Source organism: Nicotiana tomentosiformis, chromosome 5 (assembly GCF_000390325.3).
Source record: "Nicotiana tomentosiformis chromosome 5, ASM39032v3, whole genome shotgun sequence".
Taxonomy (NCBI): Eukaryota; Viridiplantae; Streptophyta; class Magnoliopsida; order Solanales; family Solanaceae; genus Nicotiana; species Nicotiana tomentosiformis.
This window is the reverse complement of record NC_090816.1, coordinates 122,721,543-122,793,100: the sequence shown is the minus strand read 5'-3', so window position 1 is coordinate 122,793,100 and position 71,558 is coordinate 122,721,543. Positions and strand designations below refer to the sequence as shown.

Below are 71,558 nucleotides of genomic sequence, written 5' to 3'. Positions count from 1 at the left end.
AACAAGTAGTGTCAATAGTTCAGCATTTAGGCCATAACATTTAGCAATAAATAAATATTTAACCCAACAAGTGCTCTCCGAACAAAGCTATATAGTCTCCTATCACTAGGCTCACCAACCAACCTGGACTTTTTTATTATTATTATTCCTACTGGATATCAAAAAAAACCATAAGGATTATTTCCAGCCATGAGTTCCCCTATGACATAAGCGCTCTTGGGTGGGGTGGTCCATTCCATCAAATCTTTGAAAAGGGGCACAATCTCGTATTTGATGGTCAGCGTGGCAATGAGCTTCGTTTCTACGGCTGCCCTCCCATCCGTTGAAAGACTGAGCGAGAACGATAAGGGGCGCACAAACAAAGAATGTCGTTGTGCGTGGATACGATTCACCAGGCTAGGGAAAAGAAAGCCGTCTGACCCTACCGAAGTACCAAAGGCTTTCGAGGCTTAAACCTCCCTATTACAGGACCTAAAAAAAGGTTTTCAGTAGCGCCCTTAGAATCTAATTTGAAGTGCCAGTAGTTGTAGCTATGGCCACACCAACCCTTTCATTCTTATCGCTCCGCATTCCGATCTATATGACCTCCGGGTGGTAAAAAGTAAACCTCTTCTGTAGAAGCAGGTAGTAACCTAACATTTAAGAATTTGTTCAAGGGGGGACCCTCTGATATATCAATGGAAATATCTCCATGTGTGGCATGATAAGGAATCCTAGAAAAGATCGATTGAGACTCCCTCCACGGTCCCACGAAGATCTCTACGTACTTGTCCAAGACAAGTGAGATCTTCGGTCTGTGTGCCTGGGAGCAGCTCAAACAAAGAAGAGTCTAGTCCGGCCTGAATTCAGGCACAGCCTGCCCGTCTGCTGCTAGGTCCGGAAATAGCGCCGGGCGAGGGCACTGCTATGCCCCTTAATGAATCCATTGGTCCTTCGACCTTCGTTTGATTCTGATGGCTGACATAGATCACATGAGACCCGCCCACTATTACTACGAAAAAAGTCCTGCCCTTTCCTTTGCTACTAGGAAAGTAAGCAACTTCTATTAGCGCCGGACCTTGAGTCGAATTGATAGTGTCATTTGCAACGTCCATCAATGATGGTTTATTAATGTCCATTGATTTAGAATCCTTCCCCCTTCTCAACGTAGAAAAAGATCGAGAGGGGCCCGAAAGCCCCCAAAGAACGAAAATGAAATTCGATTCACTCCCCATTCTCTCTTAAATAAATAAAGCTCGCCCTGGGCCGGGTCTTTCCTTGTTGTTCTATTCCCGCCACGAGAAAGACACACGGAAGAGGTATTCCCAGCGTGCGGAGGATCCGTTGAGAGTTTGTCTCGGTAGGGAACTATACGATCTTTTCCCCTGTATTGAATCAATAAAAAAAAGAGGTCAGTGCTATGGCCCCTATTGTTTGATCCACTATTGACCGGGGACGAGCCCCCACTTCCATAGATCCTTGGTTTGACCTCCCGTAGTGGTCCTTGCTTTTAAGAAAGCGGAGCGGGGACAATTTCTCGTACTTGCTCAGTGTGCCCCCTTTCTTCGAGTGCCCCGCCCGGTTCACTGGGATGTTGGCTTACCAAGCACTTGCCCGCTGCTCCTGCCGCCTACTTCGAGGGCGGAGCGCTCATTATCCTGACTTTTCTCTCTGCTGGAGCCCTCCCATTGCTATAGCCATAAGTTATGGCAGCTCCAACTCGCAACCACAGGGCCCCGCCCCGCTAGGCCAGAGTGGGCTCAGCGGTTAGCCTCCATTCGAATTATGTTAGAGGGTCTTTCGATTTTTCTAGATCTAGACAGATACTACAAGTCCTCCATCCCAGATTCATCTCCGCGGCCATCTGGTTAATCGGTACTACCAAAACGTCTCATGATTATGTTATTGTTATTGATGGTTTGATTATTTTGGACCACGAGGACCCCAGTCGTTCTTCAGGTTTCCATTCCAATCACCATATTGATGATAAATCTCCTCGTGCTCTGCCATAAGAACTTGGAGTCCGTATCATGGTGAAGATAAGGTAAGGCTGTGATTCTTGCTCAAAAAACAGATAGAACGCCTTCGAGTTATTGGCTCGTCCAACCCGACAGCATTCATGAGTCGCTAGTTCAACTGTCCCTCGGAGACAGGGTCGAGAAGTACCATGCATGGTTTTCCCCCGTCCTTTCTTTCTATCAGTCTCACCCAGCATGCCACCCCAACCCTACAGCCAAAAAAGGTAAGCGCCTAGCGCGAGCCTTATTTATTAGTTTAGTAAAGTTAAGCTTTGGCTCCCTAAAGACTAAAGAAATGCATAAAAAAGGGGGGGCTTATGCAACGGGATATGACACCCAAACCAACTGAGGGAAGTCGCATCCGTCCCATTGCAAGCACCTATAATGTCAGGATCACATTGGTTTACCCTACTTTCTTTGGTAGTTTAACGTACGGTCGCCCCTCCAACAAGAAAAGGTATAAATATGGAAATTTCTCTGCCATTTGGATCGGAGAATTTATGGAGGAAATCGGGTTTTAAATTCCTAGAAACCGCACGATTATATAGCCAAAGGGAATAGGCCGCGCCTAAAATCATCCCAAGTGCTGCTAATGTGGCTACTAAGCTATTTCTTTGGAAAGCTCCTACTAAGATGAGAAATTCCCCCTTCGATGCAGCAGGGACGAGATGATGTGACATACCACGATCACGTACAGAAGTGATGTCCTTCGTCTTGGCAATATGGAACCTTTCAACGGCCCCCGTTCTTTTTGGGGTCCTACCGAGATAGGTAGGCCCAAGCCTTTCCCCTCTTCCCTCCCTCCACAAGACCCTCTTTCTCTTTCCCTCTCGGGAAAGAAGATAAAAAAGGATTCATTTTTTTCTTTCATGTGAAAGGCCCTATCTTGTATCAAAAGGTTTTTCGTGCTATACACCACGTTGAGAAAGACCAACCTCCTATATACCGTACTCTTTTTGTACCTCGAAAGGGGGGTCCTCCTTATGATGCTACGGACGGCTATCCGAAGTGCAAGGGGTAAACTCGGACTCGGATAGGATATGATTGTGTGCGCCGGGCCCTTCGGGTCTCATATTTTGGCGGGGTTTACCGTACCTCCATCCCCTATGTTAGGCGGCCATAATATTTTGTTACGTTCTACTGCTGTTACGCCAGAATAAAAGGTTCCACACGAGCTCCCGTTCTGCGGCATGGTGGCAGGACCGTAGGGGAGTGGCTCCGGGTATAGATAGGGTTAAATTTGCTGGGGTCACGCAAATACATAGGCCCCTTCCCTTCTCTTTTGGATGAATGGGGTGGTTTAGAAGGTGCTTTCCGATCTACGGTCCCTCGGAGCGAAAGGTTAGGAAGGTAGTATGGGCCCTCTGACTTCTAACTATGTGTTGTGCGGCTCCCACGAAGCGAATGAAGGGAAGCTCTTCGAGCTTCCGGGTGAACTTATGCTTATTCTCAGCCTCTTTGATTGGTAGGCGTGAGGGCTAAGCCCCCTACTTAAGATTCAATTCATAAGGCTAATTTTATGCTGTCGTGGGGCTTTGGTTAGGCCGACTACTATAGGCTAGCTACTTCTAGCTTCTATACTAGCCCTTCCACTTTGGTGTAGTTTTAGTTTGTATTGGTACTGAATGAACATATCAAACAAAGGCGAGTAGTATAAGCCCTTATCTGGCCTGGGAAAAGCAGCGAACTCTAGAAGCTAGGGCTTGGTTTACCTTTGGACACGGACACTATTCCGTTCTTAGCGGAAACCCGCCTTAGAGATTAAACGACAATAAGATAAGTCAACGTTCAATCTAAGACAGTGCTGAGTGCTGATAAATTGTAGTGAACAACCCCATTATGAAACCAACCGAAAACAGCCTTTGGTACTTAAGTATTTAAGGTTTGGAAGCCTTGCAACTATGATAGAAAGTTGTTTGCTTGTTGCCAAATGCTTCGCCTTTCTTTTGAATCAAAGTAGGTCGTGATTATAGTATTTTAGTCGGTCGGGGGAAGCGGTAGCTTCATGCTCCGCTTCTCTCGTGCTTGCTTGTGTGAAGGCTGAAAGCCCTTTTTGCTAGGTCCAAAAGCTTCCCAAAAGATCTGATCCAACAGAAATCCCGCATTGAGTGTAGTTGATATGCAGCTACGGCTAGCCGATCATATTATTCCATAAAAAAGATCTATATGTATAGAGAGATCCCCTAGATATACAGATAGAATAGATGTTCATAGATAGACAGGCATTCCATTGATTCTTTATTTTTGGGCTGAAAAGGCTCGTCGATCCAAATGAATCATTCTTCTAGTCTCTCTTTGCTCCCCATCCCGAAACTGACCCACGGCACAACGCCCATTCGCTTCGCGTGCGGGAAGACAACAAAGTTTAGTTCATGAGACCGCAGCGGAGTGGAGCAGCCGCGACACGAATTTCCTTACCTTAGCTGGATCTCGCTGGTGCCACCTAAACGGTAGGTAGACGGCGGATGTGTGATGTTTGGAGTTGTCATTCGTGCACCTATCCCCAATGGAAGAATGAGTGATCTATTCCCTTGTGGATTATGGCCTTACCACTCGGTCCCTGATGGCCAGCTAGGGATTCGGTATAGCAGCTCAGGTTCGTTTGCGCTGCGTGTTCCCACTAGACTGGGCACATATTAGCTGTAGGAAGTATGGTTCTATAAGTGACTTCGGTTTGCCAGTTCAGGCTCAACTTCTCTCTTTACGTTAGCGGACCCATAGGTCAGGCCGGGGCTCTGCGCTCTTTCTTTCTGTGTGGGACGATACCGGGGAGAGAAGAGAATGCGTAGAGGCGGAGAACAAGACAACTACATTTTGGCTTTTCCCTCCATGAGATGAGCCCAGTGCATTGGACCAATGGATAAGAGAACTGAGATGGCCTAAAAAGCGCTTGGGCGCTCTTACGTACGATATAGACTCCATCAGATACATATCGATTTCTTTCTAATGGATCAAGAATAGATAGTTGTCTCATCAATAGATAGAAATAGGACCGCTTTGTGTAGAGATTATGGTATTGTGGAATATACCTCCACCCACATATATTGGGGTGAGGCGGTATGATCGCTTTGTGTTGGGATTATGGTATTGTGATACACCTACACCTACGTATATTAGGGTGAGGCGGTTGGACCGCTTTGTGTAGGGATTATGGTATTGTGGAATACACCTCCACCCATATATATTGGGGTGAGGCGGTATGACCGCGTTGTGTTGGGATTGTGGTATTGTGATACACCTCCATCCGCATATATTGGGGTGAGGCGGCAGGGCCGCTTTGTGTTGGGATTGTGGTATGGTGATACACCTCCACCCGTATATATTGGGGTGAGGCGGTAGGGTCGCTTTGTATAGTTGTGATATCGTGATACACCTCCACCCGCATATGTTGGAGTGAGGCGGCAGGGCCGCTTTGTGTTGGGATTGTGGTATGGTGATACACCTCCACCCGCATATATTGGGGTGAGGCGGCATGGTCGCTTTGTGTAGAGGTTGTGGTATCGTGATACACCTCCACCCGCATATGTTGGGGTGAGGAGGCAGGACCGCTTTGTGTGAGGGAGGTTATAAAGGATCCCCGACTTAATATCGATAAATTTGAATGGAATCTCTTAATAAATTTGCTTGACGTTAACGACTATCTAAGCCCATTTATTGTTACCATGATTCATCATTTTCATGTTGTATTTTCAATCCCTTGAATAGGTGTATTTGTATTGTGTAAGTGAACGCTGTGAATGGTCTCTGAGACACATAGGTGTATAATATGATATGTGGACACTAAGGACGGTCTACGAAATATATATGTGTAAAATAAAGGAGGAAGGTGTCACTTTCGTTGGCATTGTTTGTACATGTTGTTACAATTACATTATATTATGTATTCCACGTATAGATCATATGGCGCAGTTGATCCTAAAAGAAGGTTAGAATGATGCATGTATAATAAGACTTGAAATGTGATTTTATTGGATGTTTCGTAGTTTCTTGATGTACTTTATTTGCCTCTTATTTGAGTTACTGTACTTTCATATGTTGTTTTGACTGCCTTACATACGAGTATTATTCCACATGTACTTACGTCCCTTTTGTCGGGGGAGCTTCATCTTTTAATGGATGCAGGTATACTTCTATAGGATGATATGGATCTTTGATAGGGATTTTCTTCACTACTGGGCTTATGGTGAGCCCGTTACAATTCTTGTGGTGTTTGGGTCTAGTTCGTTTTATGTATATAGGTATCCATTGCCATAGAAGCTCCATGTACACTATAGGTCCTGTAATTAAAGATTTGAGTTTTGTCATGTATTTATGTTCACAGTAATTACAGCTATTTATAGAGCTGTGTAACCACCACGAGAAAGAAAATTTAGGCCTTTGAGCCAAGTGTATTTAATATGAAAGGCAAGATCTTATTATGTTATGTTAAATCATGCATGAGTAATGATGAGAGGTTAATGCAAATTAGGCTTGCTCGACTGGGTTTACTCGGTTGAGCGTCGGTCGTGCTTCTCGATTTCGGGGTGTGACAAACTTGGTATCGGAGCATGGTTTAGGAGTCCTAAGGTGTCATGGAGCTGTGTCAGTAGAGTCCCTCTTATCGGTGTGTTGCCGGCCATACATTTAATAGGGAGTCTACAATGATATTTAGGAAATGTTTCTCTTTTTCTATCCTCGATCGTGCGTAAAGGTTCTGAGTTAGTCTCGGAGTTCCCTTGTTATTACCAAGGAATGTTTCACATCGTGCTAATAAATGAGAAAGGACTAAGGATTAAAGTGATGACACACATGACAGTAATAATGTGTGAGGTACCCAATTTTCCTCGTAATGGAGGAAGGAAAAGCCAATGATACGACCAAAGGTAAGAAAGATCATAAAGTTGGCCTCGAGAGTCACAGTTGTTGATTTCATATATATGGTGCAAAGTGGTATTATCTATATGTTGTTTAGGATTGATTTCTGAGATTCTCTGACAGGTGGATAGGCCTAGTTACAGGGGAAACTCTGCCAAAATTTTTAAGAATTTGTAAAGATAGCCAAATTTTAAGGGCCCTAAGTAAGTTGAGATTTTGAATAGGAAGTATAAGACTCATGTAGTCATAAGTGCTTATGCATAATGGTTTGAGGTAAAAGGATGGTAACTCTATTAATATAGGTGACTTTTAAAACATTCGAGGATGAATGTTCTTAAGTGGGGAAGAATGTAACACCCCGGAAAATTTTGAAGTACTTAAGCTCTATTAAGAAAGTTGATGTGCGCTAATCATATTATTTTGTGTGTAGACAAGGACAATTATATGAATGATATCAATTGATCATGATAATATATGTATGATGTGCATTAAGAATGGTTTATGGTCTAAGAAGAGCCCCACGGCTAAGTCAAGTTGAAAATTTTATGATGGAATAAAGTTTCAAGTGAGTTCGCACAAGATCCTACTTCAAACGTATGCGGATACCAAAATATAACTACATAGGAGATGATCTACCTATCAAATTAAATACCTTTGAGTCTAGTTTCCAACACTTCAAACCGTTTGGACACTTCTACAAGAAGTTATGACCAAATTACCAAAGGCTGGGAAAATGAGATTCTGCGACCAATTCTGCGATCGCAGAATAATTATGCGATCGCGAAAGTGCTTCTGCGACCGCAAAACTGGTCGCAGAATGGACCAGTACAGCCCATTTTTTGGTACCGATTTTGCGGTACATTGTGTAACCCGTATAGCCATTCTGCGGTCCATTATGCGACCGCAGACCTGATTTCGGAGGGTTTGGGGCATTATACACCATATTGATAAATAGGCTTTGGGGCTTATTTTGTGGCAATTATCTGAGATTTTTTTAGAGAGAAGTAAGAGTGTTCTAGAAAGAGAAAGTAGATGAAGTGTTTTGTTCATCAAGATCTTGCCCAATCTTTGAAATCCAACAAGGAAATCTCACAAGATCTTCATCTAAGAGGTAAAGTTCCATACCCTAGTTTTCAATTTCGAATTTGGGTAACATATGGTTGATTGGGAGTATGATTCTTGGGTGTAAGAGTATTATTTATACATGCTTGTACTAATAAGGTTTGTGGGAAGATTGTTGAGCTCAAAAAAGTTAAGATTGGGTTGTGGAGTGAAGGAAATCTTGTAGAAGAACCTTGTAGTTAAATTTGCACACCTAGTGTTCGATAAAATGCTCAAATGAGCTGAGATCATGGATATCTTCCTAATTATGGTTCAATTTTTTTATGTATCAAAATAGATTGGGATTGCTAGAATTTCTGGAATGTTGTAGTAATTTAAGGAAAGTTCAAAGCGAGGTATGTTGGCTAAACTTCCTTCTTAGAATTAATTCAATGATGTTCCCGTAAGTTTCAAGTATGGATATCTCAAGTTCCTTATTCTATGTTCTGGGTTGTTCCCGATAAATTTGAATGTCCCAAATAAGCTAAGTGTCGAGAATTATGTATTCAAAACACGTTCCGAATGTTCCCATCCCATTATGTTATCTTTTGGGAATGTGTTCAAGAATGATATGTGTATTAAAATTATATGTCTGGTGTTTCAAAGGAAGGTTATGATGTCAAATTGTGTGAGAAAACTCAATATGCTTAAGATTCTTAATTGCTCATATGTGTACCTAAAGTATTGATTGAAAATATCTTATTTTTGATAACCTATAAAGATGGTTGAAAGTGAAATAAGTGAATTGGGGATATAAAGTGTGGCCAACGTGCCAAGAGTGAAAGTTATACTTGTGGCCAATGGTGCCCATGAAATGAGATGATGTGAGAAAAATTATGAAATGAGCTTTGATTCAACTATTCTAAAATTGACATTGAAAATAGAATTTCCTAAAAGCTTATGAACTCAAGTGATGCCCATATGTGGCTATTTTAGCTAATGCTATGTTTAGTGAGTATTTTCAATGTGTTTTGCATTCTTACATATTCGTGAGTGAAAATTGTGTATTGTCCTTTTTGGGAAAAAGTAACTTAAGAACAAACGATGTGTTACTTGTTTATGATTTTAACTTGTGCTTCGATTGCCAATCATTTTACTCCATTTCTCGAAAAGAAATCCATTGTGTTTAAAGTCTTCATTACTAATGAACCTAAAGTTGTGATTTCCGAAATATTGTATATGTTGATATTTAGGATGATGAGCCATGAAAGGAAAGATATGAAAGTGTGGAATATGAAATACGTCCATTGTGCCATGAAAGAAGAATCATATGTATGGCCGAGAGAGCTAATGAAATAATAATGTTGTAAGTGGTTGAAAGTACGGATTAAGTGATATAGGGTAGGTTATGAGATGTACGTATTTGTACTTTTGTTTCCAATGTGTTATAAGCCCCTACGTTCTTGCGAGTAAAGACTATGATGTTCCTAAATGTTCTAAATGCTCTTAATGTTCTATGATAACCCATGTCAAGTACAAGTAAGTGATAGTATGAACATGAAGTGTGATCGTTGCCTAAATGAGAATTTTGAAGTGTTGTATGTCCCAATGGTTTCAACTATAGTTGTATGCTTCTAAAATAATTTATGTAAATGACTTCGATTGTTAAGTCCCCAAGAGTCATGAACCTACATAATGACCTCAAGAGGTCAAGGGAGTGAATAGTGAGATGGAAGGGAGATGTCCTTTTTTAAATGATGATGAACCTTAAGAAAAGTAATTGGGCCCATGTGCCATTGAAATCGACCTATTGATTTACCATGACTGCACTAATGTAATGAGTTGTGTTTCTCCATGATGAACATGAACATGAAGTATTCCAATGATATGAGTAATTACGACGTTAAATGTAATGACAAACTATGTCGCTTTGAGTTTAATTGTGGTATGGTGATACATCTCCACCCGCATATATTGGGGTGAGGGGGTAGGACCGCTTTGTGTAGGGATTGTGGTATTGTGGAATACACCTCCACCCACATATATTAGCGTGAGGCGTTATGACCGCTTTATGTATGGATTGTGGTATTATGATACACCTCCACCTACGTATATTGGGGTGAAGCGGTAGGACCACTTTGTGTAGAGATTGTGGTATTGTGGAATACACTTCCACCCACATATATTGGGGTGAGGCGGTATGAATGCTTTGTGTTGGGATTGTGGTATTGTGATACACCTCCACCTTCGTATATTGGGGTGAGGCGGTAGGACCTCTTTGTGTAGGGATTGTGGTATTGTGGAATACACCTCTACCCACATATATTGGGGTGAGGTGGTATGACCACTTTATATTGGGATTGTGGTATTGTGATATACCTCCACCTACGTATATTGGGGTGAGGCGGTAGGACCGCTTTGTGTAGCGATTGTGGTATTGTGGAATACACCTCCACCCACATATATTGAGGTGAGGCGGTATGACCGCTTTGTGTTGGAATTGTGGTATTGTGATACATCTCCATCCGCATATATTGGGGTGAGGCAGCAGGTCCGCTTTGTGTTGGGATTGTGGTATGATGATACACCTTCACCCGCATATATTGGGGTGAGGTGGTAGGGTCACTTTGTGTAGAGGTTATGGTATCGTGATACCAATCCACCCACATATTTTGGGGTGACGCGGCAGGGCTGATTTGTGTGAGGGTGGTTCTAAAGGATCCCCGACTTAATATCGATAAAATTTGAATGGAAGATCTTAATAAATTTTCTTGACATTAACGGCTATCTAAGCTCATCTATTGTTACCATGATTCATCATATTCATGTTGTATTTCCAAGCCCTTGAATAGGTGTATTTGTATTGTGTAAGTGAATGGTGTGAACAGTTTATGAGACGCATAAGTGTATAATATGATATGTGAACATTCAGGACGGACTACGAAATATATATGTGTAAAATAAGGGAGGAAGGTGCCACTTTCGTTGGCATTGTTTGTACATGTTGTTACAATTATATTATATTATGTATTCCACGTATAGTTCATATGGCGCAGTTGATCCTAAAAGAAGATTAGAATGATGCATGCATAATAAGACTTGAAATGTGATTTTATTGGATGTTTCATAGTTTCTTGATGTACTTTATTTGCCTCTTATTTGAGTTACCGTATTTTCATATGTTGTTTTGACTGCCTTACATACGAGTACTATTCCACATGTACTCATGTCCCTTTTGTCGGGGGCGCTGTATCTTTTAATGGATGTAGGTATACTTCTACAAGATGATATGGATCTTTGATATGGATCTTCTTCACTACTCGACTTATGGTGAACCCGCTACAGTTCTAGTGGTGTTTGGGTCTAGTTCGTTTTATGTATATAGGTATCCATTGCCATAGAAGCTCCATGTACATTGTGGGTCATATAATTAAAGATTTGAGTTTTGCCATGTATTTATGTTCACAGTAATTACAGCTATTTATAGAGCTGTGTAACCACCACGAGAAAGAAAATATGGGCCATTGAGCCAAGTGTATTTAATATGAAAGTCAAGATCTTATTATGTTATGGTAAACCATGCATGAGTAATGATGAGAGGTTAATATAAATTAGGCTTGCTAGACTGGGTTTACTCGGTTGAGCGCATGTCGCGCTCCTCGATTTCGGGGCGTGGCATAGGCAGTACCTCAGGAGCTCCCCTGTTGCATATTTACTTTTGGGACTACGAGGGGGTACCTCGGGAGCTCCCCTACTGTGTATTTACTTTTGGGACTACGAGGCGGTACCTCGAGAGCTCCCCTATTGTGTATTTACTTTTGGGACTATAAGGCGGTACCTCGGGAGCGCCCCTGTTGTTTACCTCTATTTTCTGTGTTGCTATCTTTCTGTAATTTCTCATTTTCAAATTCTCAGTCATTTCATTATGTTATTATATCTTCTGCCTTGTTTCCTTTTTATTCCAGTAGGGCCCTGACTTGACATCGTTACTACTCTACCGAGGTTAGTCTTGGCACTTACTGGGTACAGTTGTGGTGTACTTATACTACACTTCTGTACATATTTCTATGCAGATCCAGGTGCTTCTTACCAGACCGGGTACTAGTGAGATAGTCGTACGTGAGACTTCAAGGTACATCTGCCAGTGTCCGCAGACCTCGGAGTCCCCCTCTATCTGTATTATGTTATTTTCCTTAATTTCATAGACTCTGATGTATAGAGAGAGTTAGTATTTCTCTTTAGAGCTTGTGACTTATTTCTACAGGGTTTTGGGAGTTGTAACTATTTTGAATCGCAGTTTTTATTTATTTCATATGTTGAGATTTGAGTTTCAATTTTATATTCCCTTATTCCGCATAATTAATAGGCTTACCTAGTCTTAGAGATTAGGTTCCATCACGACGTCCTACGGAGGGAAATTGGGATCATGACAGGTGATTAGGCAGGACATGGTATAACTGGAGCTTACCGAAGACATGACCCTTGATAGGGGGATGTGGAGATAGATAATTAGGGTGGACGGTTAGTAGGCAGCCGCACGTGCCTTTTCTTTTTCTCAGATCAGTAGCGCTGGTGTTAGCATGGTATCTCTTTATTCCTAGATTGATGGTACTATTTACTGTTTGATTGTAATCTTTCATTTTTATTTTAGTTTTCCTGATACCTTGTCATTGTTACTACTTGTGGCCAATAATTCTTTTCATTTTGTCTTTAGTCGAGAATCTATCGAAAACAGTCTTTCTGCCCTCCAGGATAGGGGTAAGATCTACGTACACACTACCCTCTCCAGACTCTACTTGTAGGATCAGTGGGTTTGTTGTTATTGTTGTAAAGTTAAATTATAACCAAATATTGATAAGGAAATATTATCGTATTAAACTGAAACAAATGGAGTAATTTTTATTTCAAAAAGCTTGAATACTAAGCTTAACTAGTTAAAACTTAGATTTCTGAAGTCCCTGATTTCAATTAATTTGTTATGTATAAGTAAAATTAAGTTATTTCGAATCGTTCTAATCATTGAAACATCCTTATAAGTTACATGAGATTTGTGTTGGTGATGAAAATATTAACAATGGAGTTTTTCCAACGATCTTGAAGGTTCTAAAGAAGAAAAAGGGGTTATGTTAGATTTGGACCAAACTGACTATTATGTCTGAAATCTTGGAAGGTCACTACAAAATATCTGGGTTTGTAAACATTTTGGGCTCCACCCGTTTTATTTCGTTTTGGGCCTACTAGAAGACTATGGAAAGAAGATGTTTCAGAAAGTAGGTTGTAAATATTATTCTATTTTTGTATTTATCTTCTAGTTTGTTATAGGTGAGCTAATAGTCTAGGAACACGTATCATAGGCTGTTATTCATATATTCCATCCTTGTTGTATATATACACAAACTGTACAGTGCAGAATTGATTCCATACAGAAAAAGAGAATTTTCTCAATCATTTCCTTTCTATTTTGTCATGGTATCAGAGCAATTATGATCTCCTTCAAACCACATTTTTTTACAAATCCAATCCATCTTTTCTTCCTCTCTTTGCAATGGGAACCAATCCACAAATCACTAATTCCGTCGTCTCGATCCACCTGTTCCAACAGCTTCTGTTTCAGCTACTTCTGCTGGTTTTGGTCTTATGGACTCAGCTCATCCCTACTACCTCCATCCCTCAGATTATCCAGGAATGAACCTGATTTCCTCATCGTTTGATGGAAGAGGTTATGGTGGGTGGAGAAGGGTTGTTGTCATAGCTCTATATGCAAAGAACAAGTTAGGGTTCATTGATGGAACCCTAGTTATGCCAGATGTAGAATCTGGGCTTCAGAGAGCTTGGTCCAGATGCAATGACTTGGTCCTCTCTTGGCTCCTCAACTCCTTTCCAAAGAAAATGCAAAAAGTGTCTTACTCAGAGAGTGCTAAAGATATGTGGAATGACTTGGAAGATAGGTTTGGTCTGGCAAGTGGAGCAAACTTTTCTAACTACAAAAAGAATTAAATGTTGTGGTGCAAAGTAACTCCAGTGTTTCAACCTATTTCACTAAGATGAAAGAACTGTGGAATGAGCTAGATGCACTCAATACTTTTTTCTGCTTATGTGTGAATATGATTGTGGGGCTAAGTTAAAGAATACCAAGGCTCATCAAGATGGAAGACTTTTGCAATTCCTTATGGAATTGAATGAATCCTTCATAGAAGTTAGGAGCAATATACTATTGTCGTCTTCTTTACTTTCTATTGGGCAGTTATGCTCTTTGCAAGGAATTGTGCCTACTGTAAGAAGCTAGGACATAGCATTGACAAGTGCTATAGAATCTATGGCTTTCCTGCAGATTTCAAATTCACAAAGCCAAAAGTTTTTTAGAGAATAGTCAAGCAAACAATGTTTTAACCTCAAGTGATGAAGGGGATCAGAAAATTGGTATCTCAGAAGGAAAATCACTCACCCAGGAGAATGTGGCTCAGCTACTTCAGCTTCTTCAATAGTTGAAGATGGGACAATAGGGACCCAATACTTCTGATGGTGCTGCTAATGTCAATTGTGCTGGTATACCCAAAATTTTTAAATCACCTACATATTTTTTTCAAATCAACAGTCACTCATGGATACTAGATAGTGGTGCTTCAGAACATATGTCTTATAAAAGGAAATTCTTTTCTAATCTCAAACCTCTGATCAAGCCTAGAATAGTCAGTCTTCCTAATTCTCATAAGGTATTAGTTACTCATTATGGATTAGTGGCTCTTTTCTCTAATCTGGTATTACAAAATGTGTTGTATATTCCTTCATTTAAGTACAATCTACTATATGTGCGCAAATTGTGTAAGCATCTTAGTCACTCACTCATTTTTACTTCTACTTATTATTTTCTGCAAGGCCCTTCACTGAAGAGCCCTCTGGAGATTGGTTAGGAGAGAAGTGGAATTTACATTCTTCAATCAAGGCCAACAACGGCCATTTCCAAGAGTTTATTTCATTCAAATAGTAGTTTTGTACCTAGAAAGAAATCCAGTGAAAGACAATTTGTTCATGTTTTACATTCTTGTTTCAGTTCTTCAGATCCTTATGTAAAAGAAAAGTTGTGACACTATAGACTAGGCCACATTCCTTTGAGTAATATGAGAAATATATCTAATATTCATATTTCTTCTTGTTCAAAATTATCTGTTCCTTGTGTTATTTGCCCTATGGATAGACAGTTTAAACTCTCATTTCCCTCTAGTTTTATTTCCACAAAGAAAGTTTTTGAGCTAATTCACACAGACATATTGGGGCCCTATAGCAGCCCAACTTATAATAGTAACAAATACTTCCTCACAATTATTTATAACTACAGTAGGGGAACATGGACTTATCTACCGAGTACAAAGTCAAATGCATTTCCAGTCTTTAAATCCTTTTTGGCTATGGTGGAAAGATAGTTCAATGCCAAGGTTAGGACAATAAGAACAGACAATGCTTTTGAATTGCGGAGTGGTAATTTGCAGTCTAATTTCTTTTCTTCATAGGGAACAGTGCATCAGACTCTTTGTGTGGCTTCTCCACAACAAAATGGGGTTGTGGAGAGGAAGCACAAGCATCTTTTGGAGACATCTAAATCCTTTATCTTCCAATCACATTTGCGTATTACTTATTGGGGGGACTGTGTTTTAACTGTGATATACCTAATAACTAGATTTACCTCCAAGGCTCTTTCTTGCAAGACACCCTATGAGATACTTTTCAATCCAAACCTAACTACTCTAATCCGAGGTGTTTTGGATGTTTATGCTTTATTTTCACTCTCTCAAATCATAGAACAAAGTTCCAACCAAGGGTTATACCTTGTGTTTTCTTGGGTTATCCACATGAAAAGAATTGGTACAAAGTTCTCAACCTTAATACTCTAAAGCCTTTTATTTCTAGGAATGTTATTTTTCTTCTTCCCTTTTTCCTCTATCAAGTCCGAGGAATCGGTTAATATTTTTTTACCTACTGCACCAATGTCTAGTTCTCCTAGTTTCTTCCCTGATTCACCTTACCATACTCCTGAACATTCAGACTCGCCTAATGTTCTACACTTGACTCATTTTTTCCTAATCTTTCACCTCCTAGTTCTGCACCATCTCCATCTCTTGTCAATCATTCTCCCATTCCTACTACCTCACTATTAGGTAGTGAACCTATTTTAGACAGTCTTATTAGAAAATCATCAAGGCTACATAATCTCCCTCTTTACCTTAAAGACTACATTTGCAATGCTATCCTTACCTTAAAGACTACATTTGCAATGCTATCCAATTGACTGATGTAAGTAGTTCCTGTTTCCTTTCCCTTGTCACTCCTCCCAGCTTTCCTTTCAGTGATCTCTCTATATCCAACCAACACCTATTAAATTCCCTAACCAATATCCAAGAACCAACTAGCTATACCTAAGCAACCCATCATCCAGGTTGGCAGGAAGCTATGACAAAAGAGATAGAAGCACTTGAGCTCAATCATACCTGGTAGGTCGTGGAATTACCCCATGGTAGAAAGGCATTACCCTGTAAATGGGTGCATAAAGTGAAGAATAACTCTGATGGGAGCGTGGAAAGGCTAAAAGTGAGACTTGTGGTTAGAGGGGATATTCAAAAGGAAGGGATAGACTTCAATGAAATATTTTCACCAGTGGTGAAAATGACTACTATCAGATGTATTCTAGCTGCAGTGGTTAAGAAAAACTGGGGTGTTTTTCAATTGGATGCGAATAATGCATTTCTGTATGGGAATTTAAATGAAGAGGTGTACATGAAATTTCCAGTTGATTTCATACCTCCCTATACTACACATGTTTGCAAGTTAAGGAAGTCACTTTATGGGCTTCGCCAAGTATATCGACAGTGGTATGATAAACTACCAGCTGCCCTTAACTTTAAAGGATTTTTCCATTCTTTAAATGATTATTCCTTAATTTTTAAAATGTCTACCCCATCTATCTCTATAGTAGCCGTATGTGTTGTTAATACCTAATTTTGTCCTCATATTATTTTAAATAGTATATATACTTCCAAAATATCATTTTGCATCATTACTTAATTTACAAAAGTTATACAAGTATTTTCTATAATTTTTTTCATAATTTTTAAAGCTTTAAAATTAATTTTCTTGCATTAAAATTACTTGAATATGTATTAATTAACTCTTAAATTATTTTGTGATGATTTAATCATCAAAATCTATTATTTGCATTCATATATATGTTTCATAATATTTTTACTTTAAAAAAAAAAAACTCCACTAGGCATTGTGCCTAGGGCTGATTTTCATATATATATATAACAATAAAAGTACAACAGTGGAGGGGGACATAAACCTGACCTCCGAAGATGAAAGAACACTTAGTCGTCCAACTATGACAATCAAGTGAAACTTGAATGCTATGGTAAGTTATACCTATAGTGATGAAACAAATGTCTATCCAACATTGATAGACACTTGGGTATACAAAATCAGAGTGAAGTAAGCCTAGGTCAACTTATACAAAAGGTAATAGAGATCCTAAATCTACTAAACAAGAGAATTGGAAGATTATCTTCCGTATATAACAAGTTCTACAGCTAGTAAAATGTAGAAAATCCTTATGAGAGGAGGCAAAAAATATGTGATAGTAGAGGGTACTATCTTTAACCTTGCTTTGACATTGAAGACAAAGAAAGCCAGGTTGAAGACAGTTGACAAAAAGGCCCATGGAATTGGGAAGTGGATTTGATATTGACTGGTGCTTCTGACAGAGGAGAGTGAACACTGTCCTACTTCGACTAACAAGGAAAGCTTAGAACTTGCAAAGTGGTGGAGTGTTCTATAAAGATCTGTCTGTTGGAGTCAATACAGCGGTATTTTACTTCAACCAATTAGTATCTTTCCACAAATCTCAGTATCATGGATGCTAATACCAAACTCTGGAAATATACCAATTGATTGAACCTGAAGAAAATGAAACCTGCAAAAGGAAAACAGTATTAGAGAAAACTGAGCTTTAATGCTCAGATCCTTGGTTCTGTTGTTTCTGTGAGATCCATGGGTTTTTTATTTAGGTTCTTGTGTTCACTGATGCATTTGGGGTGAATTGGAGTGGAATAGAATGGAGAGGTATTTGGCTGATGTTGGTAATAGGTGCTTGGTGACTGAGGTGAGGTGGAGTTTATTTGTATGTTTGTGTGAATTTTAGAAGGTGATATGTGTGATATTGTGTTGTGATCGAGTGGTAGTGGGTAGGAGGAGATGTATAGAGGGGTGGTTAGGTTGATGGTAGGCGGTGGTTGATCAAGGTGGTGTTTGGGGTGTGATTGAGAGGAGGTGAACACTGGACCAATGCAATGGGCAACCTTTAGTAGATTGAGAACCATAGTTGTTAATGCCGCACACTGGAGGAAGCCCATTGGGTCAGCTGTGTTATGCTGGGAGGTGGTGACTAGAAGATGGATTGGTTTGGTGCTAATGTGAGGGTGGATTTGAGATTTGGCAGTTGCCAAGAGGCTCCAAATTATGGTGTTGGGTATTGATTGGACAATTAGGTTAGTTCCCCTACAGATTATAAAGTCAACCTTATCCATGAGAGTTGGTGGAAGGTTCTGTTAATGGATCTTGGAGTTTCTTAGTCAGCTTGTGTCTAAAGGCAGGGGTGCCTATTTTGTCTAAGTGTATCTGACCTCTAATATGAGCAGGGAGATATATTAGGTTGGTGTAATGGATGATGGTATGGAGAGTATGGCTGATTTTGGAGAGTGAGTCAGCAAGAGTGTTGGCTTCCCTGAAGACATGACTATAAGTGATGGCATCACATTATTGTCAAAGGATTCTGAGCTTCTGAACATTCATGCTAAGGTTCCAAGGTAGTGTTGCAACATTTGTCAACCAGTGAATCAATAGGGAAGAGTCAGCTTCAAATTGGATTTTGGTGAACCTATTATTGATACACCAGTTGATGCCCAAGTAGGCTGTTTCAGTTTCATCTAGGTTGTTGGTGCCTTCACCCAAAGGAGATGCAATTGCATGAATGAAGTCACCTTGGTGATTTCTGATGATTGCCCCTGCACCTATCTTACCAGGATTGTTCAACGCACTACCATCACTGTATAGTTTAACAAAATCAGTTTTTGGTTTTTGCCAAGTGACCTGGGTGATTTTGGTGTGAAACTGTAGGTTTTCAGCAGTATGGTATAGTACAGTCCATTTAAGAGGCCAAGTAATGGTTGGGTAGTAGGATTTGAGCAGCAGGTTGATGTCAGAAGTAATGGAGCAAATTACTCTGGCCATTGAAGATTGGTTGCTTCCATATTTGGCTCCACACATGTTTTCCACAAGTTCCAACATATGGTAATAGGAAGGGTATCCAATAGCAGGTTTTGGACTTCATTTTTACTCTTTTGCATCCACCATTTCACTAGAAGAGTGTGTAAGGGCATTTCCTCAAATAGAAAGCCTGTAGGAGCAGAGAAGATTTTTTAAACAGTTTTGGCAAAATGACCTATGCTAAAAATGTGGTGAACTGATTCTGCCTGGGCTGTAATGCAGCATACACATCTGTTGACAGTGGGAGGTCCAAAAACTTCAACTTTGTCATTTGTGGGGAGTTTATTTTTGAGAGCTCTCCATAAACAGAAGGACCATTTGAAAGGTATTTTCTTGTGCCATATCGTTCTATTAGTGAGCAGAGTGGGACCCTTCTTCCTTACTACATTCCAAGCAGAAGCACAGGTGAAATAGCCTACAGTTGTTGGTTTCCAAATAGCCTTATCAGGTACCTGAAGGATGTGATAGATAGGTACTTGCAGAATGGTAGGAATCATGTGTGCATGGGCAATGTTGTTGAGTTTTTGAATGTCCCAAGTGCATGAAGACCAAAATTCTGAGACTGTAATGTTGCCAGGTCTACCTCCTTGTAGACTGTAACTAGCTAGATGGCTAGTGCCCAGCCAATTATCCCACCAGGATGAAGAATTGCCTGAGTGTAGTCTCCATTGGATGTGTATTTCAGCTTCTTTTTTGTTTGTCATCATCTTTTTCCAAGTTTGTGATTGGCTGGAAGCCCACTTTTTAGAAATGGGGTGGGATCTCTGGCAATACTTTGCAGTTAAGAATTTTCTCCAAAGGGTATCCTTGGCTCTGAACCACCACCATTGTTTAAGTTCTAGGGATTTGCAAACATCCTCCATGGCTCTGAATCAAATTCCACCCTCCTCCTGTGGGTAAGCTAATTTTTGCCATGATGCCCAGTGGTATTTATTCTTGTTCTGATCCATTCCCCAAAAGAAGTTGGCTGCAAGTTTTTCAATTTGCTTGATCACAGTTTTGGGAGGGGAAACTGCAGATAACATGTGGATGGGGAGGGACTGGAGTACACACTTGACAAAAGTTGCCCTACCCCCATGAGATAAGATTTTTCCATGCCATTCTCTAATCCTTCCCACTACCTTGGAAGTGATGGAGTTAAAGTGGATGATTCTCTTCCTACCAGTGTATAAAGGGCAACCAAGATAGGTAAGAGGAGAGTCTTTTCTAGAAAAACCTGTGATTTGTTGAATCCTTCTGGTGGTGTATTGAAATGCACAGGGGGAGGTCATGAAGTAACTCTTATTCTTGTTGATCAATTGCCCAGATGTGTGTTTCATAAGCCAGAAGGATGTCCATGACTTTCTGCAGAGAAGCCCTACCCCCAGAGGTAAATATTATGATGTCATCAGCAAAACTGAGATGAGTTACCTGAGGACCTCTTCTCTCCACATAGAAACCATTGAAGAACTGGTCATGAGTAAGCCCATTCAGCATTCTGGATCCCCTTGCTTCAATACTCTTGTTGAGTGAAAGAACCCACACCTTGTACCATTGACAATTACTTAGTACCAGTTGTTAGAGAGGGTTCTCCAAACCATGTCAATCATTTTTTTCACTGAAGCCAATCCTTCTCATTATGATGCAACTGAAGGTCCAGGAGACCCTATCATATGCATTTGCCATATCCAACTTAATCACAACATTGGCTCCCACATTTGGTTTTTTGATACCTTGGATAATTTCTGGGCTAGCATAATATTCTCAGAGATGCTTCTGCCCTTGACAAATCCAATTTGGTTGGGGGATATGATTTTGGGTAGGATTGGGGAAAGTCTGGAATAAATGACTTTAGAGATAATTTTGTTTATGAAGTTACTCGGGCTAATTGGTCTAAATTCTGATAGAGAGTTTGGGAATTCAACTTTGGGGAGGAGAACTAAGCAGGCATGTGTCATGTACCTAGGCTTAGAGTGACCACAGAAAAAGGCATTAATCATATTAAAGAGGTCCTGCTTGATGATCTCCCAGCACTGTTGATAGAATTTCCCACTCAAGCCATCTAGGCCTGCAGCACTAGTTGGATTCATTGAGAAAACCACATCATGAACTTCCTCCATGGTGGGATCTTTGTTGAGAGCTTCATTATCTTCAGATGTAACTAGGAAAGGAATACATGATAACAAGTCTTCCCTAATCACACCACCAGGATCTGTGAAAAGGTTTTGAAAGTGATTGCATGTTGCTTCTCCAATTGCCTCATCTCCTTGGATCCAGTCTTTATCATCATCTTTAAACTTGTGGATAAAGAGTTTTCTTCTTCTTCCCCTGATTAAATTGTGAAAATATCTGGAGTTAGCATCACCGTCTTTAAACTATTGCACCTGTGTTTTTTGTTTCAAGACTGACTCCTCAGTTTTCAAATATTTGGTATACTGTGCTTTGAGTTCATGAAGGGTTGTTCTGTCAGAGTCTCTGTTGGTCTGTGCCCATATTTTTTCTACTTGTCTGACAATATCTTCATATTCTCTCACCTTCTCAAAGATATCACCATATTGTTGTCTAGGCCACTTACTCAGTTCATAACATAAGGTTTTGATTTTTTGGTGAAAGATCCACATTGGATTTCCATGAAAATTCCTATTCCAAATTGACTGAACCAGAGGCAGGAAGGATTCATTTTCAGTCCAGCAGTTCAAGAACTTAAAGTACCTTCTTGCATTGTCAGGTCTAACATGCATCTCCATGAGCAAAGAAGAGTGATCTGAGCCTGTAGATGCTAAATGGGAGATGGTAGTGGCAGGAAAGGATGTTAGCCAGTTGTCATTGGCTAGACCTCTATCAAGTCTTTTCCAAACAATGGCACAAGGACCTCTGCCATTGGACCATGTGTACTTTGGTCCATAGAAGCTAATGTCGGTGAGCCCACAATCTTCAATCATACATAGGAAGTCAATGCTTTTGCTGATTTTGTATGGGATGCCACCAATTTTCTCTTCAAAGGATGCAATGACATTAAAGTCTCCAATGACACACCAAGGAGTAGAGAGGACACCAGATTTGATTCTCAGGTTGTCCCAGAGTGGCCTTCTCAGAACTGGCTTGCATTTGGTATAAATGACTGTGATGTGAAAGGGTTCACAAGCTTCAACATGCTTCAATTCCATTGTGACTTGTCGTTCATCTGAGTCTAGGACTATGCCAGTGAAGTCCTGATCCCAGAACATCCAGATTTTGTTGTTGGGGTTAGAAGTGGCTTGGTGCATGGACAATTGGATTTTGAAATGGTTGAGGTGAGTGTCATCCAGGAAAGGTTCCAGGACAGCAATGGGGGAGATTTTATGGAGTTTTCTGAGTGTTCAAAGTCTCTCAAGGGATCTAGAGGTTCTGATACCTCTGACATTCCATGTGAGTGTACTTATCATTAAAAATGGGATGGGAGTTTGTGGTTTGGTGGAACACTGCTAGATACAGCTCTGCTTCTTGTTAACCTTGGTGAGGGCCTCAGTCTGGAGGATGTTTTTTGTGATGTTTCATCATGATTGGCTACCCCATTGATTGCATTAATCAGGAGGTCATAGTATTGGTTCTCTTCAGGATCTTCACTGATGTCAGCTTCATCATTCAAATCACCTCGCATCTCATCTTTTGATAAATGGGTCTGTACTCATCCATCTCAAGAGAGTATTTGTTCGAAGGGCATTCAAAAGCATTGAAGTTATTCTCCTCCATATCTATAGGGGCTAGAAGTGGTTGGGAAAGGGAAGGATCTGCCCCTGGATCTTTGTATGCAGTTGACTTGTCAGCTGAACCTTGACCAGAGTTTCCTAGTAGATGATCCATAGGCTTATGTGATAGAGTATGTGGATCGCTCTCAGGATTATAGGATGGGGAGTGAGGATCATTCTCAGATGGTTCATTGATGCTGATTCCTACATTTTGTCTCCTCCTAGCCTTTCTTTTCTTTTGGTTGGGCTTGTTTTTGGATTAAGGAGCTTGAAGATTGAAATCTCAGCTTGCATGAGCTTTTCCTTTTCCTTTAAAAGGCTCCTCAGTTGATCATTATGGGAGGCAGTTTGGTCATCCTCTGAGTTGATAGTCTCATATTGCTCTTCATTCACATCTGTAACTATGTGTTTGGTTACGTGATTGACTGGTGTTTGATCAGTGGTAGCAGGGGCAACAGGGTCCAACCTATGGTCTGTAAATTGTGCAAAGGCACACTCATGCAAAACATGAGGAATTCCCACCCCTTTTGGAACCTCTTCCTGCCTATCTGTAGGTTTCTCCTGGCAAACCTCATTTCCTCCATTAACTTCAACAACAGAAGAACCAACATGGGGGTTGAGAGGATTGGGAACATGATGTTGAGTAACTGAAGTATTAACCTTCTACAGATCATTAGAAATCAGTGGGGAGGGATCAAAGGTGATACCTGGCTGGAGAGTTGCAGTATTCAATTGTGTGGATGCATTGTTAGGTTGAACTGCATTTTGCTTTGGCATGTAGACTTGTCGTTGCTTTTTGTTTGTTTGTGAGTTGCCTTTGAAGTTTTTCCTTTTTTGTGTTTGCCATTCATCTTTTGAAGGAGCAGCTCCTGAACTTTGGTGTTCTTCATTGTTTTGTGATTCATTGGCATTTTGGTTTTTGTTTTGGTCTTTCCCTTGGATGTTTGGTGTGCCCTTAGGTGCCTTTATTTGTTGTTGTCTTGCTGCTCCTACATGGTATGTGTCATTGATGCTCCTTGAAGGTTGTGGGTCACTGGAAGCAGCTGCAACTTCTTCCTTTTTTCTCTGTACTTCATCATCTGCTTTCTTCACTGGACAAACATGAATAGAATGTCCCTGGTGTCTACAATATATGCAGTACTCAGGGACATTGTCATACTGGATCTCAAGCCATTGACCATCTCCATAGACATTTTCATCATATCCAAGCCATACATGGGAAGGCCTTTCTTTGGTGAGGTCTATCTGTATTTTTACCTTGACAACACTGCCTCTTATTTTTTGAAATGAAGCTAAGTCCAGGAACATGGCTTTACCAACTGGAGACAGTAAATGAGTGAGTATTTCCATGTAGTAAAGATGCCAAGGCAACTCAGGGATGACAATCCAAATAGGAACAATAGGTGAGTCTTTATTAGGCTTAAAAACAGGATTCAATGCTTCCAATTTCATCATGTGGCCTCGTATATACATGTATTGTTTGGTCCACACTGTTGAATGATCATACTCATTATCTAGGTCTATGTACACAGTCCTAGCATTGAAGTGAGCAATCTTGACTCCACCCCTGAGTTCAGTCTGAGCAATAAAATTTTTTCTAATTACTTCCATTTTAGGCATGGTGTTGAGGAACTTGCCCACCACAGTATACTTGCATCTGTCAGCAAATTTAATCACGTAATCCTCCTTTTTGAAAATGACAGCATGCTTAACTTGTTTTGTTGTAATGATTGGTGGAGTGAACTGGATTGGGGCAATTTCAACTTCATGTCTAGCTCTCAATCTGGTAACATAAGATTAAGTAATAGTTGGAGGAGGAGGGGGAGGTGAATTTTCCAAAGCTTTGGTTTTCATGTTGGGGTTAGTAAGCTGAGTGGTGCTATTAGTGGTTGGAAGGGATTGCACTGATGGTTATGCAGGTGGAGGAACTTCTGCAGTTTTAGCTGGAGGTTTGTAGTTTTTCTTGGGGTGTTTTGGCTTCTCAAAATTGGAGAAAACTTTAATAGGAGCTTGGAGAGAGGGCAACATGGGTGGAATTGCTACCATTGTCGACCATTTGGACAACTGGTGATAGAGGATTAGCTTGGTCTCTATGGTTTTGGTTTGCTGCTAACGTAACTTCTATATTAGCAGCTTTAGTAGGGGGTAACAAGGATTGTTTGAATTGCCTGGGAGTAGTTTTGGGACTGCTGGAAATCTTGATCACTAGTGTTGACTACCTGATGCACTGAAGGAGAAGGTAAGGTTTGGCCATCAACTTTTTGAGTTATTTCTTGTAAATATTTTTGGCGAGTAATTTCCTGGGCATCGTGAGAGACCTGATCAATGCTTGGATCATCTAATTGAGTGGCAGAAGTGGCTATCGCATTTCGTCGATATGATGACCCAAAATGCCATCTTTAAATTTAATAATTAATTTTGTGTTCTAAGACCTTGAAAAGCACTATTTTATCATTCTTCGACTTGCGTGCACAGTCCGTAAAAATTTTCGAAAAGTTTTCAGGTGAAAAATGGATTAAAATGTGAATTAGAGGTTTAAAACTCAACTGAGTTGACTTTGGTCAACATTTTGAGCAAACAGACTCGGATCAGTATTTTGAAAGTTCCGACAGGTCCGTATCGTGAATTGGGACTTGGGCGTATGCCCGAAATCAAATTCCGAGGTCCCTAGCCCGAGATATGGAATTTTGATAAAAAGTTAAAAGTTTAAGTTCAAATAGTGACCGGATGTCGAATTTTATGCAAACGACCCCGGAATAGAATTTTGATGATTCCAACAGCTCCGTATGGTGATTTTGGACTTAGGTGCGTGATCGGAATTTTCTTTGGAAGTCCGTAGTGAAATTAGGCTTGAAACGGCTAAAATAAGAATTTAAAGTTTAGAAGTCTAACCGAGTAGTTGACTTTTTGATATCAGAGTCAGAATCCAGTTTTGAAAATTTTCACAGCTCTATTATGTCATTTATGACTTGGGTGCAAAATTTGAGGTCAATCGGACTTGATTTGATAGGTTTCGACATCGAATGTAGAAGTTGGAAATTCTAAGTTTCATTAAGATTGAATTGGAGCATGATTCATAATTTTAGCATTGTTTGATGTGATTTGAGATTTAAAATAAGTTTGTATGATATTTTAGGACTTGTTGGTGTATTAGGTTGAGGTCCCGAGAGCCTCGGGTGAGTTTCGGATGGTTAACGGATCAAAAGTAGGACTTAGCTGCTGCAAAAGCTGCTGCAATTTTTCTGCTCGAAATGCTGTCAAAACTCGGCCTGCCTGCCAAAATCGAGGTCCCTGACAAATTGAGGTCCCTGACAAAATCAAGGTCCCTGACAAAATCGAGGACCCTGACCAAATCGAGGTCCCTGACCAAATCGAGGTCCCTGACAAATCGAGGTCCCTGACAATCGAGGTCCCTGACAATCGAGGTCCTTGACAAAATCGAGGTCCCCGACAAAATCGAGGTCCCTGACAAATCGAGGTCCCTGACAAATGGAGGTCCCTGACAAAATCGAGGCCCCTGACAAATCGAGGTCCCTAACAAATTAGAGGTCCCTCACAAATCTGTAAGTTATAAAAACAGGGGACTTCGTCCCATTTGCCTTTTTGACGAATTGGAGCTTGAGGAGAGGCGATTTTGATATATTTTCAAGAAAAAACATTTGGGTAAGTGATTCTAACTCGGATTTGGTCAATATACACGAATACATCATTGTTTTCACCATTTAATTAGTGTTTTGAGATAGAAATTTGGGAAAATTATAGAAATCTCATAGAAACGAATTTTTGAGATTTCGGTGTCGATCCGGAGTCCGATTTGAGTGAAACTAGTATGGTTAGACTCGTAATTGAATTGGTTGTCAGATTTTGTAAGTTTCGCCGGATTCCAAGATGTGGGCCCCACGGGAAATTTTTGAGCTAATTTCGGATTTTTATTGAAAAGTGTAATATTTTCTTATGAAATTGATTCCTATAAATTTTGTTGACTGTATCGAATTAATTATGACTAGATATGAGTCGATCTTAGTCAGAAAAATCGAGGAAAAAGCATAATACTTGATTAAATTGGAGCAAGTCGAGGTAAGTGACTTGTCTAACAATGTGTGGGAAAAATTCCCTTAGGATTGATAATTGTAATGTGTGAAAAGTCGTGTATACGAGGTGACGAGTGTGTACATGGGCTAAATGTGAAAGATTATGTTTTAAATTGTGTAGATCATTGTTGCGCATTAATTAAATTATTTTATTTTGTTATATTCTTCATTATTGATTTAATGTTTATATTTTTAAATTTGCTTGACCTTTTCCTGCTGATTGTTTTATCTGTTTAGTTGGAACTTGGTTTCTTTTATTCTTTGCATTATTTGAAGGTTGATTTTATTTAAATTAAATATTATTAATATAAAGTATTTGATATTTTTAAACTTGATATTGAAGCAACGTATTAAGGATTTTGAAATATTATTTTCCTGAATTATTTACTCCTGAATATTTTTGTAAGATTTTTGTACTTATTGTGATGGAGCAGTGAGCTCTTTATTGTGAAAAATATTATTATTGAATTATTTTGACATGAGCTGTGAGCTCTTTATTGTAAAAAAAATATTATTGTTGAATTATTTTGACATGAGCCGTGAGCTCTTTATTGTGAAAAAATATTATTGTTGAATTATTGTGATGGAGCAGTGAGCTCTTTATTGTGAAAAAATATTATTGTTGAGTTATTTTGACATGAGTCGTGAGCTCTTTATTGTGGAACAATATTGTTGATGAATTATTTTGGCAAGTTAAATTATTTGAGCACATGAGGTGCAAATTGTGATATAATGTGATATTGATACGCATGTGGTGGTATAAGGTCTGGGTATTGAAACGCATGCGGTGAGATAAGGGTGGCTTGATACGCGTGGCTAGTAGGGGTAACTACTAGAAGTCATGCGGTGTGACAAGTATGGCTAAAACGCGGGATGCTATTTCGGAAAAAATGTTTTCTTTAAAATAAATTGTGAAGGCTCCCGCGATGAGATAAGGAAATGAGATATTGTGAATTTGTTTATGATTTGGGACTACGAGGTGGTACCTCGGGAGTGCCCTTGTTGATATTGATTTATGGCCGCAGTTGCCTTTGATTATTGTTGTGATTTTCTTCAAGTTGAAAAGAATTCTGTTTTGTTTCCACGAGGTATTTATTTGCCATTATTTGATGTAATTAAATGTGACATACTACTTGATTCATTTCCATTATCATTTTATCTTATAATATTCTTTAAACATTTTACCATGCCATTATTTATTCTCCAGTAGGGCCTGACCTGACCCCGTCACTACTCTACCGAGGTTAGGCTTGGCACTTACTGGGTACCGCTGTAGTGTACTCATACTACGCTTCTGCACATCGTTTTGTGCAGATCCAGGTACATCTTATCAGACCATGCATCAGTAAACTAGCTGTACGAGGAGACTTCGAGGTATATCTGCCAGCGTCCGCAGACTCCGGAGTCCCCTTCTATCTTACTATGTTGTCTTCCTTATTTTTCTTAGACTTTGATGTATAGAGACATAGAGAATAAATTCTTTGAAGCTTGTGACTTATTTCTACCAGGTTTTAGGAGTTGAAATTGTTTGAATTGTAGTTTATTTATTTCAGATATTTATTATTATTCCGCATTGATAGGCTTACCTAGTCTTAGAGACTAGGTGCCATCACGACATCCTACGGAGGGAATTTGGAGTCGTGACAAGTTGGTATTAGAGCTCTAGGTTTATAGGTGGTATGAGTCACAAGCAGGTTTAGTAGAGTCTTGCGGATCGGTACGGAGACGTCAGTACTTAACTTCGAGAGGCTATGGAACTGTTAGGAAATATTCACTTCTTTGATTCCTTATCGTGAGGCATTGATTTAGCTTGAAACATATATCTTATATTCCTTTGTATCCACTCGTGTATGACATTGCGCATTCGATATCAGTTGTGCGTCAACGGTTTGTGATGTCGTAGATGGACTACGAGGGAGCCAGAGATGCTCAAACATTTCCTTAACGTGTGGTTCCGACTGAAGATGCGGGCATATTGAGAGATCACCTAGTTAATCATGTGCGGGGTGCAATGGACATTGGCGTCTAATTGATTTATACGAGCTGTGAAGGTTATTATTGTGGATCATCGGACATTGTGACCTATGACTTCACGACGTCCACTATCAATGGGTGGATTGCGGGGTCATGCATTATATCAATTTTGGCCTAAAATGTATATATGTGGTACTGAAAGGTTCCCTAAAATTTACACATGTTTAAGGCCTGAGATTTTGTAGAGGATAAGGTCGGGACTTGCGGTATGTCCGCCTCCTTAATAATCATGTACTTCAGTACCAAAGGAGTTATAGAAACAACTCTAAATTTGCAGAAGGTCTACTCAGCGTGAATGTCACGGTTGCGGATTTTGGGGTGCTTCGGAGGAAGTACACTTGTTGACGAGAGTCTGGACTCTGTGGTTCGTGACAAGATTTGTCTGTATGGAGATCTCTACTTTTGTGATCGTTGTGTATACATAGGGGTAAGGATTACCCCAAAGAAGAATCGAAGAGTATGCTAAGAAATGGGTCAGCTCAACAGTGTTGAGTCAGCATAACAAAAGAAGAAATTTGCCTTGGGAGAGATAATTCTCCACCGGTGTTCGTGGAAAGCCTATGAAGAGGGCAGACCAGCCAATGCAACATCGCCCACTTGGCTCAGTTCTCAGAAACGCTTTTGAAAGAGTTTATTTCCCAGACTCTCCGTAATGCGTGGCACATAGGGTATGAATGGTTGCATCAGGTCACCATTGACGGTGTCAGAATATGCTATCAAGTTCAATAAGTTAGCCCGTCATACTCTTACTTTGCTTCCTACAGCCAGAGGGCGAGTTCACAGACTCATTCAAGGACTGCATTATGATCATAAAATTTTGTACAACTCGGGAGCTAAAAGCAGATACTTCATTGTTGCTAGTTGTACAAATTACCAAGATATTAGAATGTGTTCGGGGTGAGGAAAAAGGAAACTAAGGAAACCAAGACGTCTCGAGGTTCTGTTTTAGTGGATTCTACTCTGCAAGTATAAATCATTATGGCAGGGGCCCGAGCAGTCGGCCAGCCCAGTCCGCACATCAGATTACTCGGGGTCCTCCAGTAAGTTCTTTTAATTCATCACCGACATGAGTTCCTACAATGGTTATTCCAGTTATCTGGCACAGACTCAATATGGGCAGCCAAACCCCCAAACAGGTTGTTATGAATACGGTGATATTATACACATCATGAGAAAATTGTCCCAAACTTGGGAGAGACATATTTCATCAAAGCACTCAGGCTACGTGCCCCATTGCTGTTACTACACCACCCAGATGACTAGTTAGGGGTGGAGGACAAGCGGGTAGAAGGCGTCCTAGAGGTGGAGACCCAGCCGTTGATATATTTTTATGGTATGGCGGAGGTCGCTACATCAGTTGGTGTCGTTACAGATACGACCTTGATATAATATAAAGGAATAATTTTCTTAACTTGATTCGGTTCTCAGTATCGAAACGAGTCCTTCTATGGTGCTCCACTTATGAGTGAGCTTCATAATTCTATAATCTACTTATGTGTTTCCCCTTGTTGGGAGATTTTATGGAGATAACTACGCCTATCATTTAGTGTTGGTCACTAATAAGAGCTGCGAGGCTAAATGTGGCTTTCTGTTACTCATTTCGGTAAGTTTTGATGTAAATTCCGAATAATTAATTGCAAATTGTGAATTATATGCCCTACCAGTGTGGTGTTCATTATATGTTATGATTTTGTTTAACGGAAATTATTTAGAAAGAGCAAATGGAAAGTTTCGATTAGCACGATGTGCATATTACTTGTGATTCAGAACTGAGGACGAGATCCTCGTATTTTTAAAATAAACTGATATGTTTAAACCGGGCTACGAACTGCGGTGGAAGTTATATAAGGACGAGATCCTTGTGAGAAAAAATCTTGTGTTTAAGTTCTCCCTTGTGAGATCCAATTTGTACTATAGTACTAATAGGGAGTCATGCCTATTAGGCTTATTTGAAAATACTTATATGAGATCCTCTATGCATACTTGCCAAATTTGTGTTGTAATTATTGAGTTTTAACCTACGAGATAGGTTCCCGCCCAGGTGACGTTAAATGTGACTCATTAATTTGGGTAAATAATTTTGAGGTCTTCATGCCTCGTGTCTCGTTATCAGTATTGTGAAAGTTTGAAATGAGATTTTTGTTAACATGAAGTTAATTGGTGATTCTGTAATTGATTATGAACAACTATTAAGACCAGATTGACCCAGAAGGGTGCTCCGTTCAGATGGACCGAGGAATGTGAGGAGAGCTTCCAAAAGCTCAAGACAACTTTGACTACAACCCCAATGTTGGTATTACCTATAGATTGAGGGTCTTATACTGTGTATTATGATGTGTCGCGTATAGGTTTCGGCGCAATGTTGATGTAAGACGGTAGGGTGATTTCCCACGTGTCCCGACAATTAAAGGTACATGAGAAGAATTATCTGGTCCATGACCTTGAGTTAGCAGCTATTGTTCATGCCTTGAAAATTTGGCAGCATTATTAGTACGGTGTCCATTGTGAGGTCTACACCGATCACCGAAGTCTATAGCATCTATTTAAATAGAATGATCTTAATTGCGGCAGCAGAGGTGGTTGGAGTTGCTTAAGGATTATGATATTACCATTCTTTATCATCTTGGGAAGGCCAATGTAGTGGTCGATGCCTTGAGTCGTAAGGTAGAAAGTTTGGGCACCTTAGCATATTTACTGGTAGCAGAGAGGCCTTTGGCCTTGGATGTTCAGGCCTTGACCAACCAGTTTGTTAGATTGGATGTTTCCGAGCCGAGTCGAGTTTTGGCTTGCATGGTTTCTCAGTCTTCTCTTTATGATCGTATCAGGGAACGCCAATATGATTACCCCCATCTGCTTGTCCTTAAGGATACAGTTCAGTACGATGATGCCAAGGAAGTCACTATTGGAGATGACGATGTATTGCGGATGCAGGACAGTCTATGTGTGCCTAATGTGGATGGCTTGCGTGAGTTGATTCTCTAGGAGGCTCACAGTTCGCGGTACTCCATTCATCTGGGTGCTGCAAAAGTGTATCAGGATTTGAGACAGCACTATTGGTGGAAGCGGATGAAGAAAGACATAGTGGAGTATGTAGCTCGGTGTCTAAATTGTCAACAAGTGAAATATGAGCATCAACGACCGGGTGGATTGTTTCAGAAGTTAGAGATTCCATAATGGAAATGGGAGCATATCACTATAGATTTCGTTGTTGGGCTCCCACAGACTCAGCGAAAGTTTGATGCAGTTTAGGTGATTGTGGATAGGCTGACCAAATAAGCTCATTTCATTCCTGTGATTACTACTTACTCTTCAGAACAACTAGCTCAGGTATATATTCGCGAGATTGTCAGACTTCACGGTGTACCAGTATCTATCATCTCTGACCAGGGTACACAATTTACCTCACGGTTTTGGAGGGCAGTACAGCATAAGTTGGGTACTCGGGTAGAGTTGAGTACAACATTTCACCCTCAGACGGACAGGCAGTCCGAACACACTATTCAGATACTGGAGGATATGCTTCGTGCGTGTGCGATAGATTTTGGGGGTTCTTGGGATCAGTTCTTACCACTTGCGGAGTTTGCTTACAACAACAGTTACCAGTCAAGCATTCAAATGGCTCCGTATGAGGCTTTGTATGGTAGGCGGTGCCGGTCTCCAGTGGGTTGGTTCGAACCAGGCGAGGCTAGACTTTTGGGTACATACTTGGTTCAGGATGCCTTAGAAAAGGTTAAGTTGATTCAAGATCGACTTTGTACAGCCCAATCTACACAGAAGGGTTATGCGGATCGAAAGGTTCGTGATGTTGCATTCATGGTTGGTGAGCGGGTACTGCTCCGGGTTTCGCCTATGAAGAGTGTGATGAGGTTCGGGAAGAAGGGCAAGTTAAGCCCTAGGTATATTAGGCCTTTTGAGATTCTTGAAAGAGTTGGAGAGGTGGATTACAGACTTGCGCTACCACCTAGTCTCTCTGCAGTTCATCCGGTATTCCATGTTTCTATGCTTCGGAAATATCACGGGGATCCGTCTCATGTGTTAGACTTCAGTTCGGTTCAGTTGGACAAGGATCTATCTAAAGTTGAGGAACCAGTGGCTATTTTAGATAGGCGGGTTCGAAAGCTGAGGTCAAGGAACATTGCTTCCATGAAGGTTCAGTGGAGGGGTCATCCAGTCGAGGAGGTGACTTGGGAGACCGAGCTTGATATACGCAGCCGTTATCCACACTTATTCACCAGCTCAGGTACTTTTTTCTAACTCCGTTCGAGGACGAACGTTTATTTTAGAGGTGGAGAATGTGATGACCCAAAATGTCATCTTTAAATTTAATAATTAATTTTTTGTTCTAGGACCTCGAAAAGCACTATTTATCATTCCTCGACTTACGTGTGCAGTCCGTAAAATTTTTCGAAAAGTTTTCAGGTGAAAAATGGATTAAAATGTGAATTAGAGGTTTAAAACTCAACTGAGTTGACTTTGGTCAATATTTTGAGCAACCGGACTCGAATCAGTGTTTTGACAGTTTCGGTAGGTCCGTATCGTGAATTGGGACTTGGGCGTATGCCCGAAATCAAATTCTGAGGTCCCTAGTCCGAGATATGGAATTTTGATGAAAAGTTAAAAGTTTAAGTTCAAATAGTGACTGGATGTCGAATTTTGTGCAAACGATCCCGGAATAGAATTTTGATGATTCCAACAGCTCCGCACGGTGATTTTGGACTTAGGAGCATGATCGGAATTTTATTTGGAAGTCTGTAGTGAAATTAGGCTTGAAACGGCTAAAATAAGAATTTAAAGTTTAGAAGTTTGACCGAGGAGTTGACTTTTTGATATCAGGGTCATAATCCAGTTTTGAAAATTTTCACAGCTCCGTTATGTCATTTATGACTTGGGTGCAAAATTTGAGGTCAATCGGACTTGATTTGATAGGTTTCGACATCGATGTAGAAGTTGGAAATTCTAAGTTTCATTAAGATTGAATTGGAGCATGATTCGTGATTTTAGCGTTGTTTAATGTGATTTGAGGTTTAAAATAAGTTTGTATGATGTTTTAGGACTTGTTGGTGTATTAGGTTGAGGTCCCGAGGGCCTCTGGTGAGTTTCGGATGGTTAACGGATCAAAAATGGGACATAGCTGCTGCAAAAGCTGCTGCAATTTTTTTGCTGGAAATGCTGTCAAAACTCGGACTACCTGCCAAAATTGAGGTCCCTGACAAAATCGAGGTCCCTGATAATCGAGGTCCCTGACAAAATCGAGGTCCCTGACAAAATCGAGGTCCCTGACAAAAATCGAGATCCCTGACCAAATCGAGGTCCCTGACCAAATCGAGGTCCCTGACAAATCGAGGTCCATGACAAATCGAGGTCCCTGACAATCGAGGTCCCTGACAATCGAGGTACTTGACAAAATCGAGGTCCCAGACAAATCGAGGTCCCTGACAAAATCGAGGTGCTACAAAAGCTGCTGCAATTTTTTTGCTGGAAATGCTGTCAAAACTCGGACTGCCTGCCAAAATCGAGGTCCCTGACACAACAAAATCGAGGTACCTGACAATTGAGGTCCCTGACAAATCGAGGTCCCTGACAAAATCGAGATCCCTGACCAAATCGAGGTCCCTCACAAATCGAGGTCCCTGACAATCGAGGTCCCTGACAATCGAGGTCCTTGACAAAATCGAGGTCCCTGACAAAATCGAGGTCCCTGACAAATCGAGGTCCCTGACAATCGAGGTCCCTGACAAATGGTGGTCCCTAACAAAATCGAGGTCCCTGACAAATCGCGGTCCCAGACAAATCTTTAAGTTATAAAAACAGGGGACTTCGTCCCATTTGCCTTTTTGACGAATTGGAGCTTGAGAAGAGGCGATTTTGATATATTTTCAAGGAAAAATATTTGGGTAAGTGATTCTAACTCGGATTTGGTCAATATACACGAATACATCATTGTTTTCACCATTTAATTAGTGTTTTGAGATAGAAATTTGGGAAAATTATAGAAATCTCATATAAACGAATTTTTGCGATTTCGGTGTCGATCCGGAGTCCGATATGAGTGAAACTGGTATGGTTGAACTCGTAATTGAATTGGTTGTCGGATTTTGTAAGTTTCGCCGGATTTCCAAGATGTGGGCCCCACGGATAATTTTTGAGCTAATTTCGGATTTTTATTGAAAAGTATAATATTTTCTTATGAAATTGATTCCTATAAATTTTGTTGACTGTATCGAATTAATTATGACTAGATATGAGTCGATCAGAGTTAGAAAAATCGAGGAAAAAGCATAATACTTGGTTAAATTGGAGCAAGTCAAGGTAAGTGACTTGTCTAACTATGTGTGGGGGAAATTCCCTTAGGATTGATAATTGTAATGTGTGAAAAGTCATGTACACGAGGTAACGAGTGTGTACATGGGATAAATGTGAAAGATTATGTTTTAAATTGTGTAGATCATTGTTGCGCATTAATTAAATTATTTCATTTTGTTATATTCTTCATTATTGATTTAATGTTTATATTTTTAAATTTGCTTGACCTTTTCCTGCTGATTGTTTTATCTGTTTAGTTGGAACTTGGTTTCTTTTATTCTTTGCATTATTTGAAGGTTGATTTTATTAAAATTAAATATTATTAATATGAATTATTTGACATTTTTAAACTTTATATTGAAGCAACGTATTAAAGATTTTGAAATATTATTTTCCTGAATTATTTACTCCTGAATATTTTTGTAAGATTTTCGTACTTATTGTGATGGAGAAGTGAGCTCTTTATTGTGAAAAAATATTATTATTGAATTATTTTGACATGAGCCGTGAGCTCTTTTTTGTGAAAAAAATATTATTGTTGAATTATTTTGACATGAGCCGTGAGCTCTTTATTGTGGAAAAATATTATTGTTGAGTTATTTTGACATGAGTCATGAGCTCTTTATTGTGGAACAATATTTTTGATGAATTATTTTGGCAAGTTAAATTATTTGAGCACCTGAGGTGCAAATTGTGATATAATGTGATATTGATACGCATGTGGTGGTATAAGGTCTGGGTATTGAAACGCATGCAGTGAGATAAGGGTGGCTTGATACGCGTGGCTAGTAGGGGGAACTACTAGAAGTCATGCGGTGTGATAAGGATGGCTAAAACGCGGGATGCTATTTCGGGAAAAATGTTTTCTTTAAAATAAATTGTGAAGGCTCCCGCGGTGAGATAAGGAAATGAGATATTGTGAATTTGTTTATGATTTGGGACTACGAGGCGGTACCTCAGGAGTTCCCTTGTTGATATTGATTTATGTCCGCAGTTGCCTTTGATTATTGTTGTGATTTTCTTCAAGTTGAAAAGAATTCTGTTTTGTTTCCACGAGGTATTTATTTGCCATTATTTGATGTAATTAAATGTGACATACTACTTGATTCATTTCCATTGTCATTTTATCTTATAATATTCTTTAAACATTTTACCATGCCATTATGTATTCTCCAGTAGGGCCTGACCTGATCTCGTCACTACTCTACCGAGGTTAGGCTTGGCACTTACTGGGTACCGCTGTGGTGTACTCATACTACGCTTCTGCACATCTTTTTGTGCAGATCCAGGTACATCTTATCAGACCATGCATTAGTAAACTAGCTGTACGAGGAGACTTCGAGGTATATGTGCCAGCGTCCGCAGACTCCGTAGTCCCCTTCTATCTTACTATGTTGTCTTCCTTATTTGCTTTAGACTTTGATGTATAGAGATATAGAGAATAAATTCTTAGAAGCTTATGACTTATTTCTGCCAGGTTTTGGGAGTTGAAATTGTTTGAATTGTAGTTTATTTATTTCAGATATTTATTATTATTCCGCATTGATAGGCTTACCTAGTCTTAGAGACTAGGTGCCATCACGACATCTTACAGAGGGAATTTGGGGTCGTGACAGTCGAACACCTGATGAACTCATGTCTGCAAAAATACCTTTTTGTAATGTTGTGGAGATTGGCTCAATAGAAATTGGGTTTGAGGGTGGGAAACAATCTCCTGGACATCAGGAGTCGTTTGGCATTGGTTTTGTGACAATTGGTATACCGGAACACCATGCCCGACCAACTGGAGCAGTTCTGGGCTTTTCAATTGATCAGGGTAATCAATTTCCATGTTAAATTGACTTGAAACTTTGCATACTTGTTCCTTCGGTGTCATAGAAGGATTTCCAATTGGTGGTTGAGCACAATTTAGCCCAGAAGTGGAATTTACATTTCGTCGAACACTAGGTGAGCTTCGACTATCAGTGGTCTTCGATTACAAAATTGATACAATTGGTTGATACCCATGTGCAATTGATGATGCAAACATGTTCTCCTCATCAAGGCGAAGAGATTGGTACTGAGCTTTTTCCATTTGGACAGCTGGAACTCCATTTCCGTCCATCTCTATTTCACCAGCGATTTGCAGCTCCTCGGAGAAGATGACTCCCACGGTGGAATTGCCTGAAATTTGGCGGAGAGGTGTGCCTGATGATGTAGAACAATCTCCACGGCTTGGAATTTTCAAATTTGACCCAGAAATCACTTGGGAAGTTTCAGAAGCTCCTAGGCGATTTTGATAAACAGTGATCGCAGTGCCATTTTTGAGATCTGTTGCGACTGGGATATTGTTTTGGAATGGGGTTTCTTGGGGGTGGGTGCACATTTATAAGGCGCTCATTTTGGCGGTGGTCCGGTGGATTTTCACAGGTGGACGACGGAACAGTGGCCATATCACCGCTACGTGTTACTGTAGCAGGCAGTCTTCTCTTTGGTCATTTTATTTCATATAATTATATTGGTATTTTTAAGCTATTTACATAATTTTGTAATAATAGCCTATACGTTATGCATAATTATAATTATTATATTATTCATGCTAAAATAGTATTTTTATATTTTTTATAAGGTTAAGTTATTATTTTTAATTATTTTATTGCATAAGTAATATTTTATTTTTTATTATTTATTTTATTTAAACAATTTCGTGTATTTAATTTATAGCCCAAATTTAGAGCCAATTCCGGACCAATTCAATAAACACCCACACCTTAGCCCAATCCAAACAACCCTGTAATTGACCCGATCGCGACCCATTAAGCGACTCTCCCGTATACCCTTTAAAATATCAGCCGTTGATCTCTCAAGATCAACAACCCACAACTATTACCTCATTTATAATTACCCCAGCCCACAACCCTGGCCTCATTCTCAACCCGTCTGCCGCCCTTAAATGCTCTCAACCCTCCCCTTCTCTCTTCTGAAGAACCCTAGCCGCCTCTCCCTTGACTCCCTCTCCTAATCACTTTGATAATGGGATTCTACCATTATTTACTTACCATATCTGGATTTCTGTGCTATTGGTCACACGGTTATGGTATTACTTAGGTATTTTCCCAATTTTGGCAAATAACATCTCTATATCGGACGGGAATCAACCTCAATCTTGGAGATTTGGACAATATCTTGTCCATATACATGAACAAAGGCCTGATTCTTCATATCAGTTGGCCAATTTTTGAGTATTAAACCCTAACTAGAGTTTGGAGTTTGATTTCTTTCCTTTCCGATTACTTTACTGACTTGCATGCGAGATTTTACTCTTTTTGTTCGTGTTTACTTAATTTCTTTCCTTATTTACTTGATTGATTCTACCACTCTATAACCCCTCCCGAATTTCCCCTTAGGATGGACTGGGAATCACTATAAGAATTATACTCTCCCTCTCATTTATTCTATACTGAAACTAAGCTCTTGGTCGGCTGAAAATCAAGGTCACCGTATTCTGTCAACCTCTCTCTAGTGCAAGCACTGCTCAGGGTCTATTTCGAGGCTCTTGTGAACTCTGAAGCACTTGAGATTAGGGGTTTCTCATTACTCTCCTGCAATCGATGCCACTCTTGAGATTTTGGGTTCTTCCTTCTTTACTCGTTTGTTTGCAACTGGTTAGTGCCATGTACCCTCGTAATTCTACTCCTTTCTGTTTTTGCTTATGTCATGTGCATTAGTGTTATTTCACTGAGTTAATTTTGATATTATGACATTCTGCCTATTTTAGTACTACTCTGTAGCTCCACTAGTTTCAATTCTATGATTTTAACTCATATGTGGATAGCTAAGTTGATTCATGATGCTTGCCTGATTCGTAATTGAAACCTAATTGATGGTTGTTGAACTTTGTTTGATTTCTTACACTGAAACTCCTTTGTGAGACTATGTTCTTGCTCGAAATTTCTCTCTTTATGTTGAATCCTTTATGCCTAATTTGTTATTTCTCTGTAAGTCAGGCCTAAATGCGTAGCCTAATATGCTAGCCTTAATTGTGTCAAACCTGAATGATTTCTAATCATTATGTTTATGAATAGTTTGTTACTTATACCTGTTGCTTATTCTGAGTTTGACTTCTTGCCTTGTTCTGTACTATCATGATAACCAACTTATGCCCAGAATGTGTTCTAATTCCTGTTGAGACATTCCTGCCCAACTTTTAACTTTCTAGAGTTCTATTGTTAGCTGTGATTTTGTTCCTGTGCTATTTGTAACTCTATTATGTGTTTTCTCGACTTGCTCAATCCTTTGTTCTTTAATATTAGTGAGACCTTTAGAGTAAATCTCATAACCAGCCTTGTCTCCTATACTTGGCTAATTAGTACAAGGTCAGATGCTTGTCTTTCCTATTGATGTGGAGTTGACCTTTTTTTTGTTTGTTTACTCTAAGTTTTTGGTGTTATAACTGATGCTTAGCATGTTGAAGTTTCCTCACTCTCAGCTAAGTGATTTCTCGAGCAGGAACTTGTTCTGTTATGTTGTTTTTCACTAGACCTCCCTGTTAAAACTTACATGTGAAGGCTATGCTCTACCTGTTTTTGCCTATGACCCTATTGGATTTTTATGTTTAAATCTTGTGTCTAAAGTTTCTTTAGGCTAATTCTGAATCATTTTACTCTTTAAAACTCTTTGGAGTAGTTCACTACCCCATGATGGTCAGTCCTATTATTTTAGCTTTGTTTCTGAGAATGCAAGCATGAACCTGCCTTGTGATCTTGTCGTGTTTCATGTGATCTTGTTTATGTGCTTTGGCTAGAACTGTTGTCTATCACAACTTTAGGAGTTAAGTGTGAAAGGTTGTTTAATCAATTTCCTGAGTGGTTTGTCACATGTGTGTTTAAGTTTGGCATCCGTTTGGCTAAGTAAGTTATTTGTTAGGCCTGGTGTTGGGCCATATGTGTTGTTGGATCTAGGCATTGGATTCAGGAAGATTATACTGTTCTTGTGAGCCTGGGATTTGGGTCTGTTGGTTGGTGAGGTTGCTGAAGGCCCAGAAATTTACTGGGTTATTTTATAGTGGGCCTATACTGTTTGGTGGGGCCTGTATTTGTTTCAGCCTATATTTTGTCATCTTTGAGTTTGTATTATTCCACTTGGGCCTGTAATTTGTAATAACGAACAATTGGGGCATTAGTAAAATTGGGGAATGGGTGTGTTTTATTCTTGCATAAAGGGTAGAGAACATGTCTATAGGGCATACTTGCTTTATTTCCTATCTTGTTCAACTTGCTCTACTTCTGCACGCTAATAGAAATCATGTCTATAGGAGTTGCACACACCTCACCTAATTTGTCTAATACTCGTACACTATTTCAAACATGCTAGTAATCGCCATACTTGATCTCCATATCATTACTGTGCGTTTAGACAGCATGCCTATAGGATGTATAATATATGCTTTTGTTAACCTAGATATCATGTCCATAGGACTTCAAATAATAAATTGATCAAATTGCTTTATTATTTTGGTGTGCTGTCCATCTAGATATCATGACTATAGGACACTAATCTCTTAATCAACTACTTCTGCCGTTTTATTACACCCCCGCCTAGATAGCATCCCTATAGGAATAAGTATGATAACAACAAGTTCAAATATCAACCGTTAGGAAATCTTGCATATAGAACACTATTGTCCGCCTAGAAAGCATGTTTATAGAATCAAACGCTGGTAATTCCCAATCTCTAATAACTTTCAATGCATATTGCGCAACAACTTAGAAATCATGCTTATAGGACAGTGTCACTAGCCTAAGACGCCTATTTATAGAATTAATACTAATGATCCTGAGTCTGCGAATAGTTTATTGCCTCCTCGTCTAAGACATTTAGAACAGCAACGATGCATATACAATACTGGAATACAGAATCACCTAGAAACCATGCCTATAGGACTTTAAATTTTGATCCTGAAACTATATATTGCCTGAACTGCCCGCGTGCATTTATTTTTTATGTGTGGAGGCTAACTTGGGCCTTTAATTGTCTTTATGTGAAGTCTTATTTGTTTTGACTGTCGCCTAGTTTTATTATTTTGAACAACCTAGGGAAAGTCTTGAACCACCCAAATAGAGGTCCAAAGCCTCCTGGACCATAGGCATGGGACGGGTAGTGCACGCATAGGGTACAATTTAGAATTAAATTAGAGCGCCTTTAAGTAACAACTTCAACATAGTAATTGGGTAGCAGGAGATGATAGTTTGCGCCCTGAATAATATGAGCAACCTCTACCTTAAGAAAAGTTGCGAAGTATTATTTATGTTGCACGGGGTGATCCTTTAGGCTAAAAAACATAGGATCCCTCCCCCCCCTCCCCTTCTTTATATACTTATTATTTACACTTAGTCAATTAACATAGACCAATGTAGTTATATCCTTGTAATCATTAAGGACTTATACCAATTCTCATGTATTATGATAAGACTCTTCGACTTCTGTATCTTCTTTTGTTTATTTGATCACTTGGACTAATTACATAATCCGCATAGTTTAAGATTCGGCTGGAACCTACAGTTATGGACCTCGAAGAGTGCCTAATCCCTTCTCTTTGAGGTAATTTGAGTCTTTACCCGATCTTTGATGACATGGACTAGTTAAATAAGAGTTATTTGTAAATAGGTGCCCTAACGCACCTTAAAATCGTTAGGTGGCGACTCTTCTCTTTTAATATCTACTTAAAGGAGTTGTCACATGCCGAAACCCGCTTTCGCGAGAAAATGGGGCGCGACATGTATAGATGACATACTCTTGATCGGAAACAATTTAGAGGAACTAAATGCTCTGAAAGTATTTTTACATCATGAATTCAGGATAAAAGACTTTGGCAACTTATATTATTTTCTTGGAATGGAAGTCTTGCGTGAATCTGAGGGACTGATTTTGACTCAGAGGAAATTCACTCTTGATATGTTGATGAAGTTTGATTCCCTTCATAAATCACCTGTTTCTTGTCCACTTGATCCCACTATCAAATTTTTGGCTAAATCTGGTCCTCCTATCAAAGACCCGACCTTGTATCGACACTTACTGGGCAAATTGAACTATTTGACTCATACAAGGCCAGGCCTTTACTTCACTCTGCAGCATTTGAGCCAATATATGCAGGATCCACGGGTACCTCACATGGAAACAACTCTCTATGTTCTTCGATATTTACTAAGGACCCTGGTCTTGGACTATTTATGTCTTCTTCCCCTTCATATCAATTGTTGGCTTTCTGTGAATTCGATTGGGGAACGTGCCCAGAATCACGTAAGAATGTCAGTGGTTTCTACATATCCCTTGGATCTTTCCCTATTTCCTGGAAATCCAAGAAACAGACCTCAATCTCTCTAAGCTCTGCAGAAGCTGAGTATCGCTCCATTCAGTATGTGGTCGTCAAGCTCACCTGGTTAATTAGGCTTTTTGATGATTTGTCTATTCCGATCTCTTTTCTGGTACCTCTTCACTCTGACAGCTAAGCCGCAATTCACATAGCTAAAAATCCCGCCTTTCACGAAAGGACAAAGCACGTGAAAATTGATTGCCATTTTGTTCATCAGCAGTTCATGGCGGGTTTGATTTCTCTTTCGTTTGTTTGCTCCTCTTCTCAACTCGTCGATTTGTTCACAAAATCTCTTACTAGCCCGATTCATCACCGATTGTTGGGCAGGTCGGGAGTACTTTCATCCCTCTCCAACTTGAGAAGGGGGTTGGTGATGAAAACGTTAACGATGGAGTTTTCCAATCGATCTCGAAGCTTCTAAAGAAGAAAAGAGGTTAGGTTAGATTTGGACCAAACAGGATGTTATGTCTAAAACCTTGGAAGGTCACTACAATATCTGTGTTTGTAAAGTTTTGGGCTCCAGCTGTTTTATTTCGTCTTGAGCCACTTTCGTTTTGGGCCTATTAGAAGACTGTGGAAAGAGTATGTTTTAGAAATTAGGTTGTAAATATTATTTCTGTTTTTGTATTTATCTTCTAGTTTGTTATAGGTGAGCTAATAGTCTATGAACACGCAGCATAGGCCGTTATTTATAGATTCCATTCTTGCTGTATATAACACAATCTGTACGGTGCAGAATTAATTCAATACAGAAAAACATAATTTTCTCAATCATCTCCTTTCTATTTTGTCAATTTGCTGGTTCTGAATGTAAATTCAATGTCATCAAATGGGCTAATTAAGCCAAAGATTCTCATATTACAAGGGAATAAAACATGGTATTAGGTGAATAATTACTTTTATAAAATTATGGGTGTTAGGTAATTAGTGTCCACCACATGGCCCTTGATAAACCCATTAATATTTCCAACTGTAGTATATATGCACACAAAAACTCTACCCATCTCATTAATTATCTAATTTTATATGACGTTTGATTTAAAAACGATGTTTCAGATGTTAATTTGAGTTATGCACTACATTAGTATTAATGGAAGAAATTATTAGAATCATTGTTAAAAAGTTAGTTTGATAAAACTGTGTGCTTCTGAATGATCTTTCATACCTTACCAAATTAATTCCATAGTCCTACAACAAGAAAAATAAATGCAATAGTTAAATTAAATGGTAATAAAGCAAGAGACAACTATCAAAAAAGAAATTTACTTTTTTATTTAACAGAAACGCGTCAAAACTGGGTGACTGAATTAAAGTTATCTTCAAAAGACTGTCAACTAGTATATCTTAGATCTAATCTTTTTTTTAAAATATTTAAAATACCTTAGGAAAATATCACGTCAAGTTTTAAAAATTTTACATTTATGATGTTCCAAAAAGAAAAGGCAAGCCTTATAAAGTGGGACATAAGTAATATATTACTCATATTACGAAATCATTCCCCATGTTGTTATTCTATAAAAATACATAGTAGCATATGTAACTCCAAATAATTGAGAAAACAACGTGAAGTAGGTGGAGAATAATAAAAATATAAAACAAGATCCTGCTTTAGATTTTTTATCTATTATTGCATATTATAGAGTCAACTAACTTTACCTAGTAGCATGACTATGTTTACCTCCGTAGGGATGAATATAGCATGTTGACCACCCGTTCACATGAACAAAATAGTTTTTGCACTAACTATATATATATATATAGTTAGTTTTAAGTATTAACATGATGCTGTTATAAAAATTCATAAATTTCAAATCTCGAATATGCTTCATTTTGTTATTCAATAAAAAACTACACGTGGTACATTGTAGCTACAGAAAATGGAATGCATATTCGAATTAATTAAAACGTGAAACTTGAGAATATATTATAAAAGTATGATGAACAGAAACCTGTCGGGTGATTTTATATCAATTTTTCTGTGTACCTTTTTGTGAATTGTTGCGTATATAAATGAACTTGGTTATACTGGTAGCATGAACCAAAACTTGCTACAGTTCACAATATGGCTGCAAAACAAGTAGTCTTTCCATTTTCTCTGATATTTGCTTTGGCATTCATCCCTTTACTTGTGTTTTCTGCACAAGCAGTTCCATTAGAAAGGTTGAATTCTTTAAAAGTTATTAAAAGTGTGAATAAAAATGGCCCTTTTCTTGGTCTTGTCACAGTCTATGCACCAGAAGAAGAAGCTTTCTTTAGTACTGGTGTCTTTAGGCCTGATCCTAGACACCCCTTTGTTGATTTATCAGGTAACTGTAATGTTTTTGTGGATTCAACTGAACTCATTACTTTTCTGCTTTAATTATATATAAATGTGAAGGGGAAAAAAGTTGAAATATATACATATAATAAAGTTAGATTTATTCTGGATTCACCTACTCAAGATCTTGGATTCGCTTATGCAGTCTCTAGCTCCTTGATTTACTTCAAAATATTCTTGGTTTCTTTGGCTTTAACTTATGTTAATTTCCAGAATTAAGACTGACTTAAGAATCATTCTTGCAGGTAGACGTTTCCAGATTGGGAAGGTTGCAGGAAAGAAAGTCATTTATGTGAAATGTGGAGTTGGATTGGTAAAAAAATTCTGAGATCTTTCTTTTCAAGTCAAATGATAATATTGTCCTTTCTTTAAAAAATAATTGTGCTGCTATTCTTGACCACTCGTTGATGATAAGAGAGAAGTAAAAGACCACCTATGGGCATGATGGGATAGTTAGAATATATCAATCAGATGTCTCGATTTTTACCTTTTTACTATCTTAGTGCATCTATCCGGCTCGAATCTTGAATAGTCAGGCGAGTGAGTTTTTGAATATTGCGAATGTATAAAGAAAAAATAAGGGAAAGTAAGAGTAAAGTTACTGTAGTACCATTTTGCAAAGATTTGATAAAATAGTTGATTGGCTTATCCTTAGGTGAATGCAGCAGCAGCAACACAGCAGATGTTGGATCTGTTTGACATAAAAGGAGTAATCCATTTTGGTATTTCTGGTAATGCCAACAGTTCTATGCACATTGGAGATGTCACAATCCCATATCAAGTTGCACAAACTGGGCTCTGGGATTGGCTGGTAAATCTTACTAACTTTTAATCCTTTAAACAAACCAATATTTTTTTAATTTTTTTTCCCACTGACATTATAGTTGGCTCACATAAATTGTGTGTTTGGACAGAAACCAAATGCAACTTTGGAACCAAATGATTTTGCTCAATTTGATTTCAAGAATTATAATGCACCAAAAGGAGGGGATAACAAGTTGGGGCGTGTTGGGTATAGCACTGAGCAGTTTTATTCAACTTCAGGGGAGGTTAATGTACCTCAGAGACCAGTTTGGTTTAATATAACCAAGAATTGGCTTCACGTAGCCTCTCACTTACAGGTAAGTGATGGACTTCAATTATATTGTTATACCAGTACTGATATCGAGTAACTATGTTCAGCAATTAGAGGCAGATCGATTTTCTATTTGGTATGATTGTAATGTGTTTGGATCCAATAACAGGGGATGAAACTGGAGCAGTGTGCAAATTCAACTTTGTGTCTTCCCCAAAAGCCTAAATTAGTTGTTGGACTTAAGGGGGCAACTTCAAACTTTTTCATTGACAATGCAGCTTACACAGATTTCCTTTTCAAAACTTTTGGGGTTACATCACTTGACATGGAGAGCTCAGCTGTTGTAATGGTAATTTGCTTTTCCTTCTAACTTTTATACAAGATAATGTAATAAGATTCTTTATATTATCAGGTCACCTGACACCTATAAGATAGTTATATTATGTTGTTTGGACTTTTTAAATGTGCCGACTAGTACACGTCAGATTCTCCTGCATTTTGAAGAATCTAATACGGGTGCGATAGCTCTTTTAATTTGAACTAATAGCTCTTTTAATTTGAACTAATAGCTCTGTTTTGGTGATTTTGTGCAGACATGCTTGTCAAATGGCTACCCAGTTATCGTAATTCGTGGAGTATCAGATTTAGCAGGGACACAAGAAGGAGACAACACAATTAGATTATTTGGACCTTTAGCTGCTCTAAACACAGCCAAAGTTGTTATTCGTTTTGTCAAGTCACTTCCAGGAAACTATATTTCCAAATTCTAGCATGTTAATAACAACTAGAATATTTCGTAAGACAGATTTAGGACGAGATTTGTGCGTCTAATTGAATTTACTATCTTAGGTCGAACTATGTATGCATATGTGAAAAATATCCAAATATATATGTATAAAAAGATCACACTTATTCGATTCGAAACTTACTGACTCTTAATTCTGAATACGTGAATATCATTTATTCCAAAGATGAATATTTGATGGTATTTACGAGCTCAAACAACTAGGAACTGATCCCATTATTCAACATTTTCAATTAGAATAAGTGATTGATTGGATCTTTCATCTTTGACTAAATATGTGATTTGCTGGATCTTTGACTAAGATTAACTAATAAAGAGAGAACATGGTCATTTCATAAATGGATGTATCAATGATGAGCAACTACAACTAAATTTTCAACTTGTAAACTACGTACCCTATAGTTTCATGTAATTCATAGAGCTCCCTTTTGTCAAATATTGTGAACCAAAGCTACAATTTAATCTCAAACAAACAATTTTCCCTTATGTTTCTTTTATATCATAAACCCAATCGTACTATCATTTATTCAAATTCTTCGAAGCTTTTTGCAAACTCAAAGGATAAATAACAACATAAAATACAAAAGAAACTAAAAGAAATTCAAAATAAGAAGAGTACGAAGGCTAATGAGAGAAGGATCGGATTTACTTATCTATTTGTAATTTTTTCAAAAAAAAAAAAAGAATTCCTTCATCATTGTTTATGTAGAAATATTATTTTGAAAGAGTTGAGTGGTATGAAAGTACTGAACACGTGAATTCAAAGGTAAATTAACAAAGTAAAATAAAATTGGGTGGTTTTGTAACTAAAGGGAAAAAAATAATTATAAATTATTGAAAATAGTGAGGAAGAATGTAGCACGTGGAGTTTGGAACAACACTTCGAAAGCTTCTCTAGTTCACTTAGTGGGACTTCTCGTTATCAATGGCTGTGTTTTTATCTTCCATTTCTTAAAAGTATTTTTTAATTGGGCAATAGGGAAATAGCAATAATATTTTGGTAAAAACTTTTGCACACTCATTGTTTACCTTAAATCAAACAATTTAACCTAATAGTTATAACCTAGAGAAAAAAATACTTACTACTTATCATAGTTAAGTAATATTATATGTATGCAAAACACATTTTTATATTTACTGATTTGATATAAATATCGAATACGGATAAATTTTTATAATAAATATTTTTGTGTCCGATGGAGATGTCACAATCCAAACCAATTTGCTCAGACATGATTGTCGATATTTGTTGGTGACTTGGACTTGATTTTGGCGTTTTCAAAACTTAAAAGTTTACAATTCTCTAAATTTCATTTAAAACTACCTATCTTAATGATTTGGCCTGCCATATTTTGGGGTGCCTTTTGACGACTTGATGGGGCAGTGAAAGTTGCTTCTGGGGTTCATGCCCACAATTTCCCATTTCTTTCACATGTGGGAATATTAATCACATAAATTATTCTGTGTATTGTGTAATTAATATATTTCTCTATATCATCTGATTACTATTATTTAAGTATGATTTGTCAATCTTCATAACTCGCTGATCTCCTATCTTTACACCTATAAAACCAAATGAAACAAGTGATTTTCCTGAACTAGATATTGCAAAACGCAATCTATCAAAGGAATTGATAATCAGGTGGGGGTACACTCGATTTTGTTGAAGAATAATTAAAAATTGGTGTAAGAAAACTGAGGAGTTTTTCCCTAATAGGCAAACTAGGTTAGTTACGTTATTCTCATAGGGTTAAAATTATACTCGTTTTTCTTTCCTAGTAGAGGACGTAGAGAATTAAATTAGGTGGTCCTCTTGTACCTCTCAATGCTGCAAATTAGCTGTCCAAATTACAATTCTTTTTCCTCTCTAAAATCTCTCTCCCTTCTCTCTAGATGTCAAACAATTCTGCAGACCCCACTCCCCAACCAGACCCACCTAACCAAACAAAGGAGATATCGACAACTCATCTGCCTCTCCCCCAAAGCTACTAACGATCGGGTAACGGCTAGCCCAATAGCTAATACTCTTAATGTCATCGTCGGAACTACTACTACAGACCCACCACCAAACGGAAACAACCAACCTAAATCATCTGATAGCAACCAAACACAAAATTCCTCTAATAACAACACCCAAAAACACACCATGTTTCTTAATCGCACTTTTTACCCAAAAATCTCGACTAATTTCGATCAACCCCGATCCAAAACCCTACACACAAACAACCTAAATCAAAGTGACCAACAGTGCATTCTACCACAAAATAGCAAACAACTACCCGACCCTAACCTCCCTAGAATTTTTTCTCTCAAATTTCCGCCTTCACTGTAGCAGTGAACAATGCCAAACAGTACCGTGAACAGTGACTTCGTTACTGTTCATCGCTGACAAGCTGGAGCTTTAGGCTTCAATGGCCATAATGGCTGGCGACCAACCATCTTTTCCTGCTGGTCTGCCCTCCCCCAGCGTTGCACAACAACATACAACAACTAACTCCAACCCAGCTCCTCTAGATTACTCTAAGATTTTGAAACCAAAATTTTTAAATCCTCCGGTGATGGCTACTGTTGCAGCTTCAATTCAACCCATTCTACTGTGATGAGCAGTGTATATGAATGGCCAACCAGTGGTTAAATTCACAGAGGCAGAAGTAGATCGAATGAACATGATTGAAGGCCTCCAATATGTTGTCGTTGGCAAGCTTTCACATGGATCTCCGGAGATTCACGAGCTTCGCCGAATAATTTTAACTCAATGTGGTATCAAAGGTGAGTGTAATATTGGATTCCTTAGAGATCGTCATGTGTTAATTAGATTAACTCTATGGCAAGACTTCCTCGATTTCACATCGAAGAGTACGTACTACATCAAAGCCAAAGATGGGTACAAATACCAATTGCATACTCATATCTACGATGCAAAATTTAAGGCGGGTGAAGAAACTCCGATGGCGATGGTGTGGATTTCTTTTCCTGGACTGCTGCCTACCTTTTTTGTAAAGGAAACTCTGTTTTCTTTGGCTACAACTGTGGCAAGACCAGTGTGTCTTGACGCGGCAACTACTAATAAAACTAGGCTGAGTTGCGCAAGAGTGAAAGTTCTTATCGATTTGATGGCCGAACTACCTAAAAAGGTGCGATTGGATATTGATGATGAAGTTTCTGGTGGTGTTCAATCAGAATGGGTGAGAATTCAGTATGACATGCTTCCCAAATATTGTAAGGAGTGTAAACTACAAGGACATGATGAAATTAAATGTTGGCGTTTGCACCCCGAGCTTATTGAGAATCGAAGCAGCAAGAAAATGAATGATCTTGCTGAGTTGAACAACTGGAATACTGCTGTTGATGACCAAGAAAGAACCAAAAATCACACTACCCCTTTAATGATTCTCACGAGTGGAAAAGTAGTCGGGAACGTAGGTGAACAGTGGAAGGAAGTTCGGGATAATCAGGGAACCAACAAAAATAACAAAACCCAGGTACAAGGGCAAACTCCAGTGAATGTTGGTATACAACAGGTGCACAATAACTTGGCACTGGTGGAGGTCAAAAAAGATCAGACAAACAAGGTTCAAACAAGGAATAAATTTGCAGTATTAGAGAAGGAACAAAGTGATATAAACGAGAACAACCAACTGGTTTTGGTGGGGGGAAAACCAGTCTTCAGTTCTAAAGATGGTCCTACTCCTTCTGGAATTCAGTACACAATCGACTGGGTTCATAGAAGGTTTGGGACTAGCAAAGAGGAGCTAAAACAACTCAATGTGATCACAAACCAATCTTGTCATGCGATTCCATCTCAAACATTTAAAGATTCTGGGTAGATTAAGGATCTTGATGAGGTAAACTCTACAAAGGTCTTATGGAGCGATACAGTTGAGTTTAAAGATGATCAGCTGGGCAAAACAAAGACAACAGAAGACAAGGTGAAGAAGGACAACAAGCCAAGCTCAACTGGCGATAGACTGGCGACGCCAGGCCTAAAGCCAGGCTCACCTGGCGATAGGCTGGCGACGCCAGGACTAAAGCCAGGCTCAACAGGCATTAGGCTGGCGACGCCAAGCATAAAGCCAGGCTCTCCAGGCGTTAGGCTGGCGACGTCAAGCCTAAAGCCAAGTTCTCCTGATGAGGCAGCTACAGTAAACCCAAACCTTAGAGCTACTAGAGAGATTTTGGCCTATATAGATGGTGTTCCGGCGTATGCATCAGAGAACAAACTTGATGGAGATGTTGATGTGAAGATTAGGGATGATATAGTGGGTTCAGACCAATTTTCAGGCAATGGGAAGTGTGGTGATATCACTAGAACAGTGCTTTCAGAGCTGACTGCTACAGTAACTCCTGGGCTAGGCAGTGTCTATGAGCTACAACTCAAGGAGTATAAACAGGCTGATGAGCGGGCAATTATTCCAAGAGCATCTGGGGAAATAGAGGAAGTGCCTACGGAATCTGGCACTGATAAAATTATGCAACTACATCTTAATATTCCAATTAAGACTCATCTACAACAGTTACATAATTTAGTTACACACAATGTGACACCAATTGATGAAGACTTATTGAGACAAAATCCAATGGAGGATGAAGGAGAAGATGAATCAACTGCAGAAAACTTCAAACAAGTGTCTAGGGAAGGGGATTTATAACCCCCAGCTAGTGCTAAAGGAGGTAAGAAAACTAAGAAGAATCATAGTAAAGATCCACCACGACCTTCAAGAATAATGCCAGGAGGGCAGCCTCTCTATCTAAATGATGATGATCAAAACATTAATATGGAACATAAGGTCTGTGAATACACAACAGGCCTTTCCTAGGGTGATCAACATGAATAGGGAGCATAAGTTTTGTGTAGTTGCATTGATGGAGCCTTTTCAAAAGAAGGGACTCATTGATAGATATAAAAAGAGGTTGAATATGGAGACTGCTTATGCAAATATTAATAGGCAAATATGGTTGTTCTTCGATGCAGTGGTGGAATGGGAATTAGTGGAGGATACTGAGCAACATGTGACTGTGAGAGTGTTTCACCATGACCTGAGGCAGCACATGATGATGACATTTGTTTATGCAAAATGTTCAGCAATTGAGAGGTTGGATTTGTGGGATCACTTGTATTACTTAGCAAGTGATATGGAATTACCATGGTTGGTAGGAGGGGATTTCAATGTGATATTGCATGAAGATGAGAAAATAGGGGGACTTCCAGTACACCCCCCTGAATATGAGGATTTTGCATTTTGTGTAAACTCTTGTGGTTTGTTTGAGCAAGGGTACAAAGGAAGTCCATTCACATGGTGGAATGGGAGATTAGATAGGATTTTTGTAAATTTACCATTTCAGAACATGTTGCCAACTATTGAAGTTGAGCATCTAATCAGAACTGGATCAGATCATGCACCATTGCTAATGACATGTGGGGTGCAGACAACCAATTTTGTCAAGCCTTTCATATTCTTGAACTTTTGGACAAAACATGCTACATTTATGGATGTGGTGAGACAGAATTGGGAAGCTGATTTCATAGGGGATCCATTTTTTATATTCAAGCAAAATATCAAGAGGGTGACGGCATCACTCTCAAAATGGAGTAGGGAAATATTTGGTGATATCTTCAAGCAATTGGCTATTTTGGAGGACATTGTTAGGGTGAAGGAGATGTTGTTTGAAGAAGAGCCTACAACTGAGAATAGGATTGTGCTTCAAAAGGTTCAATCTGAATTGAAGAAATACTTGAGTATTGAGGAGCAGTATTGGAAGCAAAAAGCTGGGATGACTTGCTTTACTGGAGGAGATAGGAATACAAGTTTCTTACACAATCATATCAATGGAAAAAGAAAGAAATTGCAACTGAAGAGGATCAAAAGTGGCAGTAGGGTATGGATTAAAGACCAGGAACAATTGGCTACAGCTGCAGTGAACTTCTATCAAAAATAGTTCATAAATGAAGGTGATGCTTCTGAATTTTCCTTGCTCAATAATGTACCTTCAATGGTCACTATGGATCAGAATTTGGAACTTAGCAGATTGCTAACAATTAAAGAAGTAAGGGCAGCAGTTTTTAAGCTTAGTGGGGAGAGTGCTAGTGGTCCTGATGGATTCACTGGCTTGTTTTATCAAACATGCTGGGATGTTATTGGTGCTGATATACACAACATGGTGCTACACTTTTATGGAGGAGTTGCATTGCCTAAATCCATCACTCATACCAATCTAGTGTTGCTGCCCAAGACACCTAGAGTTGAGACCTTCTCTGACTTAAGACCTATTAGTTTGAGCAACTTCATTAACAAGGCCTTGTCTAGGGTGTTACATGACAGATTGGAGAGTTTTTTGCCATCTCTAATAGCTCCTAATCAATCCAGATTTGTAAAGGGTAGGAGTATATTTGAGAACATTTTATTGACTCAAGAAATTGTCACTGACATAAAGTTAAGGGGAAATCCAGCTAATGTGATGATCAAGTTTGATATGGCTAAGGCCTATGATAGGGTTTCATGGAAGTACTTATTGCATGTGCTAAGGAAGATGGGTTTTTCTGAACATTTCATCAACATGGTGTGGAACTTGATGTCAAATAACTGGTATTAAGTATTGGTGAATAGGCATTCCTCAGGGTTCTTTAAGTCGACAAGGGGTGTGAAAAAAGAGGATCCCCTATCTCCAGCATTGTTCATTTTGTCAGCTGAGGTACTTTCCAGGTCTTTGAATAAGCTCTTTGAAGACAAGTCATTTGTGGGATTTGGAATGCCTAAGTGGTCTGATCCTTTAAACCACTTGGCATATGTTGATGATACGATAATCTTTGCATCTGCTCATCCCCCCTCTTTGAGCAAGATTATGGCAGTGTTGGGGAACTATGAGAAGATATCAGGTAAGATGATCAACAAAGATAAGAGTTCATACTACATGTATTCAAAGGTTGCTAATGGATTGTTTCAGGCAGTTAGAGCTATTACAGGATTTGCAAGAGGTAAATTCCTCTTCACATATCTAGGGTGTCCTATTTTTTTACACTAGAAGGAGGAAGGACTATTATGAGGATCTTATCAAGAAGGTGAAGGCTAAATTGCATTCATGGAAAGGAAAGTTGCTGTCATTTGGAGGAAAGGCAACACTCATCTCTAGTGTGTTGCAAAGTATGCCAGTTCACATGTTATCAGTCCTTGATCCACCAAACAGCATCCTGGGGCATCTACATAAGACTTTTGCTAGGTTCTTTTGGAGCACAAATGAAGAAGGGAGAAGCAGACACTAGGCTTCATGGCAAAATCTTTGCCTTCCTAAAGAGGAAGGGGGGCTAGGTTTTAGGTCCTTAAATGATGTCTCAAGGGAACTGTTTGCTAAACTATGGTGGAGGTTTAGGACCAAAAAATCTTTGTGGTCTAATTTCATGGGGAATAAGTATTGCAAGAAGGAGCTACCAACAATGGTGCATTTTAGGGGAGGGTCTCATGTTTGGAGACAAATGCTGAATGCTAGGGAAGAAGTAGAACATGAGATCGTATGGGAATTAAAGAGTGGAACAACTAATATTTGGCATGAAAATTGGACTGGATTGGGTGCACTTTATCATGTATTACCTGAAGACTTTCCAATCAATGAAGGTCTTCAGGAGGTGGCAGAATTGCGGCAAGGGGAAGCATGGGATGATCAGCTGCTAGATCAAACTTTCATTGAGGATATTGCAGAGCATATAAGGCTAAATGTGCACTATGAAGGCAGTGAGGGATATTGGGATAGGCCATATTGGATGCCAACTCCTTCAGGCAAGTTCAGTGTTAGCAGTGCGTGGCAAATATTAATGCATAAGGCTGATCCAAATTAGGAATTCAAGTTAATGTGGATTAAAGGTTTTCCATTCAAGATATCCTTATTCTTGTGGAGATTGTGGATGCAAAAAATAGCCACCGATGACATGTGGAGGAGGCAAGGGCAAATAGTGATGTCTAGGTGTTGGTGTTGTCAGCAGCCCCAAGAGGAAACCATTGAGAATATATTTGTCACAAGTCCTACTGCCTCTAAGGTATGGAACTTGTTCATGGGGGCTGCTGGAATTTCTATGCAATTGATTCAATTAAAGCAGATTATAAGGCATTGGTGGTATGCTCAGTGTTGTCCAAAATTAAAGCCACTATTTCAAGCAGTACCAACTATCATCACTTGGGAGCTTTGGAAGAGAAGAAATGCAGGTAAACATGGTGGTTCTGTGTCCACAAATAGGGTGATTCATGAGATAAATAGGACATTGCATCAACTGGAAAAGGTAAGGTATGCTTGGATCCCTAATATTCCATTGTTATGGCCAGACATGATTCAATACTTTGAAGGATATAAACCTAAGAGTAACATGGCAGCTTCCTTTTCATGGTTGGTACAAATGTAATACTGATGGAGCTTCAAAGGGCAATCCTGGACCTTGCTCCCTAGGCTTTTGTGTGAGAGATGATGAAGGTGATGTGGTGTATGCTAGGGCAGTAGACCTGGGAGTGACATCTAATGTGGTGGATGAACCTAAGGCTATTCTTCAAGGGTTGGAATATTGTGTGGAGCATAATCTTCACCCTCTCATACTGGAGACTAATTCATTGGTGATGAAGAAGGCGATAGAAGGGGAATGGGATCCTCCTTGGGTAATTGTACAGGATGTGAAGAAAATTATAGATATGAAGGACAACTTCAATGTGATCTTTCAACATGTGTTCAGAGAAGGCAACTCAGTGGCGGATTTTATAGCTAACATTGTGTTCTCTTTTGCAAGTACATCTAAGTTTTATTCATTCTCTGAACTGTCTAGTGCAGGGAGGAGGTTGATTAATCTAAACAAATCTCAATCACCTAACCTTAGGGTTAGGATATCAAAGAGAAGAACACAGACTGATGGCTTCACAGGATTGGACTTTGCACAAACGGATATGTCCAAATGCTAAGGAAAATGCTGAACCCATCATATGGTATTTTTGGAGATTGTTGAATCATTTCTCAGTGGTATTAGCATACTTTCATGCTCAATCTGAGGATGGTTTAGCAATGTTTATAATGATGTCTACATTAAAGGTTCTAGTAGGGAAGGATTTGAGCTTACAAGATCACAAAAAGGCACAATTTCAAAGGTTGTCCTTTGCCTTGCAAAGCCTGCTTAATTCCTGGTTTTTGCCTTGCAAAGCCAGCCTAAAGCCAGCTCATGCCTGGCTTTTGCCTTGTAAAGCCTGGCTTTTGCCCTGTAAAGCCTGCCTAAAACCAGCTCAAGCCTGACTTTTGCCCTGCAAAGCCTACCTAAAGCTAGCTCATACCTGGCTTTTGCCTTGTAAAGCCAGGCTCCTCTTCTATACATTAATTTTGATGAGTTAGCACATGATTAATATTTGAACAAAATCAGTCCACTGCATATGGAGATCATATAGTAGCTACACTTGGAAGACTATGTTGGCTTCAACTCTGTGGTGGAGATGTTTGGAATTCATTTTAGCCTATGGTCAATATACCATGGCGCCTGCTAAGAGCTTGATAGGTGTTGCTTGGTATTTACCAATGACAATTGGATTCACATACACTAATAGGAGAAGGAGGCATTCAACTTATCATGTTGTAATAGCTAATTCATTAGATTTTAGCTTTTCTATCTTTTTAATAGCTAGTAGCTTCATACAACTTCTATTTTGGTTTGGACATCTTATAAGTTTTGGACCCATTTTAGAATTTTATTTATATATTAGCCACTAGGCAAGTGCTGCCGAGTGGTATAGTTGCTTAAAATAAAACCTCCCTAAACAACAAAATGAGTTTGGTCAAGGGAGTAAGTACATCAATGGCAAGCATTTGGTGTCTAAACCAACATTTGCCGCCACTGTCCAAGCCAAGCTCTAATCTCCTGACAGTGACGCCATGGTTGAGATTCAACATGGCACGCACCTTGGCAAACTGGAGGTTTTCTTCAATGCGGAGGATTATCTAGTTAACCTAGCCAAAGAGTGCAGATTCACTATCATTGGTAAGTTCTATCGAGGTAAACCATCCATGGAGGAAATTAGAAAGACTTTTATTAGGCAATTCCAACTCTCTACTACTGTTAAGATAGCATACTTCGACCCTAAGCATGTTTACCTTGACTTCGCTAATGAAGTTGATTACAATCATGTCTTTGCTAAGGAGTATATTGGCGATGCCTCTATGAAAATTCTCATGTGGACTCCAGGTTTCAAACATGAGGAGGAAACTTCCATTGTCCTTGTTTGGATCCTAATTCACCAACTTCCCTGGCACCTGTTTAAATGGTAAATTGTATCTAGACTCGTGAGGGAAGTATGTGTGGTTGTGGCTCTGGACCTGGAAACCTACTCTAAGTCTAGAGGTAATGTTGCGAAGGTTAAAGTTGAAATTGACCTCCTAAAGCCTAGACTTGATCAAATATGGTTAGGTTATAAAAGACTAGATGGATATGATGATGGAAAGTGGCTTGACATTGAATATGAAAAGGTTCCAAGCTACTGTGTGAATTGTAAAATGCAAGGTCACTATGAGGGCCAATGTAGAAACAAGATCAGAGATGAAAGGATTAAAGCACATAAGGAAGCTAAACTCAATAAGGAGAAGGAGAAAAAAAAGAGATAAGCCAAAGGATAATGAATTTCAAACGGTTTCTAAGAAGAAGGTTGCCAAAGTGAGATTTCATAGCAACACCCAAATGAAAATGTCCAACAAGACCAATTGGTACAACCATGATGAGCAGAGCTGGACTTAAATTCAACCCCATAACCATCAAACAACAAATCAAGATCAGAGAGTTAAGATAAGAACTGACATTGTTATCAATGAACCACTCGAGGTGCAGAAGACTCCCATGATGGAAGACGTTCCAGGCAAAGGTAAACACAAATTGGATGAATAAACCACTCACAACAACAACCAGAAGATTGGACAAAACATCAACAAGAAGAAAAGGTTCAGAGTTAAAAAAATAAGAACCAAGACATGAATAACAATGAAGTCCAACTCCAAAACACAATCCTGGAAAAAGGTCAACCAAGCAACAAAAGAGTATATCCAATCCATAAATCGTCGGAGCATAAGGATAGCAACAAGGAAGACACCATTCCACTCCTCGACAATGATCAAAATAGTAGACACCCTTTCCAAAGAAATACTGCCAATGATAAGGACACCAACAAATACACTGAAGAGGAAGTCAACAACAGAAATGACATACAATCCAACAACAACAAGAATAATAACCTAATTTATCCATGAGATGCTCATAACACTTATCTTAAACTTATCAATGACACCAGCTTGGAAGAGGATAAAGATAGTGAAGACATGTACATTTCCAACAATATTCACATGGCAGAATCATCTTTTAAGGATGATGGGGAAGAGGATAGCGCAGAAGATGGTGACTATGAGGATGAAATGAGCACTTAAGAACTGATGAGTTTGAAAGTGTTGATAGTGAAAGCTTTCAGAATGATGTCCAACCTATAAACCACACTACTGATGATCATGCTGCCCAACTAATTGAAACCTTCAACTCCAATACTCTAGTGGAGATAAATGTAAGTTCTGAGATAGATAAAATTGTTGAAAAGACTCACTTATCTCCTGGAGGTAGAGGAAGAGGCATGAATAATGTAAGAAAGGGCAGACACAACCCAAGAGGAAGAGGTTGAAGACTCACATATTATCAAGTTGTGGTTATACCACAGGAACAAAACCTCTCCAACTGATTTATGATGTTTAAGTCTTTATATTGGAATATTAGAAGCATCAGCTCTAATGGTACTTTTGATAGACTTAAGCAAATTATCCGACTTCAAAATCTCCCTTTTATTGCTATTAGTGAACCTTTTCACAAAGCGTACCAACTTGATAAGTTCAGGGCCATGCTGAGCTATGGTAATGCTTATGCCAATATCAATAGTCAAATTTGGATTTTCTGGAATAATGATTTGAACTGTAGGATGGTGGAGGAATCTGATCAACATGTTACTTGTATCATTGATTGGATGGGAACAAACATCCTTATTACTTTAGTTTATGCAAAATGTGATGCTGGTTTGAGAGAACAACTATGGAGTAACCTAACGGATATCTCTTAAAATTATAAGTTGGCTTGGTATATTGCCGGTGACTTTAATTGTATTATTGATCCAAGTAAAAAATAGGGTGGTAACCTACACAGAATGTCTAAAAACATGCTTAAGCTACAACTTATCATGGATTGTGATCTTATTGACCCAGGCTTCTCAGGTTCACAATTTACCTGGTGCAATGGGTGGGCTCCTAATAAGAGAGTCTGGAAAGGGCTTGATAGAGAGTTGGTTAACCAAGACTGGATGAACAACTATAATTCTACTAATGTCAATCACTTGATCAGAACAGGATCCAACCACTCTCCCCTCCTCACCATTGCTAAGAACACTTCCTAGGCCACTACCAAATATTTCAGATTCTTAGACTTCTGGACTAATGAAGATGATTTTAAATAGGTGATAAAACAAGCATGGGATATAGAGGTTCATGGCTCCCATTTGTGGAAATTTCATCTTAAACTGAAAAATACTTGCAGGTGCTTATCCCAATGGTCCAAGACCTCTATTGGTAATATTTTTGACAATGTCAAGGACGTGGAGAAGAAGGTGGATGATCTGGAACACAAGATCATTACAAAACAACACTGATTCCAATAGAGCTGAGCTTAACTGTATAAATGCTCTCCTTATCAGGGCCTATAAAACTGAGGAGTCTATATGGAAGCAAAATTCTGAGATCAAATGGTTTGTGGAAGGGGAAGTTAACTCTAAATTCTTCCACTCCATTGTCAAGGGTAGGAGAAAGAGGTTATCTCTCAAGAATATCAGACTAAATGATGGCAATTGGATTGAAGGAGATGAAGATATTGCCAATTAAGCTATATCCTTTTTTCAGAACCAATTTACTAGAGAATATACTGATTCCAATTTTTCTATCCTTAATTGTATTCCTAAAGTAATCACGGACATGGACAATGCAGATCTTACCACTATATAGAGGAATTAAAAGATGTTGTATTCTCCTTGAGTCCATCCAGTGCCCCCGGACCAGATGGTCTTTCTGGGAGATTTTATCATTTTTGTTGGGATATTAGTAAGGATGATCTATTACTAATGATTATTAATTTCTTTGCAGGTAACCAAACTCCAAAGGCCATTACCCACACATGCCTGATACTCATTCCTAAAGTGGATAATCCTCAAGCTTTCAATGAATTATAGCCAATTAGACTTAGTAACTTCTCCTTCAAAATCATCTCTAGTCTAGTGAACCAAAGACTAATCCCCCTCGTGAACAAGATGATCTCTCCTTATCAAACTGGTTTTATCAAGGGGAGATCCATCACTGAAAATATCATGATGACTCAGGATATGGTCCATAATATTACAAAGCCTTTCCATCCACGGGAATGTGGTTTTAAAAGTGGACATAACTAAAGCATATGACAGAGTCTCATGGGAATATCTATGTAGTATTATGAGGCATTTTGGTTTCAATGAAACTTGGATTGATATTATCTGTAGACTTATGTCTAATATTTGGTATTATGTAAATATCAATGGGAGTACATATGGGTTTTTCAATTCAACTAGAGGTTTAAGACAAGCGGATCCTTTATCTCCTCTCTTTTTCTTATTGGGACTGAACTTCTCTCAAAATTAATGGAATCTTTAAACAATCATGATTTTATCCCCTTCTCAAAAGATAATTGTGGTCCTATAATATCTCATCTATGCTATGCTGATGATACAATTTTGTTTTCCTCAGCTAAACCCGATTCCTTGACGATGATGATGGACAAGATGGAAACTTATAAGAAGATCTCGGTACAATTAGTAAATAAATTCAAATTTGGATTCTATGTCAACTTCAAAGATGATGATCCAAGAATCAACCAAACTAAGCAGATTACTGGATACAATCACTGTCAGTTTCCAATGCAATATCTAGGATGTCCTATATATACAGGAAGGAAAAAAGTTATTTATTTCAACAACATGGTGGTTAACATAGCCAAAAGACTCCAAGGCTGGCAAGGTAAATTTTTGTCATATAGTGGCAAAGCTGTTCTTATTAAATCTATTTTGCAGGCTATCCCTCTCCATATTCTATCAGTTGTACACCCTCCCAAGGCGACATTCTACCAGATTGAGAAGATCATCTCTAATTTCTTCTAGGGTATGGATGGTAGCAAAAATAAGAAGCATTGGATGACTTGGAATGACATGTGTTTTCAGTCGAGGAAGGGGGAGTTGGCCTCAAATCTCTTACAGACACCTGTGACGCCTTCTGTGCTAAGATGCGGTGGAAATTCATAACACAAAAGTCTCTTCTCAAGGACTTTCTGGAAGCTAAGTATTGTAAATGGTATCATCATGTTGCAAAAAAGAAAGTTTCATGCTAATCTCATCCTTGGAGAAAAATGATGGATATCAAAGACAAGGTGGAACCTTATATTTCATGGAGTCTTGAAAAAGGTGAAATATCATTCTGGTGGGACTCTTGGACTGACTTTGGACCTCTATCTCATTTGGCTCATAATAGTAGGACTCATAAAAGAATTATGGTAAGTGAGTTCTACCTTCATGATACTTGGAATCAGAGAAAATTGATGCAATTTCTCCCTCTTCACGTGGTTAATTCCATCAAGGTCATCCCCTTCAATATCGATAGAAAAGACAGACCCATATGGACTCCGGATCCTTTAGGGGAATTTACTTGTAAATCTGCCTGGCATACTTTGAGAACTAAGAAAATAACTACTCTTACAGGTATGACTATTTGGCATAAAAAGCTTGCTTTTAAAGTCTCCTTTTTATGTTGAGAGTTCTATTGGATAAGGTGGCAACTGATGTTGTTGTTAAAATATTTGGAGTGAATATTGCCTCCATATGTAACTGTTGCTTCACTGACTATTATGAGGAGTCCATTGACCATCTGCTTAGTGATAGTCATATTGCGAACCTAGTATGGTCCTTCTTCTGTAATACTTGTGGTATCATATCAGTCCAAGGCCGGGTAAGACATAGAGTTATGAGGTGGTGGTTGACTAAGCCCAAAAATGAAGTCCATAAGACATTTCTGCAATGCCTACCTTCAATTATATGCTAGCAAATTTGGAAGAACAGATGTTCTGCTAGGTTTGATGAAAAGAACATGTCCCATCGATTCATTATCCAGCAAGTGATCAAGATGATAACTATGCTTATCCATACGAGGTTCCCAGATGTGCATCTTCCTAACCTGTGGCATGATACCTATAGTAAAATTGATAAGGTTTCCCTTGCTATTAATTTTCAGATCGTTTATTGGCAAAAACCTCCAATATGCTGGTTTAAACTCAATATCGATGGTTGCAACAAAGGTAATCCATGCTCGGCAGGTGGTGGTGGTGGTCTCATCAGAGATCACAATGGTGTGTTAATTGGTGCTTTTGCAGAATTCTATGGAGATTGTAGTTGCAATATTGCGGAAGCTAAATCTATGAAGCGAGGCATCAGAATGTGTATGACAAAGGGCCTTATAAATGTTATAGTTGAATCTGACTCGATGATTATTCTTAACTTGATCAAAAGGCTCAGGAAACCTCCCTAGAGATTTAATAATATTATTGAGCAAATTCAAACCATGACCAAGGATGCTAACTTTGTCTTTTGTCACATCTTGAGAGAAGGAAACAACTCTACAGACAAGCTTGCTAACCTAGGTGAAGAATCCAAAATTGTTTCTATCTTCAATGAGAATGTATCATTACCCTTGAATGTTAGAGCTTCAATGAAGTTGGAAGTTGACGGGATCCCTAACTTCAGATTCAGACAGAAGAAAAACAAGTTCGTTATCAATAACAACACCTAACAATAAGCTTCTTCCTCTCACCTTTTTGTACATAGCATCCACGTGTGTTGCACTAAATACTTTTGTTCAATCGTGTATCATAGGTTGAGTGCAGTCACCTATCACACTATTTTGGAGGCCAAGGCCTATGTCCTCCTCTGTGTAATTATGGTTTTTCATATATATATATATATATACAGGTTGGAGTCATACCTTAACTCCTCCATCATGATGATGGAACTATAAATTTTTAAAAAAAGTTGTCCAAATTATCGAGTCTTTATGTATCAATCAATATTGGTAAGCCATTGTTTGTCTAATTTGATATTTTGGTGGCCAAAAGTTTCGTTGTTGCTTTTGTATTTTTTTTTTTTTTGATTTGCATTAGTTTGATTTTAGGATTTCAAGGGGATGTGCCATGGTGCATGCTATTCGCCAATGACATAGTTCTGATTGATGAGTCGCGAGCCGGTATTAACGAGAGGCTGGAGGTTTGGAGACAGGCTCTTGAGTCTAAGGGTTTCAAGCTGAGCAGGACGAAGACGGAATACCTGGAGTGTAAGTTCAGCGCTGAGCCAGGGGAAGTGGGCGTGGATGTGAGGCTTGATTCGCAGGTCATCCTGAGTAGAGGCAGCTTCAAGTACCTTGGTTCGGTTATCCAGGGGGGAAGGGAGATCGATGAGGATGTCGCACACCGTATTGGGGTAGGATGTTTGAAGTGGAGGTTAGCATCTGGAGTCCTGTGTGACAAGAGAGTGCCACAGATACTCAAAGGTAAGTTTTATAAAGCGGTGGTTAGACCGGCCATGATGTATGGGGCTGAGTGTTGGCCCGTTAAGAACTCACATATCCAGAAGATGAAAGTAGCAGAAATGAGGATGTTGCGGTAGATGTGCGGGCACAATAGGATAGATAAGATTAGGAATGATGATATTCGGGAGAAGGTGCATGTGGCTCCCATTGATGACACGATGCGGGAAGCGAAGCTTAGATGGTTCGGACATGTTCAGAGGAGAAGCCCAGATGCTCCGGTACGGATGTGTGAGCAGCTGATTGCGGAGGGCACGAGAAGAGGTAGAGGGCGGCCTAAGAAGTATTGGGGAGAGGTGGTCAGGCAGGATATGACGAGGCTCCAGATTTCCGAGGACATGACACTTGATAGGAAGACGTGGAGGTCGAGTATTAGGGTTGTAGGTTAGGAGGTAGTTGAGTCGTGCCTTACTTCGTACCATGGTGGGACTAGCCATGTAGGGTGTTTGTCTAAGATAGCTAGTGTGAATGTTGTGGCTTACTATTTCACTTTTCAGTGTATGTCATATTTACTAGCTATCGCTTTTGCTTTGCATCTTTCTTCTAGATTTTATGGTGTTCCTATTTTTCTTATGACTATTGTGGTGATACTAATATTTACTAATATTGTCTCCCTTTGCTTTCCATCTTTCTTCTGGATTTCATGGTGTTCATATTTATCCTATGATTGTTGTTGTGATACTAATATTGTCTCCCTTTTTGTCCTTTTTGTTCTTTTGTCTTTTTTGTTTTTTGAGCCGAGGGTCTTTCGGAAATAGCCTCTCTACTCCTTCATGGTAGGGGTAAGGTCTGCGTATACATTACCCTCACCCGACCCCATTAGTGGGATTTTACTGAGTTGTTGTTATTATTGTTGTTGCCAGGTTAGTTTCTATCTGACTGACCACTAAATTTGTCTTGTTCACTTCCTTCGTTTTTCTTGAAATTCAGCAGAAAAAACATAGTATTTATTTGGTTGAAATTAATTTGAGAGATTTACAGGACAACAGAAAGTTTCTAAAAGTATAATAACTTGAGGAGGTTCCATATTTCTTACTCAAACTCAGCTATCTCATTTCAACTTGGAGGATCCAAAATATAGTCCATTTGGAAGTAGAGAGTATTCGGAGAGAATTGAGTGTATTTAAGGTGTTCATTTGTGTAAACCTTTGTGAGCAGAGGCAGATCCAGGATTCGAAGGTTGCGGGTGCCATCATATTATGCATACAGTATACATGCCAGTAGCTACAAAGACAGATTAGGAATAATGGGTCGATTCGATTAGTTTTTGGTTAATTTGAATAGGTATTTCATTCACAAAGCAAATAAATTCGATTTTAGTTCAAATTTTTAACGCTTAATTTAAACACATTCTAAATAAAAATGCAAAAGAAAAATAACATTTCATGAAAGAGCGCCTCCAATATAAATATTTGCTTAAAGGGTACCTTAACTACATTATATTCTTTGTTTGACTAGATTAATTTACTTGTGTTGTTCTTTGTTTATTTTTCTATCTTAATTGTTTAGTTATATGACAATTATTTTCAAAGAAAAACTTTCAACATTCAACCTATGATATTCAACTCAAAACGACTATCAATCAAGCCATTTAATATTTTTTTAAAACCCAATAGAAGATATTGCTCAAATTATATTCCAATATATAAATTAATATCTTTTCATTAAAAATAAAGAAATTATATTCTAATTAAAATTACTATAGAAAATAATTATTTATAAAGTAAGGTATAATGATAGAAACAAAATGAGGACTGAAAGTAAAAAAAAATGAAGATGAGAGACTTAATAAGTAATAAAATGAGGGAAAGAACCGAAAAAGAAGGAAAAGATATGAGGCACTAGGGTTCAACTAAAAATAAAAGAAATCTTAATAAGTAAAAAAACATAAAAAAATCAAAGGAGCTGCTCCAACAGGGAATCGAACTTGCATTCTTGAGGCCAAGAAAAGCCTTCAAAGGGAAGGCTAAACTAATGGCACCCACTTCCACTTTGTGATTTTTGGGTGTCATTCTATCCATTTATACGTTTTTTCACAGAGATATTATATACATGGTAGAAATTTTAGCGAAGCGAGCGGATGTCGTAGTACCCCTAACTTGCAACGTAGATCCGTCCCTGTTTGTGAGACTATATTTTGTGAGATTATTCTTACGATAATAGTGGATTTGCTCTTTGCGTCTTTTTTTTGTTGCTTTAATTGTCTTAAGTTATCATCGTCCGTGGCATGCTTTATCTAACATCCGCAAAATTTCAGCCATCGATCCTAAGTTATTCAAGTTATTTAGTAAAAATAGCATGGGCTAGCCAGTTTTCGGACTGGTCATTCAAAAATAGCCAGCGTTTGCAAAGTTATTAAAAAATAATCACTATTTTGCGGCAATGCAGAAAGTTCCAGCATAATATACTGGAGATCGGTGCACTTGTGTATGAATTTCTAGCATACTATGCTGGACCGGTATATTATACTGGAACTCCAGTATATTATGCTGGAGTTCAAGTATACTTATGCTGGAACTCCAGTATACTATGCTGGAGTTCCAGTATACTTATGCTAGAATTCCAGTATATTATGTTAGAGTATTTTTCGGATTTTGAACAGTGTTTTCGTTCATATTTATATTTACATGAAAAATGGCTAAATTTCGATTACTTTTGAAACTGTGGCTATTTTTGAATGAGCACTTGTAAATATGGTTATTTTTGAAAAAGAATTCCAGTTATTTAAGTTTATCAACATGCTTTATTATTTAAGTTACTATGGCTTTTTTTTTTTTAAAAAAAAATAAGTTACTATGGCTTAAATTCTGTAAAGTCAAATTTCCCAAAAGTTATAGGACTCCAAGCCTACTTTCATAATTAGTCACTCAACTTTTACTTTATCGCATCGAGGCCACTAAATCTTTTTTTGAAACGAAGAAATCACTTTTTTTTTGGTAATTAATGTTTTGTTTACAAAGGAAAAGATATTTACTAGTAGAAACAAAAACAAATCCATAAAGCTTGGACAGCCCCAAGCTTTATAACTACTATCTACTACTACTCCCACCTCTCTTTTTTACAAAGTTGGAACAAAATAAGCAATGCTAGAAATAGAAGTTCATCATTCTCAATCTGCCAGCTATCTGTTTGTTTCAATGCCCTCGACTTTGGAATTATCAATTTGCATAGGGCTTCGGTTCTTCTACTCATACTTTGGAAAATTCTTAATTAAATTCCTTTCTTGCCATAAGTAATATACATTTGTTTACCCGAAAAATCGGGAAACGTTGAATTTATGTGTTGTTCTAAGGATACGTAAATTCCTTATGATACAAAAATGACAATACCAGTATTTTTCTATAAAATGAGAATAATCAATGGGAATGCCCCATGAGCAACATGAACTCTTAATGTATCTTGAGGAGGATGAGTCTATTGTAGTCTATGCCCCCTTTTTATAATAGAGGGTCACTACTTTATCTATAACAATATAATAAAATAATGCATATAGTGGAGAACCCATGATGGTTTGTCTCTTCTTTGATTCCTGCCAAGATTCTCTCCCTTGGTGCGGTTATGATGGCTTTTGTCGGCGGGCTCGGCACTGGCTCGAGCTTGGTGTTAGGTCGAACCCCCAGTCTTGGTCCGAGCCCGTTCTGCCTTGGGCATCGATATTCGGGGCCTGTGTCGGTCGGAGTTGCCTCGTAATTCGATTCCAATACGGGCTCGATAATGATACCGAGTTTTGCCATCGATCGGTCTTATAGCTCGAAACTCGACGTCCTTACTCCGGAATTCGTCCGAGCTTGATATGTGGATACCCTTCGATCGAGATATCATTGTATTGGTCAGTCTTTATGACCGAGAATCGATTTTGACCGTACACAGATAGTCCCCTCGTTTCTCGGAAAGGATTTGGCGAGAAACGATATGATTTCTCTACGGCTCGATCAAATTCATGTCGACGTTCCTATTGACCCCGATCATGACGTATGCGATAACTGTCCCATCGGTTCGGTATTACCGAGGCTTTTAATGTGTGTCAGACGGTGGTCGGCCACCGCTAATACCGAATCGTCATGCCTTAGCCTATAAATAGTTTTTCCAAACAACTTTTACCACTTCTCTTCTTCCAAATTTTCTTATTTATCCTCTCTATTTCTCCGCTTCAGGGTCGCTTATACCAGAGTTTTGGTGTTGTCCCTTTTTTCACCTTCCATCGCATTCTTTCCATTCATATCAATGGCGAAAACTTCCAAAATCGTACCTCAGAAGGAGAAAGCTTCTTCCTCATGGCCGTTTGACGATAAGGCACCGGTGGAGCCGTCCGTTTATGACTATGTTCCTGACCCGTGTATTTTGAAGACCGATTTTAGGGTGGAGAATCCTAAAATCGATGTATATGTGCTCTATAACGGAGGATCATCTCGAGGCCGTCAGAAAAGATTGCAATTGGGGTCCCGAGGTTGTGTTGCAAATTCCATCCTCCGATGACAACGTCACTACTTATGTGGAGGGTTTTTTAAGTGTTTATACTTATCCCTTCACATTGGGACCCGTCGACCCGGTGATTATCGATTTCTGCAAAAGATACCAGGTCACTCTTGGCCAAATTCATCTCTCTTTATGGCGTATAGTGATCTTTTTGCGCTTCTTTTCTATCAAATCCGGTGGTGGATTTTTCTCTGAACCACCTCATACGACTGTACTGGCCTCAGATTTTCCGAGGACTAATTAGACTTCATCGTCGATCATCGAAGGCTTTGATGTCGAGCATCGATGAAGACAAAGATTGAGGTTGGATGGGTCGATATATTCGAGTGAGGACCCGTGATATTATTCCGGAGGAGAAGATGTCGTTCCCTGAAGAATGGAATTTTGATCGTAAGTGATTCTTGTTTTACCTTTCATGTCTTTTTTCAGATTTTTTCTGATGTCCTTCCCTGATGTTCAGCTGCCCCTTGGATGCCACAAGTCGTGCCTGACCTCGAGGACTGGGTTTAGAAGTTAGCCTCGAGCTCCTCTTATGCCGAATGCGCTTGGCGTGATTTGGCAAAAGGCAGATGGGAGGCCAAGAGTCATGGTGAGATTTGCTTCCTGTTTTCTTCGAAGTGTTCTGCGCGTTCTTTTTGTTACCGATTTTGTTCGTGCAGGCGTAACCAGGGATGCCGCTCTGAGGCCTTCAAGTGGTGAAGAAGGAAACAAGTCCCTGGTTCTCAAACATGGGGAAGATAAGAAGCGAAGAGCTTCCTCTCGGTTAGAGGACCCGAAAACCAAAACTCGAAGGGTGAGGAAATAAGCAATCGCCCTTTTGATGGACTCGGTCCAACGACTGAGAGAAGAAGGAGAAGAAGATACCTCTTCGGCTTTAGTAATTCGATCTACGGAGGCCATCGAGGTTGCTAGAGCTCCCAAGCTGATGGCAGTTGTGCCTGCCGGGGTTGGTTCCGAAGACCTGAGTCTCGATCGGAGTGCTCCGAGTGATTTGCTCGGGGCTATGACAATGGGTCATTCGCCTTCTCTTCCATCTTTTTCCGAGGAGGCGTTAAAAGGAAGCTCGAGAGTTGAAGACTCCCGATATCGGCGCTGGCTCTGGTGCAGGGGATCCTTTTAGAGATTGTTTTACCGGGGTCGACGATGGTTCCAATATCGGTGATGCTTCTCTTTTATTAGAGGAGGCTCATCGTTTCATTACTCGGGTAATGATTCTTCCACACTTGATTTCTTTGTTCTTTTCCATACTTGACTCCTGTTTCTTACTGTGCAGGCTATTAATAGGTTTCGAGTCGATCTTAGCCAGTGTGAGACCGAGCTCCGGAAGGTCTCAGGTGAGAGAGATGCCTTGCGGCTTCTTTGCGGCCAAAAAGACGAGGCTATAAAAGATCTCCAAGCAGATTTGGCTAAGGTCCGTGAAGAAGGGGTCGAGCTCGATAAGCAGGTGAGCCTCCTTCTGTTAAAGTATGGGTCTGCTTCAACTGTGGAAGTTAATCCTTCGTTGTCTCAGTTGCAGCAAAAGATCGAAAAGTTCGGGTTGCTTCGAGAAGAAGTCGATCAAATCCGTGCTGAATGCAATCGCTGGAAGGAGACCATCGACCGCCTCGCAGCGGAAAAAGAAACCATCTCAACACAATTATTATCGGCCGACGTTCAACTTCGAAGTGTCAAGCAAAAGGGGTTGGTTCAAGCTAAGAAGATCGATGAGCTTGAAACACGACTTGCTGAGGCTAAGGCAGAGGTTTAGTCGTCAAAAATCTTGGCGGATAAGTTCATTGCCATATATCGAGCTGATGCCGAGGCTGCTCAGATGGAGGCCCGGGAAGCGGCAAAGACCGCCGATGCTCGAGCTCATTGGGTTGCTGAACTTGCTAAGTGTAGGTCTCGGAGGGAGACCCTCGAGGAGATACACGCTCGAGGTTTCGACCTTACGGATGAGATAAAAACGGCAAAAGAACTCGAAGCGGAAGCTGAAGCCTTAGCTTCTGATGAAGATGATGACGATGGTAGCAAAAGTGGATCCGAGGATGGGGAAGAGCTCGACCAAGAAGCTTAGTTTCTAGCTCTTCATGATGAGATAAAAACGGCAAAAGAACTCGAAGCGGAAGCTGAAGCCTTGGCTTCTGATGATGATGATGACGATGGTAGCAAAAGTGGATCTGAGGATGGGGAAGAGCTCGACCAAGAAGCTTAGTTTCTAGCTCTTTATGTTTGTAAATTATCTGTATAGGCAATTTTGTACACATACACATATATATATATATAACAAGGCAATTTTGACCCCGTAGTCTATGATCGACCAAATTTGTAGCCCCTAGGTTTGCTTGTTGAGTCGATGATTCAAACTCTAAAGGAACATACTCCGCAGGTGTAGTGTAACAGTTGAGTTAATGTAAACTCAGAATAAAAGTAGCTTATCAGCCGTCGAGTGAATGTTTTCAAACTTGAAATAAAGGTATCCCGTAGGCTTAATGGTCGGGTGAATGTATCGAACTCGAGATAATGTAGCCCGTGGGCTTAATAGTCGAGTGAGTGTTTCGAACTCGAGATAAAGGTAGCCCGTAGGCTTAATAGTTGAGTGAATGTATCGAACTCGAGATAATGTAGCCCGTAGGCTCAATAATTGAGTGAATCTTAATTCTGGCTGCACAATAAATCTCAAGTCATTGTACATGTGTTCATGTTTTGCGCCTATGTTCGGGCCAATCTACATGATCATGGTTCGTTTTGACCATTTGGCCCTTACAATATTTCCTCTTGGAACCCTATTGTTGTGAAATGACTTTTCCTGTATCTGAATTTGATGTATTTGAGGCCCCTGATGCCCCCCAGTATTCGAGGTCGATTGGATAGAGGCCTCAGATACTGTTTAAAAGTGCACCGCGATCGATGGTTGCCTCATTTAAAACCTTGCCGAAAAACCCATTTGGGATAAAACCGGTCTAAAGGAAAAAAAGTGCAACACGTGCTTTTAAGCGAAAGATCCATCTCATCTTTGTGGTGTGGGTTCAAAGGCTCTAGATGGTTTAGCGATCGACTCCACATAGCAACATTTAGCTTTTGTCCGGACTTTCTGCAGGTGTTAGTTAAATGAATGTGGGAAGTTTGTACCTTAGCAGTAGTACCGTTTTAGATGTGATACATTCCAACTGTTTGATAGTTGTTTGCCGTTTATGATGCCGAGCCTGTATGATCCTTTTCCGACGCCCTCGAGCACCTGATATGGTCCCTCCCAATTCGGTCCTAATTTTCCTTCGTTTGGATTCTGGGTATTGTGGTGACTTTCCTTAACACTAAGTCCCCGGGTTTGAAATGGCGAAGCTTAGTTCTTCGATTATAATGCCTTTCGATTCGTTGCTTTTGGGCGGCCAATCGGATGAGGGCAGCTTCTCGTCCTTCGTCCGATAATTCAAGGCTGGTGTTCATGGCCTCGTTATTTGATTTTTCTGTCATGAATCGAAATCTGGGACTAGGTTCACCGACTTCGACCAGTATCAATGCTTCAGAACCATACACTAAG

At 39.3% G+C, this 71,558-nt stretch overlaps 6 protein-coding genes across 6 annotated transcripts; 4 read left to right on the top strand and 2 right to left on the bottom strand.

The window, feature by feature from the left end:
• The first annotated feature begins 13,529 nt into the window (after window positions 1-13,529).
• On the top strand, window positions 13,530-13,889 carry LOC104119245 (uncharacterized). Its single transcript, XM_009630694.2, has one exon. The coding sequence runs from the start codon at window positions 13,530-13,532 to the stop codon at window positions 13,887-13,889; it is 360 nt and encodes a 119-aa protein (XP_009628989.2).
• Window positions 13,890-19,357: 5,468 nt separating this feature from the next.
• Window positions 19,358-20,068, bottom strand: LOC138893097 (uncharacterized). The gene has a single exon (XM_070176868.1). The coding sequence runs from the start codon at window positions 20,066-20,068 to the stop codon at window positions 19,358-19,360; it is 711 nt and encodes a 236-aa protein (XP_070032969.1).
• Window positions 20,069-23,116: 3,048 nt separating this feature from the next.
• Window positions 23,117-24,523, bottom strand: LOC138893096 (uncharacterized). The gene is made up of 2 exons (XM_070176867.1): window positions 23,620-24,523; window positions 23,117-23,559 (listed from the first exon to the last, which is right to left on the bottom strand). The coding sequence occupies exons 1-2, from the start codon at window positions 24,521-24,523 to the stop codon at window positions 23,117-23,119; spliced, it is 1,347 nt and encodes a 448-aa protein (XP_070032968.1).
• An 85-nt stretch (window positions 24,524-24,608) lies between these two features.
• Window positions 24,609-32,019, top strand: LOC138893095 (uncharacterized). The gene is made up of 2 exons (XM_070176866.1): window positions 24,609-24,698; window positions 31,609-32,019. Exons 1-2 carry the CDS (start codon window positions 24,609-24,611, stop codon window positions 32,017-32,019), a joined length of 501 nt encoding a protein of 166 aa, XP_070032967.1.
• Window positions 32,020-44,690: 12,671 nt separating this feature from the next.
• Window positions 44,691-47,007, top strand: LOC104120302 (bark storage protein A-like). The gene is made up of 6 exons (XM_009632045.4): window positions 44,691-44,997; window positions 45,254-45,321; window positions 45,664-45,819; window positions 45,923-46,129; window positions 46,253-46,432; window positions 46,677-47,007. Exons 1-6 carry the CDS (start codon window positions 44,754-44,756, stop codon window positions 46,851-46,853), a joined length of 1,032 nt encoding a protein of 343 aa, XP_009630340.1. The 5' UTR covers window positions 44,691-44,753; the 3' UTR covers window positions 46,854-47,007.
• A 4,605-nt stretch (window positions 47,008-51,612) lies between these two features.
• Window positions 51,613-54,716, top strand: LOC138893094 (uncharacterized). Its single transcript, XM_070176865.1, has 7 exons — window positions 51,613-51,675; window positions 52,232-52,531; window positions 52,616-52,804; window positions 52,898-53,106; window positions 53,254-53,391; window positions 53,494-53,578; window positions 54,504-54,716. The coding sequence occupies exons 1-7, from the start codon at window positions 51,613-51,615 to the stop codon at window positions 54,714-54,716; spliced, it is 1,197 nt and encodes a 398-aa protein (XP_070032966.1).
• Window positions 54,717-71,558: the final 16,842 nt, after the last annotated feature.

What these genes read in the sequence shown, in the direction of transcription:
- LOC138893095 (XM_070176866.1), top strand. Translation starts at nt 24,609, where the DNA reads ATGACAGCATGCTTAACTTGTTTTGTTGTAATGATTGGTGGAGTGAAC. An exon ending in CATGTCTAGCTCTCAATCTG is followed by an intron (nt 24,699 to 31,608) that starts GTAACATAAGAT and finishes TAATTGCGGCAG; the next exon opens with CAGAGGTGGTTGGAGTTGCT.
- LOC138893097 (XM_070176868.1), bottom strand. Translation starts at nt 20,068, where the DNA reads ATGGAGGATGTTTGCAAATCCCTAGAACTTAAACAATGGTGGTGGTTC.
- LOC138893094 (XM_070176865.1), top strand. Translation starts at nt 51,613, where the DNA reads ATGCCAGGAGGGCAGCCTCTCTATCTAAATGATGATGATCAAAACATT. An exon ending in ACATTAATATGGAACATAAG is followed by an intron (nt 51,676 to 52,231) that starts GTCTGTGAATAC and finishes TTACCATTTCAG; the next exon opens with AACATGTTGCCAACTATTGA. An exon ending in TGGCTATTTTGGAGGACATT is followed by an intron (nt 52,532 to 52,615) that starts GTTAGGGTGAAG and finishes TCTGAATTGAAG; the next exon opens with AAATACTTGAGTATTGAGGA.
- LOC138893096 (XM_070176867.1), bottom strand. Translation starts at nt 24,523, where the DNA reads ATGGAAGTAATTAGAAAAAATTTTATTGCTCAGACTGAACTCAGGGGT. An exon ending in TACTGCAACTCTCCAGCCAG is followed by an intron (nt 23,560 to 23,619) that starts GTATCACCTTTG and finishes TTAATACTTCAG; the next exon opens with TTACTCAACATCATGTTCCC.
- LOC104119245 (XM_009630694.2), top strand. Translation starts at nt 13,530, where the DNA reads ATGGACTCAGCTCATCCCTACTACCTCCATCCCTCAGATTATCCAGGA.
- LOC104120302 (XM_009632045.4), top strand. Translation starts at nt 44,754, where the DNA reads ATGGCTGCAAAACAAGTAGTCTTTCCATTTTCTCTGATATTTGCTTTG. An exon ending in CCCCTTTGTTGATTTATCAG is followed by an intron (nt 44,998 to 45,253) that starts GTAACTGTAATG and finishes TCATTCTTGCAG; the next exon opens with GTAGACGTTTCCAGATTGGG. An exon ending in CTGGGCTCTGGGATTGGCTG is followed by an intron (nt 45,820 to 45,922) that starts GTAAATCTTACT and finishes GTGTTTGGACAG; the next exon opens with AAACCAAATGCAACTTTGGA.